The sequence below is a fragment of the Nuphar pumila genome, chromosome 8, assembly GCF_984573655.1.
Source record: "Nuphar pumila chromosome 8, dmNupPumi1.hap1.1, whole genome shotgun sequence".
In the NCBI taxonomy this organism is placed as follows: Eukaryota; Viridiplantae; Streptophyta; class Magnoliopsida; order Nymphaeales; family Nymphaeaceae; genus Nuphar; species Nuphar pumila.
The window spans coordinates 6488718-6560806 of NC_143256.1; the positions used below are offsets into that span (position 1 = coordinate 6488718).

Below are 72089 nucleotides of genomic sequence, written 5' to 3' on the forward strand. Positions count from 1 at the left end.
TATGTTAAAGAAACTGCAGCAGCCGTGTGACAGTCAATAGGGGCTATATTGTGGCTTTCCCCGTGTTCTCATGCTCTCTGCTGTTTGGGAGCTGCAGTGTTCCCAAAACACAAAACACTCCATTGGGAATGGACTTGGAAGCCCCAACATCACATTTCAAGAACATTCATCAAAGGATGCTTTTGGCAACTCCATCCTCAGACACCACATTTTGGCAAGACCATATTTTGGCAGCACATGAACATGGTGTTTCCATCTCAGTGCAAGGCTCTCAAACAGAGCCTAATTAAATCCACAAAAAACACTACAAATTTCGGTCCAGGCCCAGTCTGAGATTAGTGAAATCAACAAACAAAACACTGTCAAACGACAACCAACATCATCAAAATGCTTATTTAAGTTTTATCTCTGCACGAACGACTGTGCCTCCAGCGAAAAAATTCTGGCTCCACCACTGGAAGTCTGCCCACCCAACGAAAAACTTTTGGCTCTGCCACTGGCTTGAGCCCAAACAAGAACATTGGAGACATCTCCAACATATATTGAGATATCTCAAAGGGACTCTTGCTTTTGGTCTACACATTAAGAAATCTGGCAAAGTTTTCTGATGCAGACTAGGTAGGTTGCCCTGATGACCCCAAATGCACCAATAGATATGTCACCTTCCTAGAGTCCAATTTTTTTTCATGGAGTTCTTCTAAGGAGGCAACCTTTGAACTAATGTGGCTTAATCATCATTTGAAGGATTTGAGTTTCAAATCATCCCGTGCTTCAATCTTTTGGTGTGATAATTTGGGAGCTATATATCTAAGGTCAATTGTATGTTGCATGCTAGAACTGTTAGGTGTAAGAAGGAAGGGAGAGAGAATTCAAAGAAGAAACTGGGCTGTTTTGGAAAAGGTAGTTTTGATGACGTGGAATAGTCCCAGATTGATTGTGCTTGAGTTTGTTGTGGGCTTTATAAGCCACATGTAAACTCATACACTTGTTCCTGAGAACAAAAGGGTGGGATGACCACCACACACGCACACGCACGCGCTTGCCATGCCGTGCCGGGCAGGGCTCGGGTTCGGTTCGGTTCGGGTAATTGGCCCTTTCTTTGGATATTTGGATTCTGTAACAGGGCTCTGCGCTTTTCCATTTTTCTGTTGCTCTCTCTCTTTTTCCTGAGTTATCCTGAAAGGGGTTTTCTGCAACTTCGGTTCAAGGAGGTTGTTTTCGAAGGACGATCCGTCGGAGTGCACCGGTCTGATCGTCGTGGCTATTGTATCCTGAGGAAAGGACGTCGGACCCTGTTTTGCACTGTATGTGGGGGCGAATCTTCTCTAAGGGGAGTATTTTCGTACGCCTTAGCCGTTTATTCATTATTAACATGCTTCTGCTGTTTATGTTATGTTTCATGCATATGTTTGTTCATTTGTATGTGTCTGGATTTTGGTATATGGTGGAACCCGACATGCCTGCTCCCTGTTATTGTTTTCATCGTCTGTTGATCATGCTGTCTACACTGTTATATTTCTTGATTTATATCGTGTTTTATATCATGATGACGATTGTGAAACTGTGTGATCCGAAAAATGATTCAACAAGAACAAAACTTATTAAATTTGACTATTACTTTGTAAGAGAAAAGGCTGCTGATGATGACATTGAAGCTCAGTTTATTTGGTCTGATGCACTTGTCCAAATTTTCATTATTTCAAAGATAAACTTAATCTCAGGGAGATTAGCTTGAGAGGATGTATGAAGCAGAACATGTTGTGGACTCTCATCAAGCAAGTCTACACATTAAGGTGGACCCAACATGCTGGATAGGAGAGGCTTAATGCTGGATTGATAAGTTATGTCTTGTACAAAACATTGACTCATTCTCTACAAGGAGACTGAATGTAATGGGAAATCTCCAAAACATGAACCTCTTAAACATCTAAGGAAAGTTGTCCTCTCTCGGTGTAAGCTAAGTGAGGGAGATTTTCTAGAGTTGATGTAGGTCATAATGCCATTGTTTACACAAACGACTATAAAAAATATGTGCTTTTTCCTTATGAGGTGGGAGGTTTTACACATTACATTTCATTCCATTGTATTGGGTTGAGAGAGAGAGAGACCTGGCTATTGATGAATCATTTTTCGAATCACACAGTTTCACAATCGTCATCATGATATATAACACGATATGAATCAGGAAATATAACAGTGTAAATAGCATGATAAACAGACGACAGAAACAATAACAGGGTGCAGGCATGTCGGTTTCCGTAAACAACCAAAATCCAAACGACAGCATAAGAGCAAACAGATGCAAAGAACATAAAGAAAACAACAGGAACATGTTTAGTTTATGTAATAGGCTAAGGCGTACGAAAGTACTCCCCTTAGAGAAGATTTGCCCCCACATACAATGCAAATCAGGGTCCGGCGTCCTTCCCCCAGGATACAATAGCTACGACGAACCGAACGGTGCACTCCGGCGGATCGTCCTTCGAAAACAGCCTCTTCGAACCAAAGTTGCAGAACAACCCCTTTTGGGATAACTCACAAGAAAGAGAAAGAGAGAGTAACAGGGGAGTTCTGCTCCAGAAATTCGTCTGTCTCAGCCTGTGCGTAACCTCAGTCCTCACCACGCTTTTATAACCCACGAACGGTTATGAAACGTGGAAGGACCCGTTACGGATTCTGAGGAGACGTGATTCGTTAACGGTCTTCGAAAGATCGAGACCCGTTACGGAATCCGAAGGGCCATAACGGGCACGGAATACGAGGAATTGTGACCCGTTATCCATTCCCATAACCCGTTACCGAATCCAAATAACCAAAGAAACTTTGGGTAAAAAGATACTTTGTCTTGATTGGATATGGCCCTAAAGGGCCAATTACCCGAACCTGAGCCCGAGCTCGAGCCCGGCTCGGCTCGGCTCGGCTCGGCACGACATGGCACGGCAGGCGGGCGCGCGCGCGCGTGTATGGTGGTCATCCCACTCCCTTGTTCTCAGGAACAAGTGTATGAGTTCACTAGTTGCTTATAAAGCCCTCAGAAAACTCAAGCAAAAGCAATATGGGACTATTCCACCTCATCAAGACCACTTTCTCTAAATAACCCATTTTCTTCTTTGAATTTTCTCTCCCTTCCTTCTTACACCTAACAGCTATCACTTCAGTGACTAGTGGCTGTGCCGCCAGTATCCTGGCTGTCACTCAGGTGACCAGTTGTTGTGGCGGTGCTTGGACGGCCGGTGTGAGAAAAGTTCTGGCCAACAGTCTTCTCTCCCCAAGGAGTTCTGGTCCAAATGCAAATCATAAATGTTAAAAGGTAATTACACAATACCCAACCATGGGTTGACCAGCCCACCTTAACGGATGCGGGTGTTTGAGAAATATTTTAATAACCCATATGGGTATTTGTAAATTCTCAAATGTTAATGTTTTCTCATAATTATGTCAATTGTTAGGTGTATTTTTGTAAATTTTTCTTTTCTTTTTTATGAGAATGAATAGTATTTTCTATTTTCAAAGGACATTATAGAAAAACCCAAAAAATCAAGTTTTACAAGATGGTAAACGTTGACATGAGGTCCCTATTTTACTGTTTTCAGGAAAAGTGTAGTTTATATTTGGAATTTGATAAAAGTAAGGCCTATTTTTGAAATTAAGGGCAAAAAGATTGGCCCTTAAATGAAATTCTTTCTTTGGCAAATTATACCAACATCTCAATTACTAAATTCCTGGGTTAATACCTTTAATTTATATATCATAAACAGGTAGCAGACGCAGGTGGTCCACGCGTATTCTCCCTTCTAGGAAAGTTGGAATGACGATGAATACGACAGTTTTGAAAAAACCTGTACTTCTTACCCTCTACACATTACTACAACCAACGATTTGTGTCTTGATAACCAGTGAATTTATGTGGACTGAGGCAAATGCTTGACTTTATAGAGCCGTAGCAGAGGAGGGAAGCTTTTTTCTCCGGGTAAAACCGGGTCGGGTCTTATCAGATCAGATTCTGAATCGGGTGTAAAAGTAAGATCCAAACCCAATCCATTCTAATTCGGGTTGGGGTATGGCTAAAAACTCTGGACCCATATGGGTAAACGGGTTTGGGTATAACCAGGTCGGGTCTTTTGTATACCCATTTTGATTTGGATCGGGTTCGGATCTGGGCATGACTGAAAAAGTAAACCCATGTAGGTTAACGGCTCGGATCTTAACGGGTTCGGATTTCAGCTTGGGTCATGATATGATTGGTGTTGTAGACCTAATTATCCATCAATAAAAAATATGTAAATTAATGGAATCAACTGTTTATGAAGAAGATAATATGGTAACAAAATAGAAGCTTAATAACTAGTCTAAATAATGTCAAAATCTGAACATAAAAATAATATATACTCACCAACCAAACATTTTAAGTTGAAACAAAAAAAAAACAATGATCTATCGTATTCAAAATGTATCAAATTCAATCAATTCTCTAGTATTATTCTAGGATTTACTTCTATCTCACCATTTCCACAACAAAAGGGCAACAGGAAGTATATGAAAAAATGAATTTAAAGTTTGGATTACTGAAATGCAATGCATATTGATTCTAAGTTTATCGACATCTTTAAATGTTTAATTGAATATATAATATTTATATATTCAATTAAACATTTAAAGATGTACAGTCAGGGTCTTGTAGGTGAGCAGTTCCAGTCGGGCGTTGCATTGATGTGTGAAGCTGCCTATTTTGACAATTTGGTTGTCGGTACTCTTTGTTGGAGCCCACTACGCCTCCCTAACTCTTCTGGGTATCAAAATATATATAAAAAAAACCTCTCTTTCAATCTAGTCTAACAAATTCTAATCCGTAACCCAAAAATTAATTATATTTTAGTAGGATTTTCATGCGAACCTTTATTTTATGTGACAAATTACAATAGATCTATCATCTATATGTTGGAAAATATATCAAGAAATGATCGCAACTGAGTTCAATTTAAACGTTAATCCCTTTCTTGGACGTTCCTTAGGGTGGTGCTTGGTCTTTCGAACTGAACAATCCTCCTCCCTTCTCTGTGTCTAGTTTTCAGTTTGCTTGTTATTGAGAGTTTTGGACCTCTATAAAGTGTTTCTATTTGCTTGTATTCAACAAATTGATCACATTGCACATAATGAAAAAAGAAAGACTTTAATATTTGAAAAATCGAGTCTGTGCCTCACAACATCTCTCGTACGTGGTTGGAAAAGAAGATGGCTGAAATTGAACGACAATTGTATGCAACAGGAAAAAATGATGTCTCCTCTCTCCTAGAAGTCAAAGAGTATCTTGATCAGAGTCCTGATTCACGAATACTTCACTTGTTACTCCAACACTACTTTCAAAAAACAGTATCCAATGAATGAAATGATAAGTGGCACCTGTTCCTTGTGTTGAAGGGTCTGTGATCTTGGGGGGCCTAACTTGGCAACTTCATCAGAGTCCGTGATCTTAGGGACCTACTTGGCAACTTCCATCTGATAAAGGCAGCCCCCTCATGTGAAAAGATTGCTCCCTCAAGCTTGCTAAAATCAAGGCTCTACATTTACGGAAGTCTCCTCTGTCAACTTCCTCATTTAGTGGCACTTCCTTCCTACCTTGGTGCTGAGAATACGGTCAAGGAGATCTTGTTTACTGCACCAAAAAGATGGTTCTGCGAAAAAAATATCAATATAGGAGGACAAGGCTCACTTTTCCTCTGCATCGTCGACCCTAGGCTCATCCCTGAGCTGAACCACGTTAAAAGTGTTGTCCTTGGTCTTTCACTGTGTTCCTTCGCATCCATGCACGTTAAGATATTGGCTATCCGTTGTAAAATTGACTGGTGAGTGATTAATTGGTGCAAAGGGTTCTGTTATAGGGTAATATCTTCATGCCTATAATTTGTTGCACTTCCCAAGTTATAGGCATGAAGTTATAGGGTAATATCATATCCTACTGTCAATGACCTATGGTGGAGCTCAAACAGTTCAGCATGAGGAAGCATATTATGTATCATAGGCTCAAGTAGTTCTTATTTGGTACCCGTCATGTCTCAGTTTTTTGCAGTAAATATGATGCATTAACAGGATACTCTGCAATGAAGTAGCTCTCCCGATATCCCATATGTAGTCCTCTTGAAAACAGTGTGCACCTAAATATGCATACATGTGTATCGATATGTAGTCTTCTTTGTATCTGATGTTGGGCTCGCAAAACTGGTGCACTGACCTCCGCATGCATAGCAGCCACAAGAAAAGCTGCAGGCGCTAAACATCAAGAAATTTAAAGCTTCAGTAACTAGATTACATATTAGTGTTGGATCACATAAGCTCTAATTTCTACAGACATCTCAGAAGCATTCAGAGGTTGCCCCGCACAAGCAGGTTCCAGGAGCAACAGTTGGAGTGGATGAATAAACTGCAAATTACAGTCATCACAAGGAGAAGGAGGAAAGATTAAAACCTAACAACAAATACATTCAGCAGCTAACCGGTGGAGGCACAGGTGGTTGCTGGGCATCCGCATGTGCCAATGAGTTAACTTCCTGAGGCTTACCATCAGCATCTTGACTCTCACGGCTACCATTCTCCACCACTTTGCTTGCATTATCAAAAGGTTCTTCATTCAGGTTTCTATCATTCTCAGGCATCATTTTCTCTTTTGGCACGGTCTTCATAGTTGGTGCTTCGGGTCCGCGCTGCACAATCCCATTCCCCTCTCCCTTTGCACAATCTTTTTCAGCTGCAGGGTTTTGCTTTTGTAGATCCCCATTGTCACTTACCTGCCCCTCTTCTGGAATCTTTTCACCAGGTGCAATTTCTTCAGTCTTCCCCCCTTCTTCCTGCTCAACTGATGGTTTTTCCTCTTCTTTGGGTTCCTCAAGTGCTGGATTTCGCTTTTCTTCCTGCTTCATGCTGCACTCTTTCTCAGATTCCTCAGTGACAACCACATGTCCAACCTTGCCTTCTTCCACCGCAACATGCATTTCCTGATCCTTACCACTTTCACTTTCTACAGGAGCAGATTCCGGTTCTGTATCAGCTCTTGAACCTGTTGATTTCCTGCTTCGCTTCTTCTTGGGTTCCTCTTCTGATGGCACAGCTGCCTTTGCTTTCTCACTTATCCTTGCAGATCTGCGAGGGGTTTCACCTGTACTCCAGTCGAATTCAGAAGCAGCAGGACCTCCAGGATGGGATTTAAGGTACTGGTCCAACTGCTTCTTATTCCCGACCTCCTCCCCAGTTGGTGAGATGAAGACAATCTCGTTCTTCTTTGGTGTTCCACCCTTTTTCGGAGTAAACTGGAAAGGGTAAAAAGGACAAGCATTATAGTTTATGATGGCCAAAATCATTCAAGTGCAATAAAACTACCTCCCAAATGGGCACAATCACAAGAGCCACTAAAAGGGCCAACAAAAGAACACACAATAACATAAATATTTTTAATAATCTTAAAAAAAACACTTAAAAAAGCATTCATAAACTTCATAGAGGAGTTCAACATAAAAGAACAAGTTTCTGTATGAAGAAATCATGCTCAGTTCCTTATACACAAATAGACAAACCCATTTATCAATGTGTATGTAAGACAATCACAAGTGCACAAGGATCATATATCAATATGAAAAATCATTTATTCAAATTTTAAAATAACAAGATATTCATGTTTACTAAGACCTTAACCACATAAAATCTTTAACAACAACAAACAACAACAACAACAACAACTACGCCTTCATCCCAAAACAATTGGGGTCAGCGATATGAACCAAAAAAGAAATTCATTTTGGGTCTTCCACATGAATCCTTTTCCTCCAATCATTTCTATCCAATGCCATGTCCTCGGTGAGGTTCAAAGCATTCATATCCTTTCCTATCATCTCCATCCAAGTCTTCCTAGGCCTACCCCGACCTCTTTTACCTAATGTATTTTCCCATTTCTCCAACCTTCTAACTGGAGCATCATTAGGCCTACGCCGAATATGTCCAAATCACCGTAAACGATTCTCTCGCATCTTATTTTCAATGGGTGCAACACCTACCTTCTTACGTATCTCCTCGTTCTGAATCTTATCTTTTATTGTATTTCCACACATCCATCTAAGCATCCGCATCTCAGCTACACTCATTTTTTGAATATGATGTCTCTTGGCAGCCCAACATTCCGTACCATATAGTAAAGCGGGTCTAATAGTCGTCCTATAAAACTTTCCCTTCAACCGCAATGGCATTCTACGATCGCACAGCACTCCAGTTGCACTTTTCCATTTCATCCACCCAACCTTTATCTTATGATTTACATCTCCATCAATTTCTCCATACCTTTGAATGATGGATCCCAAATATTTGAAATAATCATTCACCGGTATTTCTTGCTCACCAAGCTTCACTACACTCCCATCACTACTTCGTTGCTTACTAAACCGACATTCCATATATTCAGTCTTACTCTTACTCAATTTAAAACCTCTAGCTTCCAATGTCTGTCTCCATAATTCTAACTTAGCATTAACCCCAACTCTAGACTCATCAATCAAAACAATATCATCAGCAAACAACATGCACCACGGTACATTTTCTTGAATTGATCTCGTAAGCTCATCCATCACTATCGCAAATAGGAAAGGGCTTAAAGCAGATCCTTGATGTAACCCAACCGTTATCGGAAAATTGGTTGTCACCCCTCCACAAGTGCGGACATTGGTTACTACTCCTTCATACATATCTTTAATTATACTAATGTACTTGAGAGAAACACCTTTCTTCATCATTGTCCACCAGAGAACGTCCCTAGGTACTCTATCGTATGCCTTCTCTAAATCAATAAAAACCATATGCAAATCTTTGTTCCTCTCTCTATATCTTTCAATAAGTTGTCTAAGATGTATAGCTTCCATAGTTGATCTTCCAGGCATAAAACCAAATTGATTCTCCGATATCATGACAACCTTCCTCAACCTAGACTCAATCACCCTCTCCCAAAGTTTCATAGTATGACTCATGAGTTTTATACCACGATAGTTTGTGCAATCTTGTATATCACCCTTATTCTTATATAAAGGCACCAAAGTACTCTTCCTCCACTCATTAGGCATCTTGTTTGTTCGCCAAATCAAGTTAAAAAGATTTGTCAACCATTCTAAACCTTTCTCTCCCAAGCATTTCCAAGCCTCGATAGGTAAACCATCCGGGCCAACTGCCCTTCTTGATTTCATTTTCTTCAAAGCCTCTGCAATTTCTTTCTTTTGAATCTTGCGCATAAAGTCACGATTTATCTCATGAAAAGGAATTGAGAAGTCTCCAAAATCTTGGGCATGACTATCATTAAATAGCTTATCAAAATAATCTTTTCATCTCTCTTTAATCTCCTCATCTTTGACATAAAATCTTTAACACTGCATAAAATATTTTATGTTTCATATAAGAATACATCAAAGAGAAAAGAAAGAAATTCAAACACAAGTCAAGCAAAATCTCATAAAATCATACTTGTAAACGACACATAAAGCCATTTTAAAATAAATATTTAAAATCATTTTAAAATATCTAACACTATTAGAATATAACAAAAAAACACACAACAAATTTGAAGTCATACATAAGAACATGTTTTAACATTTATAACCATGAAGTGCTCAAATAAAGCATCTAAGTGTCAAAAAACACATGTTCAAGAATACTAGATCATATACCTACATATTAAATAAAGAGAGTTCAAAAACCTAAGATTCAAACTAGACCTCATAAAAGCATACACATATATAAATATCATTTCACAAGACCAAATAAATATTATAAACCTTATAAAACATTTAAAAATAAATAAATCTAAAAATAAATTTGAAAAGCATTTAAAGATTTTATTTTTAACAAAAAATAACAAATAATTTTTTAAAGATAAGAAAAATGAGTGTTTTCTCATGCATAATGCATGAGATAGACAACTGAAGATTCAAGATACATACCAAGTCAAGATCTCCCTTGAATCCAAGCCATACATCGATCATGATTCGTTCACGAAGCACAAACTCGAGCCATAGAATCCCAAGACCCAAAAAGGCAAAAACTACCAAGAAAAATTTCTTTGCTCTGATACCATGTAATGAAATATGCGGAAAAGCAAATATGAAGTGCACATGCACTATTACAAGCCCAATAAAGAACAAAACAAAAGGACTACAAAAGCACAAAGTGCATATACAAGAGTTCAAAGAGTCAAAACAACAGCACAAGAACATAAAAATATCATCTTTATTGCGTAGAATGCTTAGGAAAATCATTAGAAACAAATGACATTTTTACCCCTATTTATACACAAGAGGTAGTCTCAATAGAGGTGTTGGAACAGTCCAACAGCTAGAAATAAAGTTGTTGGACTGTTCCAACAGCTCTATTGACTAGTCAACTCTAATGTTGACTAGTCCAAAAAAAAACCACATACTCATGTATCTATATCTATATATATACACACATTTTTTACAATTATATGTGTAAAATGACCAAAATGCTCCTACATGGGCAAAACCTTTTACAATAATAAAACAGTTAAAAAATATATATAATATATATATATATATGAATCAATACATTTTAACAAAGGGTACACTAAAATACATCCATTTTGTTATTGCTTTAGGGCCTTAAATGCATGCACTTCAAAGTAGCAGCAACTAATATAACTGCTCTACAATGAAATATGGTTGTATTGCATACAGAACGGTTGGACTTGTAAAATGCAAATATATACATACGTTACAAACACAAGTATACACATAACTACATCCAAAAGACATAGTGTAAGTAGAAAGAAATATTCCTAAGGCGAGGAGAATTTTTTACAGTGTACCACTTATCTGAGATGTAGGCACTTGCATCACATGTCAACAGATTTACGCAGAATGCCTATTTTTTTTCCCTCCCAAACTCTTGAACATTGCATAGACAGTTTTGAAAGGGAACCAAATGAATGCTTCCACACGCACACACAAACACACAAGCATGAGAATCACAATTAATTAGGCAATGTTACCAGCTAAACGCATGTGCACAGTTTAGTTCTTGACAAACAAACACTACATTATTTCAACCCTGAAAAGATGTAGTGCATTGAAATTCCATATCCCTAAAGAATGTATTTAAGGTTAGTTTTTTCTTTAGAAATAAAAGAAGGTATTGTTACACATTCTAGGTTGTGGATCTCATTACCACACCGTCTTCTTTCACCCTTCTTTATCATTAGTAAACCTTGCTTCTGTTGGACTCAAAAACCATTGATGGGCTCTTTATCATGATTAAAAATTTTAATCTATTCTACATTTAAAATGTTTACAACCATATGTTTCAGCCTAATTTTCAGAGGCCATAACTTTGATGAATTGACTAATAAAAAAAAATATTGAAAGTAAATTTTATATAAAGATGCTTATCAGAACATGTCTGCACTCAAGCACACACACACACGAAAAGGAAAAGGAAATCTACATGATGCAATCATCATGGTCCATTTAGTATCCTTCATGCTTTGGACAGTAGAAGCATAGTTTGAAAGCACAACTCATGACTCAACTTGTTCAGTTTTAACTCAAGGCCTAGCCAAGTAAATTGAGTGACCCCTACGGGTTTTGTTAACTTCTACTTTGTATATAAAAATAGTAGAAACGTACTATAGAAATAGAAAAAAATTACATATAATAGCAGAAATGTCTCCTATATCAAAAAATTAACACACAAGTAACAGACAGGTAACAGGTCACTAAACTGGTACATCAAGCATCAATCAACCCATGAACACTATGCATAAACCACCATCCCTACATATAGTAACTATAATAGAATATTGCATTTTAATGGAAGTTAACATAGGAAAAGGTTCATATTACAAATAACACAACACAACACCTCTATCATCATAATTCTAATACAAGATGTTGATTACGTGCAATTAAAACCTCAAAAAAATTGAAAATGCAAAGGTAGATGCATGCGAACCACGTCAACCAACTGAGTTGACCCAATAAGGGTGGCAAGTGGCAACTCAGTTGACTCGAAGGAATCATTGGTTCAATTAGTCAGATTTGCAAACTGAATTTGATGCTAAAGTGGGATTGGATATGAAGGCATGGATATCGCAGAGAATATGGGTATCCAACTATGTCACATGGGTGCGGGTGCGGGTGCGGGTGCGACACGGGTGCGGCACAATTTTAAAATTTTTGGACACGGGGACTCGGCAAAAAAAATATATATATATATATATATAAAAATTTATTTTATTTTTAAAATGCCACAGCACAGTCTGTGTGACTGTGCACAGGCACAGTCCACAGCACTGTGACTGTGCACAGTCACAGTCACAGACTGTGCAGTCAAAGACTGTGCACAGTCTGTGCACTGTGCACAGTCTGTGACTGCACTGTGCACAGTCACACAGTCACAGACTGTGCACAATTTATATATATATTTTTAAATAAAAAATATAAAAATTGATTTTTTAGGGACATTTTTGGACTCGGTCAAAGTTGACCGAGTCCAAAATGTGGACGGACTCGGCCTGGACTCGTTGACCGAGTCCGGGCCGAGTCCGAAGCCGCACCCGAGTCCGCACCCGTGTCAGGGCGTGTCGACTCGGGTGCAGCACCTCCTTAGCCGAGTCCGTGTGACATAGGTATCCAATATATGTTCAATTTGGATAGCCACATTTGAATTCAATACCATTGCACAGGGATATACCACAACTAACTTAGGATTCACTCAAATTAACAAACATAAAAAGGCCGACTTTAAAAGATTCAAGAGCCAAAGAAGATACTTTTTATTTGAGGTTTTGGATATCCTCAACAATGGCATTAAAATTAACCTTCATGGACGTGTCCTTGATATCACTAAATACTAACCATCCTAGAAAGCCTAGGCATTCATGTCCTTGGACATGAATGTGTGGTCATTCATACATAACCCATGTTTTTCCCCTTTATTTCCCTTTCTTCACAAGCCTGTGCCAACACAATTAAAACCATCATTTTGTATCACTTTAAAACACTAGTGTTGCATCTAAATTGATTTATCTAGGAAATGTAAAATATAAATATTCAATGACAATAACATCCTATGAATACACTCTACTTCTAAACAACTCAATTGTTTACGTCCTAACCAAACATTTTGCCACCTACAGCATGTGAACACACACACACACACACACATCAAACTTTGTACCACCTACTCATATTTTCAAACCATGGAAAACTCAACCATAGAGTCTGATCTACTTGAAAACACATGAGTAGGTGAATTTCTACTCACTAATACCAAATTTATGGCATGCATATCTGCGTCACACACACACACACACATATGGGGAAGGGGGACCGTCCAACCAAAGGAAGGTCCAAAATCTACAATCGATAATGATTGGATGGCTTCCCCTTCTCCAATGTTTGAGTGTTTCATCAATCAGACCTTATATATTTGTTCTTTATAATTTATTTGGAAAAATATGCTTTACACAAAGACTTTATGACATCTAGGCATGTTTTTCAAAACATGAAAAATCGATGGCTCACAATGCGTTTTAAACTTTATAATATAAAGTATGTGGACCATTGATTTTTAGTGCTTTCAAAAATGCATTTGAATATCGAAAATTCATAATCTGAAACATGTTGATTACTAAATAAATGATAAAAGTCCAATATGTAAAGTCTGATTGATGAAAAACTCGATCGATAGAGAAGGAACGTCAGTTATAAATTTTGGACCTTTCTTTGGTTGGATGGTCTATCTATATAGATATATATATATAGTATGTATGTCTATGTCACAGGGATTCGGCTAGCAGGGTGCCGCACCCACGTCGACGCGACTCGACGCGGATGTGGGTGCGGCACCGGGTGCGGTCAACCCGATCCTGGGTGCGTTGACCGCACCCAGGATCATTTCGGTCCATTTTTTTTGAATTTTTTTTTAAAAATTTGCCATGTGAAATGCACTGCGGAATTTTAAAAAAAAAATTCTGCTGACAGCCGCTTGTTGCTGTTGCTCTTGTTTTATAAAGGGACACTTTTAAAACCATCCAGATCCTTCTTTTTCGTAAAGAATTTTCTCTCTCCATAATAAATGATAATGATGGTGGTAGCCTTGCTGGCTATTAGTATTCACTGTTCTCTTGACGAGATGTAGCCTTGTGTAGAATAAAAACTATTAGTATCTCGGTGCTCCAACTGTAGCCTTGTGTAGACCTCTCTTTTTCACATGTCAAATCCAATAAATTTCTTTTAGCTGTCATCTCTGTGCAGCTGTATATAAAATGAAATTTGAAAAATCCTATGGCGTTGCAGTGGAGTCGTAGGCCTCATGAAGACTCTCTCTCCAACAAACCACATCAAACCTTGCGCTTATATTTTTTTTCGTAAAGACCAGGGAGTTTCATACATGATTGAATCATAACAATCAGCAGAACGCAGTAGGCTGGGATTGCCAATCCTTTCGTTTCATCAATTTTGTCCCGTTGCCTCAAAGTACACAACAAGCAGAATGTGGGTAACGAGTCTTCAAACAAACTCCCGACCCGCGTCGGGGGAACCCCCGGATCCCCTTTTATATATATATATATATATATATATATATATATATATATATATATATATATATATATATATATATATTTACATTTTTGCCCCTGCCGCACCCTGGTTTTTTGGAAGTGCCGAATCCCCCCGCACCCATGTGACATAGATGTGTGTATGTGTGTTTATATGTAGGGGGAGAGAATTGGAAAACCACATGATTACTTGAATAAACTTGGATTGGATGTGAAATGGATCAACATCTTCATGTACATTGTTTTATGGTCCACTTTGTAATGATAGAGCCTCTCCAAGAGATGAAATTCCAATGCCACCAAGAGCAAGAACACAATAGCCACTAAGGGCAAGAGCATACACCACTAAAGGCACTCACAAATGCACTAAGGCACACACTCACAATGTAGAAAATATTAATTTTATTAAGAATAAGAATGCACAAATAATGCATGCATACAAGTGGGTATATATATATATAGCCACTTGTCTAGCTGTTAGACTAGTCCTAACGGCTAGTCAACACCTAGTCAAACTAAAAAATAAACATGAAAAAATTTTATTTTACAATATTACACAAAAAAAAGATATATATATATATATATATATATATATATATATATATGTGTGTGTGTGTGTGTGTGTGTGTGTGCAATGTTGTCAGTATCAGTATCAGTATCGGCCATGAATCGTTTGGCCACTGATTCAGCTGTATTGGCTGATACCAATAAGTGAACCGTATCGCTGATATAAGTGACGGACTATATATATATATATATATATATATATATATATATATATATATATATATATATATATAGAGAGAGAGAGAGAGAGAGAGAGAGGTAGCTACGCAACCCTTAGGTGTGCAGCTACCTGTGTAATTGCGCTGGCCGTCCATTGCAGAGCTTGATGGACGGCCAGAGCAAAAAAATGCTAAGAAAAATGCTAAAATGCGCAAAGCACGCTATTTGTGTGTTTTTAGCAGTGGTCAAAAACTGCCGCTAAAGGGGAAAACACACACACACAAATAGAGCATTTTGCCCCTTTTTCGCTTTTTTTTTGTGGCCTTCCATCACGCCCTGTGAAGGACGGCCACAGGCATTCCGTCAGTAGCTGCGCACCTAAGGGTTGCGCAGCTACCACTCACTATATGTATATGGAGTAATGTTTACTACCCTCATGGGTAAGGAACCTCCTAGTGAAATCATGTAATTTTTTAAATGTTTTTTGCGCATTTGACCCTTCACATGTGATCTATATGTTTGGTTTAGTAGCAAACAACCTTTGGATCATGTATTTGCAACGTGTCTGGGATTTTCCAGGAGATGAAAAATCAATGGCCTATAATGTACCAGAATTTCAGCCCTCAAAAAATTGTAATTTTACGTCAAAAAAATATGATCAAAGAGTCCATTCCTGCTATTTTGACAATGCTGAACAATCCTGGGGTTAGATTTGCTCAAAATAACCTTTCCCTATGAGTTCCAGCTAGGGGGTTCCTTACTCCGAGGGTACCAAATGCTCTCTCTCTCTCTCTCTCTCTCTCTCTCTCTCTCTCTCTCTATATATATATATATATATATATATATATATATATTATCTAACATTAACCTAGTTGGGTTTAACATTAGCTACATTCAACCATATTAAAATGACAAAAATACCTTTAAAAGAATGACATTTTGTAAAATGCATTGTTACTTTTTTGGGCATTATAGGTCTTTTGAACTTGGAGGGAACTGAAAACTTGAAAAGTCAAGCATCTTTTCCAAAAAAAAGTAACTTTGTGAATGTATCAAAGTTACCTTTTTGACCTCAAAAAGTATCCATGCATTTTCAAAATGTCATTCTTTTAATAAGGTCTAATTCATCTAATGTTAAATACAACTAGTTTAGTACTAGATAAACCCATTATACATATATATATGGTGGTGGTGGTGGTGGTGTGTGTGTGTGTGGGGGGGGGGCGTTAATGTTTACCCTTGTGGGTACAAAAGCTGTAATATTTTTAGTTTTTAATGGTTTTGTGCATTTTCCCCTTCAGATACAATCTACAAGTTTGGGTTAGTAGAAATTGATGCTTGATCATGTTATTCCAACATGTATACAAGATTTTGCAGGGGTTGAAAAATCAACAGCCTACAAATGTACCAAATTTTCAACCGTCATAAAATCATATTTTTTTACATCAAAAAAATATGATCTAAGAGTCGATTCCTACTATTTTGATCATGCTAATGCTAAACACATTCATGGTATTGGATTTGACTAAAACAACCACCCATTTTGAGTTCCAACTAGGAGATTCCTTACCCATGAGGGTACCAAATACTTGCCCACACACACACAAATAAACAGCCCACAATGTGCCAAAATTTTATAACTCGAAAAATCACATTTTTACATCAAAAAAGCATGATCCAAAGCTTGATCCTTAGCAAACAAACCATGTTGAACACATATGTGGTTAGATTGAGTCAATACAACTTGCACCTATGATTTCTAGCTCATTAGTTCATTACCTTCATTAGTAGCAAATATTTTCCAACATATATATATGTAGAGAGAGACAGAGAGGCTGCTTTGGATCTAATTGATTTGATACCAAACTTGATTTCTTTTATTATGAAATTTTAGTGCACTATAGGCCATTGACTTTTAGATCCTTTAAAACCAGCACAAGCATCAAAATCCCTTGTGCGTATGGTGCTATTGGCAATAGTAAAGATAAACCATACATATAAATAAATATATACATATGCCGATTAATATTTGCTACTACTGATAGTAAGTACCATTGAGTAGAAACCACCATCTTTTTTGTATTTTTTTTTCTAAGGATAAGACTCAAAGCAATCTACATGGTTTGTTTAGTAGAAAACAGGATTTTGATAGTTTTTTTGCGACGTGTAAGCAGGTTTTTCAAGGGCTTCAAAAATCAATGGCCCACAATGTACAAAAATTTAACAACACAAACAATATGTTTTTACATCGTAAAAACACAATCCAAGGTGTCATTCCTAGCAAATAGGCCATTAAACACATCTATGGGGAGTATGATTTTCAGCTAGACAATATTGTACCATCAATAGTAGGCAAATATAAACACTATGTAACATGCACACACTCAGATATATATATATATATATATATATATATATATATATATATATATATATATATATATTTGATACTATCATTGAGGAAGGTTGTCATGATATATAATATATACTTTGGGAGAGGGTGATTGAGTCTAGGTTGAGGAAGGTTGTCATGATATCGGATAATCAATTTGGTTTTATGCCTCGAAGATCAACTATGGAAGCTATACATCTTCTTAGACAACTTATTGAAAGATATAGAGAGAGGAACAAAGATTTGCATATGGTTTTTATTGATTTAGAGAAGGCATACGATAGAGTACCTAGGGACGTTCTCTGGTGGACAATGATGAAGAAAGGTGTTTCTCTCAAGTACATTAGTATAATTAAAGATATGTATGAAGGAGTAGTAACCAATGTCCGCACTTGTGGAGGGGTGACAACCAATTTTCCGATAACGGTTGGGTTACATCAAGGATCTGCTTTAAGCCCTTTCCTATTTGCGATAGTGATGGATGAGCTTACGAGATCAATTCAAGAAAATGTACCGTGCTGCATGTTGTTTGCCGATGATATTGTTTTGATTGATGAGTCTAGAGCTGGGGTTAATGCTAAGTTAGAATTATGGAGACAGACATTGGAAGCTAGAGGTTTTAAGTTGAGTAAGAGTAAGACTGAATATATGGAATGTCGGCTTAGTAAGCAACGAAGTAGTGATGGGAGTGTAGTGAAGCTTGGTGAGCAAGAAATACAGGTGAATGATTATTTCAAATATTTGGGATCCATCATTCAAAAGTATGGAGAAATTGATAGAGATGTAAATCATAGGATAAAGGTTGGGTGGATGAAATGGAAAAGTGCAACTGGAGTGCTGTGCGATCGTAGAATGCCATTGCGGTTGAAGGGAAAGTTTTTGTAATGAAATGGTGGTCTTCAACAAATGCACAAATAACTCACAAACAAGTGTCTATTGGAGACACTACAAGCATGACCCTTGAAAGGGTATAAAGGGAAGAACACTTGAAAAATAAATAATACTTTATTCATGAACAAAATGCTTAAGAAGCATGGTTGTATACATTGAAAGGGTTCACCCCTATATATACAAAACAATGGGAGAGAAAGGAGAGCTCATTTTGAGCTCTCCAAAAAGAGACGTTGGATTCCAACGTCTCTTAATATAGCTGTTGGACTACAGTCCAACAACATTTATTATTATAGCTGTTGGACTATAGTCCAACAGCATTTATTATAGCTGTTGGACTACAGTCCAACAGCTACTTGCACAGTCAAGTTCCAACAGGAACTTGACTGGATCAAAATATCTAGTTTCTATTGAACTAGATGCTAAAAAAGAAAATAAAAAATAGAAAAAGAAAATAATAAAAGAAAATATAATAATATTAAATAATATATATATATATATATTGCAGTTTACATTTTAACACTCCCCTTCAAACTTACGGTACAATGAGCGAAAGTTTATCTAAGAGGAAGTGAAATCTGGGAGCAGCGAGAGGCTTGGTGAAGAAGTCTGCTAATTGATATTCTGATATAACATATGGCAGATCAATGGTTCCATGTAAGTATTCCTCTCTGACATAGTGACAGTCCATCTCAATGTGTTTAGTGCGCTCATGGAATGTCCGGTTGCTTGCAATGTAGATCGCACTTTTGTTGTCACAGCACATCTTTGAAGCTTGCGTTGCTTTAGCTCCCATATCTGCTAGCAATCGTCTGAGCCAAACAACCTTCATAGTGGTGGTTGCCATGGCTCTGTATTCAGCTTCGGTGGAGGAAAGAGAGACTTTCTGCTGCTTCTTGCACCTCCACGAAATTAAGGTTTCACCTAGGAACACACAAAAACCAGTAGTTGAGTGTCTATTATTGGGATCACCTCCCCAGTCAGCATCAGTATATGCAATTAAATTTAATGAAGATGAAGCAGACAAGAAGAGTCCTCGTGAAAGAGAGGATTTTAAGTATCTAATAATACGCAAAATCGCTCCCATGTGCACGGAGGTGGGAGCATGCTGAAACTGACTAACTGTATGAACCGCATGAGTTATATCTGGCCTAGTAATGGAAAGATAAGAAAGAGCTCCAACAAGTTGTCTATAAGGAGTAGGATCATCAAGAAGTTCTCCATCATCAATTTTCATTTTAACATTGACAACTTCTGGAGTGTCTACTTTCTTATCATCTGTAATTCCAGACCTGGAAACGATATCAAGAGCAAATTTAGATTGAGATATCAAATACCCCCGAGGGGAATAAGCAACTTCAATGCCTAAAAAATATCTTAATAAACCTAAGTCATTCATTTCAAAGTGAGTTTTAAGAAGAGATTTGATATTTGCAACTCCCTGTTTGTCGCCTCCGGTGATGATCATATCGTCCACATAGAGAAGAAGAATAATGATGCCTGCATCAGATTTCTTAACAAACAAAGCAGTGTCAGTTAAACAAGGTTGAAAACCAATATCAAGCATAACATGACTAAATCGGTCATACCAGGCTTTTGGAGCCTGTTTAAGACCATAAAGAGCTTTTTCTAGACGAAGAGCTTTACCCTTAGGGATATTAATACCAGGTGGGGCTTCCATGTATACTTCTTCAACGAGATTCCCATTCAGGAAAGCATTTTTGACATCTAATTGAAAGATAGGTCATGTTCTAATGGAGGCCAAGGCTATTAAAGTTCTAACAGTGGTCATATGGGCCACAGGAGCAAACGTTTCTTCATAATCGATGTCATACTCTTGGGCATATCCTTTTGCTACTAAACGGGCCTTATATCTTTCCAGGGTCCCATCACTTTTGGTTTTGACTTTGTATACCCACCTACAACCTATAGGTTTCTTACCCGGAGGAATATCTTGTATCGTCCAAGTATTGGCCTTGTCTAGTGCATCCAATTCTATTTTCATGGCTTCTATCCATTCTATATGATTTTTTGCTTGAGAATAGGATGATGGTTCAACATATGATTGTATTAATGTAATGGCAGCCCTATACGTGGGTGAAAAAGATTCATAAGACACAAATTTTTCTGGAGGTTTAGAGATTCTAGACGTTCTTCTAGGTGGGACTTCAGAGTATTTTTGTAATGCACATGGAAGATTTTGCTCTCTACGTCTTGAATATTGTAGACTAACATCCCTATGGATTTGCTCTTCATTATCATCATTTTCAACAACAATAGGACTTTGATCATTGTCAAGGTCATATCCAACATCACATTCATTGGATTTTGAAGTTAGATCAATTAAAAACGAGTATTCAGTGACATCCTTGGATTTTTCAAATTCAAAGAAGCTTTCTTTTTCCAAAAAAGATACATTTCTTGACACATATAATTTGTCATTTTGAAAATCGAAACACCTGTAGCCTTTTTTATTATCAGCATATCCTAAAAAGGCACATGGGATTGCACGAGGAGAGAGTTTATCATTTCTGTTGGTGAAAACAAAACATTTGCATCCAAAGACTCTTAATCTAGAATAATCTGGAGTTAAATTAACAAGCTTTTCTATTGGAGTTGTATTCTTTAATGAGGAAGATGGCATCCTATTAATGAGGTAGGTGGCAGTTAGGACCGCTTCAGCCCAAAAACTTTTTGGAACTTGATTTGCAATTAGCAATGTCCTAGTAGTTTCCATAATGTGCCGATGTTTGCGTTCGGCTAGGCCATTCTGTTGTGGAGTGTGTGGACATGATCTTTGATGTGTAATACCATGTAAATTGAGATAGTCTTTGAATTCGTTGGACATAAATTCTCCCCCTGAATCAGTGCGAAAAACAGAAATATCATTTTGAAACTTATTTTTAACCATTTTATGAAATATTTGAAAGTTAGCAAAGACATCAGATTTATGTTTAAGAAAATAAATCCAAGTATGTCTAGAAAAGTCATCAACAAAAATGACATAATATGTATAACCACCTTTGGAAATAACTGGTGCGGGGCCCCAAACATCCGAATGTATTAACTCAAGTGGTCGTGAGGAAACAAAAGTTCTACTAAGAAATGATAACCTTTTCATTTTGCCAAGAATGCAGTCTTTACAAGAAAAATTTTCAGAATTACAAAATTTTTCCAAACTTGGAAAATATTGAATTTTAGACATATGAGGATGGCCAAGTCTTTTGTGCCATAAATCCAATTCTAATTTCTGAATATTATAACAAAATGCATTCTTGGGTAATTCCAAAAAGTCCATGTAATAAAGTCCTCCTTCTCTATGGCCTTCCCCAATCAGCTTCCCTGACTGGCGATCCTGTACCCAACAACCATGAGAAGAGAAGGAGATATTACATCCATAATCAGATATTTGCGAGACAGATAAGAGATTCAAATTAAGTTTAGGGATATATCTAACTTCTGGGATAAAAAATCTTTTGGATTTTTGAAGATTTTCAAAACATCCTATTCCTTTTACTTCGAGAGATGTGCCATCGGCTGTAAAAACCTTTGACACACTTGAGTCATTTTTAACACATTCGGATAGACTATTAACATTTGGGGTCATATGAAAAGAAGCACCAGAATCTAAAAGCCAAGGAAAGTTACCTGGACCGGAGAAAGATGCAACTGCCGCTCCAGTTGAGGCTTCGGTTGAGGAGGATACCCCTTTGAGAAGAGGTTGAAGGATTTCCATCAGTTGAGCCATAGACACAGGTGCATCTTGATCTTTTGACTCAGATTCAACAGATGCAACTCTTTTTTCTTTTCTTCTTTTTAACTTTGGACATTGAGGCCTATAGTGCCCCGGTTCATGACAATGATGACAAATAACTTTTCTTTTATCAAAGTCGCCGTTTTGCCTTCCAAAATGAGGCGGCTTGTAAGTACGAGTATGATTCCCCGGTCTAGATACAACTAAAACGAAGTCATCATCAACTTTTGGAGTACTTTTTCTAAGTCTATTTTCTTCCATAGTGAGTTCTTCTATAGTATCAACAATAGAAGGAATTTTTCCACGATGTAAAAGGGCCGATTTGGTGGATTCAAACTCCGGCCTTAGACCATTCACAAATTGATAGAAATGTTCCATATCGAGTTGCTTTTGGCGAAGCTCGATGTCTTCGGCACAATGCCATTTGGGCTCAAGAAGAGCCAACTCTTCCCAAAGTTCGGACAACTCATTATAATATTCTCGAATAGTTTTATCTTTTTGAGTCATTGTCTGAACTTTATCTTGTAAATTGCATACATGTGCAATATCTTTAAGGGAATACATGTTTTTGAGGTATTCTCAAGCCTTATCGGCATGCTCAAACTTAGCTAGACTAGAGCATTTTTTAATGTCTATGCTATTGATGAGCCATGACATAATTTTTGCATGCCCTATCCTCCATTCTTTCCATTTCTTTTCATAAGTGGCTAACGCCTTACTCTTCTCTTCTTCCGTTAGAGGAACCTCTTTATCACCCTCTTTCTTGGTAAGAGATAGTTTAGGTTCCAAATCGGAACCACCCACTATACCCCATAAACCTTTTCCCCAAATGTGGTGCTTCATAATCGAAGCCCACATTACATAGTTAGTATCATTTAGCTTCATAGGAATGATGGTGATCTTATCATTGTCATCCATCTTTTACAAGGGTAAGAGAGGAATAAATAGGAGGAGAGAGAGCGAAAAATAAAAAGAAAAGAAAAAGAGTAGACAAAGGAATAAGAGAGGATACAAAACCAATTTTTTTTGTAGCACAAGTTCGCCTTTCTTCAAACAAATCTTCTTGAGCCAAGAACAAGGTGATGAAACACCTTTTGTAAATGTGGTACAGAAATCGAGGCAGAAGCACTTCAAGATCTAAGGATTTCGTAGCTTTGATACCATGTAATGAAATGGTGGTCTTCAACAAATGCACAAATAACTCACAAACAAGTGTCTATTGGAGACACTACAAGCATGACCCTTGAAAGGGTATAAAGGGAAGAACACTTGAAAAATAAATAATACTTTATTCATGAACAAAATGCTTAAGAAGCATGGTTGTATACATTGAAGGGGTTCACCCCTATATATACAAAACAATGGGAGAGAGAGAAGAGCTCATTTTGAGCTCTCCAAAAAGAGACGTTGGATTCCAACGTCTCTTAATATAGCTGTTGGACTACAGTCCAACAACATTTATTATTATAGCTGTTGGACTATAGTCCAACAGCATTTATTATAGCTGTTGGACTACAGTCCAACAGCTACTTGTGTTGGAACTTGACTGGATCAAAATATCTAGTTTCTATTGAACTAGATGCTAAAAAAAGAAAATAAAAAAATAGAAAAAGAAAATAATAAAAGAAAATATAATAATATTAAATAATATATATATATATATATATTGCAGTTTACATTTTAACAGTTTTATAGGACGACTATTAGACCCGCTTTACTATATGATACGGAATGTTGGGCTGCCAAGAGACATCATATTCAAAAAATGAGTGTAGCTGAGATGCGGATGCTTAGATGGATGTGTGGAAATACAATAAAAGATAAGATTCGGAACGAGGAGATACGTAAGAAGGTAGGTGTTGCACCCATTGAAAATAAGATGCGAGAGAATCGTTTACGGTGGTTTGGACATATTCGGCGAAGGCCTAATGATGCTCCGTTAGAAGGTTGGAGAAATGGGAAAATATATTAGTTAAAAGAGGTCGGGGTAGGCCTAGGAAGACTTGGATGGAGATGATAGGAAAGGATATGAATGCTTTGAACCTCACCGAGGACATGGCATTGGATAGAAATGATTGGAGGAAAAGGATTCATGTGGAAGACCCAAAATGAATTTCTTTTTTGGTTCATATCGCTGACCCCAATTGTTTTGGGATGAAGGCGTAGTTGTTGTTGTTGTTGTATTTGATACTATCGTTAGTACTTAGTACCATATAATGCAGCAAAAAATCATACATGTGAGCTTTATCAATATAATCTGACCCAATAGAAGTGTTTAGTGTGGTTGTTAGGAAGCACACTTTGGATCGACTTGTTTCAATGCAAAAACTTGATATTTTTTGTACAATTTTAGTGCATTCTGGGCCATTAATTTTTGAATCTCTAAAAAGATCCAATTACACATCAAAATCACACAATCTAAAAATATGTTTTTTACTAAATAAACTACATAGATCATATATGTAGGGCTTGCAACAGAACATTTAGAAAAATGTAAAACAACCCAACACCCACCCACACACACGACACATAAAAGTTTGACATTAGCAATATTAAACTGGCTAATTTAATAGTTTCTCAACACTATTAATCCTTGCTGAGAGACTCCAACACAACACCCGAATGGGTCGGTTGGCTTGGCTCACTGTGCTCCCAAATCCATTGTCCCCGCAGCACACACAGACACTACAAAGTTTCAGAAGGGGTGCAGTTGTTTTTTAAGATGATTGTACCACTTGTGAAAGTGTTAAGGAAAGGGGTCAGTGATGAGCTATGTAGTCAAAAGTGGTAGTTGATCCCCAGTTGGTGGACCCCTAAAAAGACTAGGCTGGACTAGTCGGATTAGTCGGTACTCCAATTACAAAATTTATAATGGAAGTGATAAAATTAATAGCAAGCATGCATACATAAAATTAATCAATAAGTATAACATATCGTTACTAGTCAAGCACAGTAAAAAGTGTTATATTACATAACCTATTCAAAAATCAAGAACAATTGAACAAACAAAGTGCACAACTGCCAATATGGACAAAAACTAAATAATTTGCATAACTTAAAGTCACAACAATATTAAAATAGCATCCAAGTACATGATTAGTTGATTACACAAAACAATAAAAGAATCAAACAAGCTTTCACAATCACACAAGTACACAAAACATTTGTTTAATTCTTTTAGTGATAAAATGTTTTCATCACACAAGTACACAATTACACATGCTTTCACAAAAATACATAACCAGAACATACATATATATCATAGCCACCTATATCGTTCAAGCCTTCAAGGTAGTTTCTCGGTGAGGTTTTTTCTTGAATATATTTTCAAAAGGGAGAAAATCTCGGAAGCTTAAAATTTGAAAAAATATAAATAATAGTAAGAAAGAATAGGTTTTCTATTATTTTTCTTACAAAAATATAAAGATACAAGTTTTAAAAGTATTTAAAATACAAAAGAAACAAAAAAATAGAAAAACTATACTTAAAATATATATATAAAAAAAGGATTTTTTAAATTTGCAAAAATGTAGTGATAATATCGAGATATTTTCATTTTAGCGATATTTTGAAAATATTGCAATATTTTCCCAATATTATCGACTACATCAATACCTCCGAATTTCTTGTGATATTTTCAAAATATCGCCGATATAGTTGACTATGATATATATTGAATTATTCATAACATATTTAGTATAAATAACAAAGAAAATATGCTTTCAGCCCTACACAGAAAATTGATTTTAAGACACACAGTCACACACATATATTATATCCATAGCATAATCAGAATATATATCGTTAATTACACCAAAAAAATACTTTCCGACTTTTACAGAAAAAATCACAAAAGCAGAACATATTTATGTAATCAGTAATAAAAATCACACACACACATATACATAACATGGTCAATATATATAATTAACTAAGCATATTTTCAGCATTGACAAAACAAAACACAAAAACATGCACACAGATAATTATATATACATAAAATATCACAATATATATGGGTTTATATTTAATACAGTCGATTGCAGGTATAATGTAGTTGGAATCTTAGGATGCAAGTTCTTTTGACTCAAGCTAACCTCGTAGATGTGTTCAGCATGCCTGATTTAGTGGGAAACGACCCTTAGATGATGTTTTTCAATGAAAAAATATGATTTTTAGTCAAAAAATCGGTGCACTTACAACCATTGATTTTTTCATCACCGGAAAATCTATACGCAGGTCAGATTCCGATAGTTCAAAAGCCAGTTCCCACTAAAAACATGTAGATCACATCCATGGGGTCGCCTGGACCAAAAAGCAATTAAAAAAAAGAGGAAGTTGCTAATTTATTTGTACATGCAAACAATTGTAGCAACTTTTAATCATATATATATATCAGAGTTACCGAAAGCGCCTAGGTAAGTGGGGAAGCGCATTTCGAAAGCGCGAAACGTCGCGCTTCCAAAACGCGCGGGGAAGCACCACTTTTAAATGGGAAGCGCGCTTCCCTTTAATGGGAAGCACACTTCCCATCACGCTTCCCCCTCGCTTCCCCCATTTTTTCAATTTTTGTATTTTTTATTTTTATTTTTTCACTTCCCCCTCGCTTCCTAGGTCTCTTCCGGTTCGCTTCCAAGACGATTCCCGATTCGCTCCTAAGTGGTCCCATGCTTCCTGTATCGCTTCCCGCTCCCGCTTCCTCAACTGGCAACCATGATATATATATATATATATATATCACTTGGCCTAGGAAAAAGAAGAAGAAGACAACATGAAGAAAAAGAGAGGAGGAAGAAGAAGAGGTAGAGAGAGAAGGAGAAAAGAAGAAGAGGTGGAGAAAGAAAATTGAGAAGAGAATAAGAGGGGGGAGGAAGAAGAAGGAGAAGAGAAGAAGAGTGGGGGGAAGAAGAAGAAAGGGTGAGGAGAAGATGGAGGAGGAAGAAACAGGAGAGAAGAAGGAGAAGAAGAGGCAGAGGAAGATGAAAGGAGAGGAAGAAGAAGGGGCGAGAAGGGGGAGGAGGGGAGGAAAAACAGGGGAGAAGAAGAAGAAGAAAAGAGAGAGAGAGAGGCCTTGGTTTGTTCCTTCTTCTTCTTCTTTTGCTGGTGAGAGAGAGAGAAGGCGAAAAAGAACCAGGGGGAGGGTTAGGATTTTTAACCCCCCACCCCCTTTCGTAACTAACATTAAAGAAAAAGAAAAGAAAAAGGCTAAACTGCCTTGCAGCTAGGCAAGGGCAGATTAGTCACTAACTAGGCGCCTACTCGGCAAAATTGGTACCCCAAAAGGGGATTACCTAGGAATTACGCCAACTAGGTGCCTAGACGATGCGCTTGTCTACATAGGTTTAATGAAAAGCCAACTATGCCCTACTTGTATGATGACATGGACAAGGCAAAAGAATAGATCACAGAGAGCATCAAAGGCAAGAAACAATATTATATGCCAGTTTGGAAGATACTTGATCTGGCCAGCTCCATCAAAACATTCATGCATCTGCCTATTCCTTAAAACCTACCATTAGATTCTCCTCCGAACATGTAGAAGATAAGCAAGTGAGGAAGAACATCATGACTAGTATTGAAAATTTAAATAAAGATGATACACAATGAGCCATTTATAAGGAGTTAAATAAGTATACCCAATTCGAGGGGACTTTGGAAGGAGGAATGTGTTGTGTAACTCACTACAACCAAGTATGCATTTGAAATTCATTGTTGTTATATTTAATTACGTTTTTGTGTTGTAAGGCTCACTCTTATGATATTCTTTTTCTGGTCCAGATCAATGTGTAGTAGTTTTGGTGAAGATGCTCTGACATTGTCTATAATGTTTGCTCAATGTAAATTGAGCCAGAAATGCTGCACGAATGGATGCAAGAGAAATTAGAGTTTTTCCTAGCACATCCACACAAAAAGAACATGTTGGAGCACTTAAGATTGAATGATCTTGTATTTGTCTCTTACAACATGAGATTAAGGCAAAGCTAACATTAAAATATATGATATTGGATTTAATTTATAAAACCTTTATTTTTTTATATTGATATATAATTAATACTTTAATGTTGCAACCAAATACATCAAACTTGAGATGACATCAAAGGAGTGGCTATAACCCCATCAACATTGACATATTGAATGAGTGGGTGGAAGAAGAGTCAGGCATCCTCAATGATGATGAAGACTGGTGGCAGAAATGAAGGCTGAGGTAGAAAATGAAAAGAAATGATTATGCTGGTCCAAAGGTAAATAAGGAGGAAGGAGAGGGAGGAGGAGATGACTTAGAAGAAGATGATCCATCATTTCACTATCGTTTTCGTCATGATTGACAAACATATACAAATTAGGATGTTTTCTCTGTTGTTTTGCAACTTTTGTTATGTAATGTGTGACTTCAATAGTAAACCTTTTGTTTTGTGAGTTATTAATTTGTTACAATATTGTTTCACATGTTTTAGTAGTGAATGTGTATGTTTAATTGTTGATAATGCCCAAATTTGGTTGCATTTTTTCTATTGCATTCTATGATTTTTTGTTAATTTATTATGATTTTGTGGAATTTTTTATTTTGCATATTTTCAGTTTTTTGTGACTTTTAAAATAAGTTTTTATTTTCATATCTTACAATATGATACGATACAGTATGGTACATCTGTATCACTGGCCCTTCCAATAAGGGTTTGGATACGCCAACACACACACATGGATGAATAAATGAATGAGAGAGAGAGAGAATGTTGTTGTTGTTGTTATCCTATTCTGGTTTCTTATGCATATTTACCTAAAGGAAAAATGATATCTTTACCTAGTTTGTGTTTGAAGTCTCATAGTACCTAGAAAACTGTCAATGTTTTCCTCTAATTTCCTTTCCCTTTTCTATAACTTCAAATGTAGCCTTGTTTTCGTTCGACTGGCAAATGACATGATGCAAAACTTATGGTTCGATAAACCATGCACATTAAGCAATGCCCATCATCGCGTGCATATTGACAAACTCACAGACACCACGTCAAAATCAGACTCATATCAATTTTGTCTCCATACTTTTATGTGGCATCTGGTAGAACTGCACATCTAGAATTCCCAAATTTCCACTAATCTATCCATATTCAAAAGTAGGCTCAAAAACGCTATTATGCATGGAATGAATAGCGTTTAGACTTACCAAAAGAACCCACTCAACAGCCACTATCTCGTAGTATTAACATTTCAGTTGCTGAACATATACGAAGCACAAAGAGAAGAACGGAGTTACATAAAAAAGGTAACTGCAACAGGACTTCAAAGGTCCAATCGTTGAGCAAATTAAGCTTTGGAAAAGCATTCAGGAATCGCCTTCCTAACTCATTCATTAGCAAGCGCTCAAGCAAAGCAGGTCCACTCATCCCAGGTTGACACAAGTAACATAGACAGTTTCACCGGGGGGGAGGTATCACTCTTTTTGAAGAAGCTCCGCAGCCTAAAAGAAATCCGGTAGCAGAAAACCAAATCTCCCAGGCATAGGAAGATGCTAGGAACTACTGATTTCTCTCCCACAACAACTCATCCCCAAAAAATTATGCATCCTACTCACACAAATAAGTATGCAATAGCATCACCGCTTCAACTGAAATCCCATTCCCACCGAATTCGAAACGGGAAAAGGAAAATCAGTTCCCATAGAGGAAGAAGAAAGACAAACCAGCTGGAGGCAAAAATGTACCATCAAAAAAACGGGGCAAAGGAGATGCCAGAGCCTAACCTAAGCAAAGCACAATCTAGAGCAGTTCACAGGCCACAATTAATGATTTGTAGGCAGGGAACCATAAAGGACAAGAACAACTGCCTACAAACCCTAATTGGAAGCGGAAAAGAGCACGGCACAAAAGAATTCGACGAATTAAGCAAGGAAGAAGCAGAGCGTCCGACCAAGCGTGCCGACAATTAGCAAGCAAGCGATTTTCCAATCAAGATTCTCAACAGTGAATGGAAGGATTTTTTTTTTTTTAATTATGGGTGAAGAGAGGGGGAGAGGTTGGAAACCTTCTTCTTCCAGCCAGAAGGGGCGGGGAGGTCCACCGAGACGACTTCCTCCTGCTCGTGCTTCCCGCCTGCGTCCCCTTCGTTTTTCACCACCACCTCATCCACCTGATTCTCAGCCATTTTTCACGATTCGCCGCAGCGACCACGATACGCGCACACACGAGAGATATTTGGAAGACAAGAGGAGTACGAAAATGCTTCTTCCCGCTTCCCCCTCCCACGAATTTATTTTGGGATTTTGAAAAAAAAATATATATATATATATTTTGGGTTTATCACGATAATGTAAAATATAATTGCATGAAGATGATGCAGTTAATAAGAAATAGGGAAATTTAAGTAAAAATAGTGAGGTCACAGAGGTGGGATCGGGGGACACCTGTCCATGCCATGCCATGGTGAGAGAGGAAGCGGGGATCGGATTCGCTGTCCTGCTATTAACTGAAATGGAGCGTGGGTTTGGTGTCCGTGATGGTGATGTAAGCACGCACTCACCCAACTCACGCACGTTGGCCTCCCATTTAATGACACTTGTTCAACCGATCGCTTGGGTGGCAAGAGATGGTAAAGCCTTGGACAGGTTGAGGCTGAGGCTGTACATGTACCTGCTACTCACCAAGTCAAACACACCGATTCGAGTTGAGATCGGGTGCAACGTGATCGCACACTGCTGCTTGGTCTTGATCTTTGTTCTTTCCTAAGCAAACACTGGAGTCCGATCTTTACAAAATGTCATGTTTGTCCTTTGCTGTTAGAGCATCTCACCGACTCATCCAGACCGAGTAGTAGCGAAGAGCGTGCTTTTCTCTCGTGAGATGGTGACGTGAAAGTCAAGCTCTTGCTCCTTCGTGGGTATTTTCGGAAGAAAGAAAAAGGAAGAGCTTTGCTCCCAATTGGGAATATTCCTTAAACGAGAGCGCTGCAATGACCTACTTTACGGTGTTTAATATGGCATTATCGCCATCCTTTTGGCTTACGGTCTCTCTGTCTCGGTCGTTCTAGATTTATTTTGTCAAACTTGGGGTGCGGCATCTGTTAAAACTCGATCGAGTTTCGTTATTTGGGACCTCTTGCTTGGTCCTATGATTTTATGGAACAAAAAAATATATAAATTATTGTGGCAGGTATGATTGTTTTCAGCATGGTGGGTGATTTGGACCGAAAGAAACCCCATCCTCTTCAAGAGAATTAAATTTTATTTCAAAAGGCTTCGCCAACGGGTCATGTATGATGTGTATCTGACTCTTAAATTACATAGTAGAGAAAGGGGGTCTGATTTGCTTGTACTCTGAATTGTGCACAGCTACCATCTAAACTGTGGCTGTCTTACTCTTATGTTTCTCTTATCCAATATTGTGTTGGATGTATTTTGGTAACGTTGAATGGTGAATGTTCTTTCTGTCTAATGTTCTTTTCTCTTATGCTTTCTTTATTTGTTTTGGCTTTTGTTCTTGTTCAGTTCATGGGTTCAACATTTTGTTGATCTTCATGAGTGGTAATGTTGAATTGCTTTTGGCTCTCTTTCTCTCCCCGATATTATTATTGGCATGAGTTTACTGTGGATTGTGAATCTTTTGTTTTTTCTCACTAATAGTTTTATCAGAAAAATTAAAAATATAAGACTAGAAAATAGAAACTGAGATACACAAAAAGGTCAATTTTTATGCAGCGGCGCTGCATCTCCGCTGCTGATGACCAATCCATTTTTTAACATTTTTTTTGAGATGAACATCACAAGCATCTCAATAAATGTCAAGATGGGTGGTTGTCAAGCAGGTCGCGCTGCACATAATGTGGTTAGAACAAATTTTTGAACATGTAAATATCGTGATAAATCGCAACATCTTCATTTTAAGATATAATTAAAATGCCAAACGTCATCAGTACTTGTCACTGCTGCTCACACCACACACCACCAACTTGCCTTGAACCAGGTCAAGGATATCACCATCAGAAGTCCCTGTAACCATTGCTTAAAATTTTAGGTGAGTTCCTTCGAAGAAAAAAAAAAAAACGTTAGGTGAGCTCTACAAATTTTTTTTTCTGGAGATATGCATCCCGTAAGCTCTAGATGAATGGCAACGAATTTAAATGATATAAAGAACTTTATAGGGATCTAGGTCACTTAATGGACCGCCCATGCAAAGTAAAGCCCCTACTAGTAAGTGCATTAAATGGACGGTAGGGAACACAAAAAACCGTGGGGTTTGATGCCATTCAACGGTGCCTTTACCTAATCCTCAATCAACCTGCCATACCTACCAAGGAGTAGGTCCGGTAAACGAGCCAAGCTAACCCAACGGAATAACCTCAGCTAAGCCTTAACATTTATTTGGCACATACTTGTGTTTAGGCAAGTATGTGCCAAATAAATAACCTCAGCAAGGCCTTATTCGGTTTAAAATTTGTAGAGTTGACTTAGAAGGGGCTTTTCATTGAACTTTGAACTTGACTTTGGCTTTGGCTTTGAATTTTGACTTGGACTTTATGTAAAACCTAAAAATTTGTAAAAATTTTAGAAATAAATAAACAAAAAAAATTCTTTAAAATGGATAAAATAATATAATATTATATTGAATATCTTGGATTCAAATAGATCTTGGATTCAAATAGATCTTGGATTCAAACGAGGATATATCAAATTTAATATGTGGATCTGAATATAGCAAGTGGATTTAGATCTCAAGTAGATCCGAAACCTGATTGAAGTTTGACTGAATTTTTAATAGATCCAAAATAATGTGTGACCCAATCAAGATCTGAAATTCAGTTGAGAAATTTTAGAAGATCCAAAGTATTTTAAGATCCAACCCGAATATGAGATCTGTTAGAAAACCCGTATGTATATAAATAAATTAATGTAGATAAAATTTACAACGAAATGTGAAGTGGTGTTGTAGTGAGGTTCATTATCTCTTTAAGAATTGACGCGAGTTCAAATCCCACCACACATGCATTTTGATAAGAAGGCATTACATTCCTTTTTGACAAACTTAATTTAAAATGCATATATGTATATAAATAAATTAATGAAAACTTAATTTGTAATGAAAAAAACAATAGTGTTGTGAAGAGGTTCATTGATTTTTTAAGGAGTGACCAAAGTTCAAATCCCCCACACACGGATTTTTATTTTGGTATACTATGATTCTTTTTTGACAAAAAAATCTAGAATTTAATGATAAGTTTACACATTTTATTTATGCAAGATATAGACTAGTCAAAATTTTCAAATTATGAAACATAATTAGGGTTTTGACATTCAAAACCTTGGTTTTAGAAAAATGAAAAAAAAATCTCCATTTAGCACACGATTTTCCCTATGAACTTTAAAATAAAATCAAGAAGAATGGGAAGGTTGAAAGTCTAAATTAGAAAGTCATTTATCCCTTCTTTCACATGTACGGTTTGCTTGATTTTCTTGTGTGTATAAAAAAGAAGAAGTAAGAATAAAAAAGAAATAAATAGAAGGTAAGTGTAGACATGAAAATAAAATTATTCAAGGGATGTTGACTCAAGAATAGGCAAGTCCCCAACGCAATGAAGGTGATATCTCTATGACAAGATCTCACCAAAATATAAAATAAAAAAAATCAAACTTAAGACAAGAATGACCTTACCATTAAGAACCATCAAAGATTAGAAGAATCCTATTTCTCTCCCACACGTTTTGAAGAAAGAGAAATTACAAGGAAAGTAAAAAAAAAAATCTCTTTCTCATTGTTGATTTTTCTTAACATAGTAGTTAGAATAAAATTTTTTATACTTATTTTGTTCCCCTAAAGAGACTTCCCTAAGATACACGTGAAACCATCTCTATCTCCCTCTCTTTCTTCCTACCTTCATCTCCTCCATCTCCTGCATCTTTTTTCCCACACCTTAGAAAGGCTCCATTGATAGCCGTGCAGAGGAAAGGGAAGGATTTGACAATACCAAAAACCACCAGTCGAAGTCAAAGGAAACACCGGGAAGAACGATATCTCAGAACCAGCTTTATCGGTCTCACTCGAAGTTTCGGTTTGTCAATGGAAGTAAGGAGTCTTATATCTATATGCATGTGTCTGGTGCCCTGTAGCATAAGTATGTTGCATATCGTTTGAAAATATATATTTACTTAGCTATGGTATTTAACCATGACGAATCGAATGTCAAATTGATCCCTGTTATTCAAAAAAAAATGTGCAGCATATGGGATTATGTTAGAACACGACTTGGTATGTGTATCGATCCACCCTAAATGGTGGGGTCGATAGCATAATTCTGATAGCCAATTCACTCACATATGTGTGTACTACAAGATGAAAGAAAAAAAAATTATTGGGTGTTTATAGATCTTAGCCTGACATACTCCCGTTGATGCATATGGTCATTTGTATCCTAGAATGATGCTGGAATGGTCTATTAAATTAAGTTCCCCTAAAGAAAATAAAGTATATATATATATATGTATACCAGTTTATCAAACAAGGTGCATACATCAATTTGAGTATATTGATGAATACGGCATGTTGAGACCATACAGTGATTATTGAAATTAAGTTCTAAGAATATATGTTGTAGATACCATGCATTGTTTAGAAAGTCTTTTCCTTATGTAAGTTTTCCAAAAAAATATAGTCATGATTCCTGATTCATGCTGAAATTAGATTTAAATTATTTGTACACATACTGCATGTATGTATAATTTGGTGTCATGACACGTAGAATTGTTTATGTGGTGTGCTTGTGGTTTAATCGCAAAAATCTACACTCATGGCTGGCACTATCGTCTCTCTTGGTGTCTCCCATTTGAGTTTAAAAAAAAAAACACATGACTACAGTAGCATGTATTGGTGATTTAGTGGCTTGCAATAAGTTGTTTGATTTATTCCCTGCACTAACGTGTTTGAGTTCTCCCATTCAAGTTAATATATATATATATATATATGATGTGCAGCTTTGTTTATGTGGTATGTTGGTTGGTTAATCATATCAACATATTTTGACTTGCAATCACGTGTTTTGATTTCTTTTATTTAAGTTCAAAAAAAAGAAAGAAACTTAAGTATCATTAAAATTAAATCTGAATTAAATTCAGTCCCCTACCTTGTTTCTGTATGCATTTACATATTCAAAAAAAAAATGGTTGTGCTTATGCTATTTTTGGGTGAGTATGGAAGTAGGCTGGGGATTGTTTTGTCCCAACCCACTTTTAATAACTGGTTTGCATGGGGTGTCAGGCCAGACCTGTCTGGTCAGCCTGGCCTGACCTAACAAGATTCTATCGACCCTTATGTGGTTTGAGCATTGTCGTTACTCAGGGCAGCAGCCCAACAGTTGTGAGATGCATGGCCTCGGCATGCTCGTCCAACATGCTAGGCTTGTGCCAGGTCTGATTTAAAAATAATAATAATAATACAGACAATTGGATGTAGATTGGCTGGAGTCTATAGGCTACCAGTCGGTTGCCTCTCCCCTGATGCACAGCAGGTGTGACACTGCTGAGCATAACCATTGTGGCCAACTGTGCCGAACAGGGGTGCCTGTAATAGCATTTAGTGCATGTTACCTTGCGTTGGGACGTTGCAAGTTTCAATTACAATGGTGTAAATGTATAACTAGTAGGTGTCTGCCTAAACTCAGCTTGCCTTTCAAAAAAAAGAAATTAATAGTAGGCATGTATGCATACCGAAATGCACACAATAGTATTCATGTAAATTAAATGTTATCGATATGTAGCAAGGGTGTATTTAAACCGGTCGGTGTTTATTGAATAAACATACATGCACATAGTTTTGTAAAACGCAAATTTATTACATTTGTTGTCATGCACTCAAAGGGTAGTTGTCAAATTTGAAAACTCAGTTAAATGGTAAAGTAATGCCTATTTCATAGTTCTTGCCATTATGCTATTGGAACGAGTGTGTCACAAAAATGCAATTTTTATTGCATGCACATGAAAATAATGTTATGTTATTACTCTGTTTTGACAAAGAATGAGATATCCATGTTGTAAATTGTTTCGTATGTAAACTAAATATGTGATTCACATATAATGTTATAAAATGTTGTACTTAAGATATGCCATGTGGTTGCAGGATTAGTATGATACGTACACCCTCACTCAGAAATAAAATTTAAAATAATGCAAGCATAAGTACTTTCCTCGGATTTGAGCCGTAAATTTTGAGAAATATTGTTGGTGCCTATTATGCACTAGGTAGGTAATGTGCATACACTTGATCACCCCGAGTGTGTGTTTGGGGTTTTGAAAATTCTTTGTAGTGCAATGACTCACACGAAGAAATAAACAAAATTTAATCTATGCACATATAACCTGAATTGCGAGATTCTGGGTATACCTGAAAGACTATATATGTTATCGGTTTCCTGGGATTCTGGGTATACCTGAAAGACGGTATATGTTATTGATTTTTCAAGGTTTTGGGTACACCTGAAAGATGGTGTATGTTACCAAACCCATGTTCTACCTTGGAGAGGGTAGATGGTATAAGCTTCGTTGGACAATTATGTTTTTGTGAGAGCGAGGCATCTCACCCCGTTCCCAGTTCTCAGAGTTAATGGGTCGGGGCTACCAATGTGTTCTAGGTAGTAGATTCAAGTCTTCTGCAGAAGTTTTCAGGGTACATCCAATTTCTAGTTCTTGCCATTGGGGAGTATTCTCTCGATTACGAACCATCCCCTTTGGGTATCTGTACGGCTAGTCATATAAGGTATTAATTAAAAAAATATAATAGACCCTTATGTGGTCTTGATCCACTACGATGTCAAATGCTTGTGCATACTGGTGTGAGTTTTATGAAAACGCCTTTTAAAATAATATTTTTAATGAAAACCAAGTGAAAGCCAGACACCAAATAATAAAAACTGGCTCGCATGAGTGGTGGAGTCTGGGTCGATTTCAGGGAACAAGAGATACTTGTATTTAATCACACAATCTACACTACTCTTTATTGCTAAGAATAAAATAATTAATTAAATAACTAAGAGAGTATGGCCCTACACAGAGGACTTTAAACAAAAGAATAAACGGTTTTATTACAGACCCAATAATTGAATTGAATTAAAAATGAAAACCTAATCTGAAAATAAAAGCAAAAGTGTCTTCAGTGCTTGAGTTCTTGTTGAATTGATTTGCTTCCCTTTGTCCTTCCCTCTTTAGGTAATTCTTGTTTTCTTGAAATTTTGATTTTCTGAGAGCTCTCTGAGGGCACTTCTAAGGGCTTGAAGGGACCTCAGAGGGTACTTCGAGGGCACAAAAAGGGCTTCATTGCATGTCCAACGCTCTCTTGCAAAACACAAAAATAAAAAACAAAGCAGTACAAACCGATTTAAATGTGAATTTACTACTAATGACAAAATAGAATTCAGCAAAAACAAAAATTAAACTAACTAAAAACACACTAAAACAAGAACTAACTATGAATCAACTCATGTAACAACTAACACTAAAAGACAGAATAGCAAAACTATCTACCTAACTAAATTCTTGAGTTAGTTAGATCAATAGTTACTATAGTTACTATTGATCTAACTAACTAGAATAGCAAAAATTCTTGAGTTAGTTAGATCAATTGTAACAACTAATTCAATAAAGTAACTATTGATCTAACTAACTCAAGAATTTAAGAATTCAAAAAACAAAAGAGAACTAAAGCAATCAAAAAGAACTCGGCTGAATATGATAAACAAATATTAACAAATAAATCACATGAAAAAGAGCTTAAATTTGGCTAAAGGTAAAATGCTCTAATCGGCTAACCCGAATGAATTAACTAGTTCTTAAACACATGCAAGATAAATAACAATTAACAATGCTAAAACTACTAATGTGTACACAATATAATCTAGACTACTAAATAACAACTATTCTAAGCTACAACCACATGCAATATGTAACAATAAAGTGGACTTCTAACAAACCAACAATTAGGAAAAGATGGAAATCAGCTAATGTTTAACACAATATGAAAATAAACAACCAAGCAATTGAATTCAATTAAACTAATCTAATTAATCTTAACTACTGAATTAACCCTTTTCTAATTGCTGGAAAAACAACTTTTGATATAATCTAAAACAAAAAAATGCCCTATTCAAAATCAACTACACTAATAAAACGATAATCCAAAAAATAATAAAAAAATGATAATAACAAAACCTGACTATTTTTAATGTAATCTCATGAAACTCCTACTGCCCTAATCTAACTGATAAAGAAAGACATGGCGTAACTGAAAGCTGTAAAAAAAAAAAACATCCACTACCTAAAAAGAAAAAAACGTCATTGATGAACCAAGCCAAAATCGGCTATTCTAATAAAATGATTATGCCCTCAAAAGTGTTGTGTGTGTGATAGCGGTTGTCCGTGTGATAGGCCCTCAAAAGTATCCCTGAAGAGCCCTTTGAGGTTCCCTCAAAAGACCCTTCGAGCCATCAGAGAGTCCTCAGAAGAGCCAAGGTATTTAAATATAAATAAAATATTAGTGGCTCTTGAATTTAAAGGAAAACAGTGAAGATCAAAGAGACTAAAGCTCAAGCAATCGAAGACCGCTTTTTCTTTTTTTTAAATTAGGTATATATATTTCATTAATTTGGGTTTGTAATAAAGTCATTTATTATTTTTGAGCCCTATGCAAGAAGGTAATTCATTGTAATAGATAGTTACTTTTACTTATTTATTTTTAAAGGCAATAAAGTTTTTCATTATATGGAATACAAAGTTTCTTTTCTCGTTCCATGAGTTTGACCTGGATCTCATCCTAGTGTGAGCTGGTTTTATTATTTTGTGTCTGTTCACAAAACATTTTTATCAAAAATATATCTTTAAAAATCTATTTCATAAAACTTACACCAATGGGGTTTAGATGTGAAAATAGTTAAACACTTGATATATAAATATGTATTGGTTCGGTTATTCCTAAAGTATGCTCGGAAAGAACGCAAACCCAAAGGGCAATTAATTCAGCTATGGTTCAGACGTTAACAATAATTTTGAAACAGTGCTCATAACAGATCATGTGTCAACATCAGATTCAAACCACGAATTTAAATCGACTTAATAACAAAACCTAAGATGAGATTACACAAGATTTTAGGACTCTAACAAAACAAGCTTTCATTCCAAGACTAAACCATAAATGATGATAGTTCAGAAAAATACAGGAAGCAACCAGATTATTTGAGATTTAATCCTAATCAATCCAGGTCTGTTTTCAATCTTGAATGGATTTAGTGTTGTCACTAACAGGGTGAACATAAAACCAAGAAAAACATGTTTAAGCATAGAACATGAAACCAAGAATAAGGTTGTCTTAACAACGGAAACTAAATGACATTCACATCAAGATCCATCTCAGATTAATTTCACAAACAGTTAAGCTTAAACAAAATACAAAATAATATCATACCACCCACCCACACCTTTAGTCATTCAACTGCATATACCATCTGATATATAGAACTTAAACTACTCGATAAATCAGCCCAATGTCAATCACGAAATATCAATAAACAGGAAAAATAAACAAGATGTTGTTGAAGGTAAACACTAATGAGCTCCAGAAAAATACTAAACAACGCAAATCAAAACAACCCACTTGATTCAATTCATGATATATGCATTTCAATATCAACGGAGATTCTAAAAAAAATTGATTAGGAAACTCTTTGATTTCGCACAATTACTCTAAGAAAAACTAACATGTGACGATTGCTTCACTGATTAATTCATCGCAAGAGAGCTATATGTTGGATTAACCACCACGTAAAACGTGGTGGTTATCCATGATGTGGAAACACCCCACATCAAGGGATGATCCATTCCGATAAAATGGCATAGATAAAAGGGGAACGATTATGCAAACCGTTCCCATCCTATGCCTGTATATACAGGGTTTCATAAGCAACCCATGACAGTGTAAGACAGTGCAAAACTGTGAGAAAAACAGTAAGGGAGGGAAGAAGGTCGACTCACTGTCTGCATTCGGAAGCCTGCACGTGTGGTGGCTGCAGACCGGCTGAGTTGAAGATCGCCCTTCTCCGGCGAACGTCCTCCGCCCTTCGGCAATGGCCACCTCAAGTATGTTGCTGCGTTTTATATTTTCTACTTTGCAGGGTTTCGACGGATCTGGTGGTTGCTGAGACGCCGACGACTCCGGACCGACGGTGAAAACCCCGACGGACCCAGCAATGGGTTATGGGCCCACACCTCGCTTCCGCTGCAGGGTGTGCCTTTTGGTTGTCCAGCAAAGCAGGTCACCGTGGGGTGATGCTGCTGCTGGTCGCCGGAAGCCGGCGACTGTCGCCATTGGGCGACAGACAGGCTTCTGCAGTTTTCCCATTTTCGCCGGCGGATGGTTGCTTTTGCCGGAGAAGAAACGTCATCAGAGCTTCTGTGTGGGTCGCCGGCAGGCGACGTTGGTCGCCGGTGGGTCGCCGATGGGCGACATCGGTCGCTGGCTGTAAGAGGGGAAAAATCCCTCTTTTCAGAAAATCGGGGTTTTCTACCCCTTTTCAGTTTTTTAACGGGTGGAACCGGATCAGGTCTGATATTCGGTTCAGACCGGATGCGGTTAATATCGGATCCATTATACCTGGGTCAAACCCGAATACAGTTATTACCGGGTCTGGCCCGGATCCAGTAAACCCCGGGTAGACCCGGATCTGGTTATAACTGGTCTAACCCGGATCCAGTAATTACCGGGTTTGACCCAGATCTAGATAATATCGGGTCCGACTCAGATCCGATTACAAACAGGGTCTGACCCAGATCCAGATATTACCGGGTTTGACCCGGATTCGGTTCTTACCGGGTCCGACCCGGGTCCAGATATTACCGGGTCTGACCCGAATTTGGTTCCAACCGAGTCCGGCCCGGATCCGGTTACAGTCGGGTCTGACCCGGATCCAGGAGGGTCCAGACACTATTTGGCCTGAACTGGATCAGAGACTGATTCGGCCCCCTTTCAGGACCGGTTCAGAGCCGTTTTTGATCGGTTCCTTCCAGTTTCTCACCGGTTCTGAGATGCTAAGACCCTGTTTTCTTAAATATAGGAAAATACAAGGATTTTGGCATGTGGTTATAGGGTTTTTATGAACTTTTGTTCATACTTGACCCAATTCATAAGGTTCAAAACCAGTTTGGACCCTTGGATGACCGGTTTGGGGCTGTTTCAGACCGGTTCAGAGTGCTTTTAAACCGGTTTCTACTTGAGGACCCAAGGTTTTACCCATTTAAGTTTGGCTTGGGTTATTGCTCATGCATTTATTTGTAATTATGCATGTATAAATGTGTATATAATATTGGCATCAAGGATAGTTTGATAACTTAGTGTATCCATGTCACCAAAGTGACTTAATACACGTATGTTGTCAAAATGTTATACTATCATATAGTTTTAACCAATATTACTGTTGTACTTATATTCATGAAACAATAAATGACCCAAAGGTAGTTTTATCGTGTTTGGAATTTAAGTAGGGTAAAATAAGGTAAATGTGTTGAGATACATCACACATGTGTATCCAAAGGTATCTTGTGTTGATGGTTTACTTCATAAGAACCTTAGTTTTACCGAATATGGTTGGTAGGCGAAGTGGTTTCGCATGTCAGAGCTCTTACCAAAGTTGGACTCCGATGACCCCCTTCACTCGCCTGAAAATAAGCATATCAAGGGCCTTTATTCTTTTGTTTTTTCCATTAAAGTTTTAGTCTCGTACGAATGCTTCTTGATACGTGTCTTTTGTCATGCAGTTTCTAGTTCTGTAATTTTAGATGGCTATAGCTCTATACCGTTTCTTGATGGATCTAATTTTAGTGATTGAAAAGAAACTGTTCTTTTTATATTAGGGTATATGTATCTAGATTTGGCCCTAAGGATAGATGAACCCGCTGTCCTCACTAATTAGAGCACTGTTGATCAAAAGATTGCTTTTGAGAAGTGGGAGCGCTCGAATAGGCTTAGCTTGTTGCTTCTGCAATCTAAAGTAGCTAAGAATATTCGCAGTGCTATCCCACAATGCAGAATAGTGAGGGAGTTCATGAATGTCATTAAGGCATAATTTGTGAGTTCAAACAAGGTCAGAGCCAATACCCTGATGTCTAAACTCATATCTATAAAATATACTAGAGGGAGAAACATTCGTCAGCACATTTTGGAGATGAGAAACATAGCGTCTCAGCTAAATGACATGAAGCTTGCCATCTCTGATTCTTTCCTAGTACATTTAGTTCTAACGTCCTTACCTTTGGAATACGAACCTTTCAAAATCTCTTACAACACACATAATGATGAATGGACGTTCAATAAACTTATGTCCAAGTGTGTTGAAGAAGAAAAGATGTTGAAAAGGGAGAAGGTGCAAAGTGCACATATGGCTTCTCATACATCCAAGGTAGGACCAAGGAAGAATGCATTTAAGAGAAATGCTGAGAAGAAGCCAACTGAGGATAAGTCATCCCAAGACAAGCAATCCAACTCTGCTCCCATAAAGTGCTTCTTTTGCAAGAAGAAGGGACACATAAAGATAGATTGCATAAAGTACAAGAAGTGGTTGGAAAAGAAAGGTAATTTGTCATTTGTTTCTCATGAATGTAATTTATTATAAATTTCTGAAAATAGCTGGTGGATTGATTCTGGTGCTACTGTTCATATTTCCAACTGTCTACAGCTGTTCCTGAGAAGAAGGAAACCAACAATGCATGAGAAAAGCATCTATTCGGGAAACAAGATGCATTCACATGTGAAGGGTGTTGGAACCTGCAAGATTACTCTGGATATAGGCATAGTTTTAGATCTTCATGATGTCTTTTATATTCCATCATATAGTAGAAACTTAATTTCAATTTCAAAGTTGGATAAATTTGGATATTGTTTTAAGTTTGAAAATTCCAAATTATTCATATTCAGAAATTCAATTGAAATTGGTTCTGCATCAGTTTATGATGGTTTATATAGATTGAATGTGAAGATCCAAACTCTGGAGTCTCTGATTTCTGAATACGCATTGGTTGGAAATAAACGTAGCTTGATAAATGATAAATCTTACATGCTTTGGCATCGAAGGTTGAGTCATATCTCTAAAAAGAAAATAAAGAGACTCGTAAATGAAGAGATCTTGAAATCTTTAGATTTTACCGACAATGACCCATGTGTTGATTGCATAAAGGCTAAGCATACAGACACATATAAAGAGGGTGCCAAACGCAGAAGTGAGATATTGAAGATAGTTCATACGGATGTATATGGACCGTTTTCCCCTTGTTACACAGGCGAAAAATATTTTGTCACCTTTATTGATGACTATTCTCGGTATATGTATCTCTATTTGATCTTTGAAAAATCTGATGTTTTTCAGATGTTTAAGGAATTTAAGAAAGAAGTAGAGAAACAAACCGATAAGGTTATTAAGATAGTCAGCTCTGATAGATGTGACAAATATTATGGTAAATTTACTAAGATGGGGCAAAGGGAAGGACCATTAGCGCGATTTCTAAAAGCGGAAGGCATTGTGCCTCAATATACCATGCCTGGTAGTGCCTATCAGAATGGTGTAGCTGAAAGGAGAAATCGTACGCTTAAAGAAACAGTCAGAGCTATGTTGAATTATTCAACACTTCTCATAAAGTTGTGGGGTAAAGCCTTAAGGACTGTTGTGCATATTTTGAATAAGGTTCCTATGAAATCTGTGCCTAAAACTCCTTACGAGCTGTGAACAGGTAGAAAACCATCACTGCCTTATATGCACATATAGGGATGCCCTGCAGAGGCTAAATTGTATAACCCCCACATTAAAGCCTTTGATCAAAGAACAACCAGTGGATATTTCATTGGTTATCCAGAAAGATCAAAAGGGTACAGGTTTTATTGCCCATCTCACTCACTACAGATTGTTGAAACGGATAAGGCAAGATTCCTAAAAGATGGTTCAGTATGATTAAGTGCACTTCAAAGCCTTGGTTTTGAGGAAGTACATGATTTAGTTTCATCACCTGTTAAAGAAAACATCGAAAGATACCACATTGTTATTCCTAATGATGGTGTGGTTGATCATTCGATTGTTAATGCACAAATCCAAAGTGAACCTATTGTGCACAATGCGGGAGAGCATGAACATGATGATCAGGTTCAATCTGAGCCTGAGAAACGACCTGTTTGGAGATCCACAAGGATTAGGAGATCTGCCATACATCCTGATTATGTGGTGTACCTTCAGGAGCCTAGTGATTTCATAGATATGGATGATGACCCGTTGACTTTTATGGAAGTTGTTGAAAGCAAACAATCTTCGCACTGGATAGAAGCCATGAAAGAAGAGTTAGACTCTATGGCTAAAAATCAAGTGTGGGATCTTGTCACGTTACCTAAAGGAGTAAAGCTCGTAGGGTGTAAATGGGTCTTTAAGACCAAGAAGGACTCCAAAGGTAACATAGAGAGACATAAAGCAAGATTGGTTGCTAAAGGATTTACCCAGATGGAGGGCATTGACTATAATGAGACATTTTCTCCTGTCTCAACTAAAGAGTCAATGAAAATAAATTTGACCCTCGTAGCTCATTATGACTTAGAGCTACATCAGATGGATGTGAAAACAACGTTCCTCAACAGAGATCTGAATGAAAAGGTATACATGGAACAACCTCTTGGTTTCTCTGAAAATGATCGTTTGGTTTGCAAGCTTAACAAATCAATATATGGACTTAAACAGGCCTCCCGACAGTGGTATATTAAAATTTCTCAAGTCATCGTGACATTCGGGTTTACAAAAAACATTATTAATCAATGTATATACCTTAAGAAAAGTGAGAGTAAGTTCATTATATTGATGTTGTATGTGGATGACATTTTACTTGCAACCAACGATATAAAGTTGCTTTCAGAGACAAAACAGTTTCTTGCATCACATTTTGATATGAAAGATATGGGTGAGGCTGCTTACGTTCTTGGCATTGAGATTCGTCGAGATCGAGCAAACAGTTTTCTAGGCCTCTCCCAAAGATCCTATATAGAAAAGGCGTTAAAGCGATATGGGATGAAGAATTGTTCTCCTAGTTTTACACTCATATCAAAGGGTGACAAGCTAAGCCTAAAGGATTGTCCACAGAACGATATTGACAAAGCACAGATAAATGCTTATCCATATGCATCAGTTGTTGGCAGCTTGCAGTACGCGCATACATGTTCTCAACCAGATATTTCTTTTGCAGTAGGGGTACTTGGCATATTTCAGTCTAACCCAGGTTTACCTCATTGGAAGGCTGCCAAGAAAGTCTTGCGGTACTTGCAAGGGACAAAAGACTATATGTTAACGTATCATAAAGTTGATCACCTTGAGGTCATTGGCTACTTAGATGCGGATTTAGGAGGATGCCTTAATAGTAGAAAGTCTACTACTGGGTACGTCTTCTTACTTGCTGGGGGCGCGATCTCTTGGAGGAGTGAAAAGCAGTCGACCACTGCTGCCCACACCATGGAGGCATAATTCATACCATTGTATGAGACTACTTCGCAGGCTATATGGTTAAAAAACTTCATATCACAGTTAAAGGTGGTCGATTCCATTGGGAAGTCACTGAAGGTCTACTGTGATAATGAAGCTGCGGTGTCCTTTTCGAACAACAACAAAAGTACTACGTCATGTAAGCATATGGAATTGAAGTATTTTGTTGTTAAAGAAAGGACGGAGAATCATTTAGTGCATATTGTCAATATTGGTACCAAAGATATGATCACTGATCCTCTTACTAAAGAGCTAGCACCGAGATTATATTCCGAACATGTAATGAGGATGAGATTGTTAAACTCTTTTTGACATATGCATATAAATAAAGTGATCACTTTCAGTACTTGATTCTCATTATGGTTGTTATTAATCTCATAAGGATTAGAGATTCAACTAAGGACCTATAGAATAAAATAAAAAAAGTCATTCTATTCATCAAGTTATTCCCATAAGGTTTTCTGGTTAAAGAGTTTATCGTCGGATCAAGTGGGAGAATGTTGGATTAACCACCATGTAAAACGTGGTGGTTATCCACGATGTGGAAACACCCCACATTAAGGGATGATCCATTCCGATAAACTGACATAGATAAAGGGTGAACGGTTATGCAAACTGTTCCCATCCTATGCCTATATATAAAGGGTTTCATAAGCAACCCATGACAATGTAAGACAGTGCAAAACTGTGAGAAAAACAGTAAGGGAGGGAAGAAGGTCGACTCACCATCTGCATTCGGAAGCCTGCGCTTGTGGTGGCTGCAGACCGGCTGAGTTGAAGATCGCCCTTCTCCGGCAAACGTCCTCCGCCCTCCGGCAATGGTCGCCTCAGGTATGCTGCTGCGTTTTATATTTTCTACTTTGCAGGGTTTCGATGAATCTAGTGGTTGTTGAGACACCGGCGATGCCGGCGACTCCAGACCGACGATGGAAACCCCGACCGACCCGACACTATACGAATCTAAATTTTGTCACACATTAAACACTCAATCTCAGATTTATAACATTAAACTAACTTAGCCAAATACATTCGTAAATCAGAAAAACAAACAAACACATAAATTCAAAACTTTAAAATATGAATCGATTAAGCCCAAATACGTCTCATGTAACTGAAAATAAAACTAAAAATATCAGAAAATGAGCTAGGGACAAGTTTCTTAGCTCCGACGTGTCCAACACTGGCCAAACATGTTATGATGCTACAACACTCGGGAATGACCTCGAAGAGGTCGACTTGCTGGTTATCATCTCGTGCAGCAACGCCAACATGTTAGAAACTCATGAGAGAGCAAGGAAAACATTGAAAGAAAGGGTTGACCTTCCTTCTCACGGATTTCTCAAACTTAATAAAATCTCTTCAAAATGCTAAATCTCGTTTTGGGCTGCTAGGGTTTTATAAGAAGGGGGAAGGACGACCATTGGAGGGTGTGGTAGGTGGAGGGACGTTGGAGAGGATGAGGGTTGATTGGGAGCATACGCGGTGGCCTAATGGTGGCTGAATATGAAATGGGAAGAAGGGGAATGGAAGAAGAGGAAGGTAGCAGGGAAGGAAAAACAGGGATAAAAGAGAAGGGGAGAGGAGGGGTCGAACCTCTCTCTCTTTCTTCTTTAACCCTAGGTGCAGGGGCGTAGCTAGGATTCATGTGATGGGGGGGGGGGCAAACAGGGGTGTAGAAAAAAAAATTATTTATGTGATAGTCGGGGGTTCGGGGGCAACGCCCCCAAAAAAAAATTATTTGAGATAAAATAAAAAATGGCGACAATTATTAATAAAAATCTATTTCATATGGACAAATCAAACTATTTGCTGCAGTAAGGGCTGGGCTAGGACTGGGCTTTTAAATTCTTCTTTTTTTTTAACTGTTTGGGGAGGCAGGACTGGGCTACAGCCCAGTCCTGCCCCCCCTAGCTACGCCCCTGCCTAGGTGGGTTCAGATCTGGAATCTGACCCGTTTGGGTTGAATGAGACCCAAAAAAACCTGTTCCAACTAGTTTTAGGTGTATCTTGGATCCAACTTCACAAAAATAGATCTGAAAATCAATAAAATAAAAAAATAACCCTGAACCCACATACATCCTCTAGTACCCTAAATGAATCTTAACAGGTACTATAACTAATTCTAAATAAAATTATATTGATTGAAAAATTAAAAATCTAATCTACTTCCGGACAAGACGTGATCTTGCGTGCTCAAAATTGAAGCCCGGACTCCTCAATCTTGTCTTGAGATTGGTCTTTGCGTTTATTCTTTATCTCACCCGTGTGCGTTGCATCAATGGCGTGTCATTGTGACAGCTGTATGGGTAGTATAGGCATAAAAAAAAAAGTTACTGCAGGCTGCAAGTTAAAAATGCACACAATAAGTCAAGTAGGCGGGCAGGTTATATATTCCTCCCCGGAACACGCACTGTAGTTCCTGTGTGTCACTGAGCGCCGCGTGGCGCTGAGTGGAGTGTACGGGAGAGCCGTACACCGCCATACATCCTGCAGGCTGATGTAAGGCGGTGTACGGCTCTCCCATACACCCCACTAAACGCCACGCGGTGCTCAGTGAGAACCCCAGAACATGCACTGTAGCTACAGTGCGTGTTCGGGGGTGCACAGGCAACACCCTCTCGTCAAGTAAGAGTACATGTGCCAAGTGTGGAGTCATTGCAATAGTTGAGAGTATATCTTGAGTAATTTGTGACTTTGGTTTTCATATTTTTACCTTTTTTTTTTACAACAGTGCTTGGCTCTCTTCCTAAATACTCGACTTGCGCAGCCAAGAACAGGTTAAACCTTTCGGAAAAAGCAAAGGAACTTAAAACACAAAGATATCGAGAAGAGAAAAAGAGAAAACACCAATTTTATGTAGTTCGGCCTTTTGCCACACACTGGTAAAGGAAGAGCAAGAACTCACTGTCATAACCATGGAGAGCAAACTCTCAAGAAAGCTCTAAAACCCTAATAAAACACACCTTAATCTCCCAAAAGAAAGTGGCTCTCTTAAAGGAAAAGAAAACCCTAATCGGGAATGTGAAAAAGTTACAAAATAGGAAAGTCCATACTGCATGGGCTCCATTCCCACCCTCGAGAGAGGTTTGTGGTGGGCTCCAACTCCGAGCATGGGACTATCAGCCCAAAGCCTACATTACCACCACAAAACTCAATGAGAATGCCTCTTCAAAGTTTTTTCTAAATTTGTCAGATCATGTGATGAAGCGGAGCTGGCCAAGGATTCAAGACACGACATTAGAGCAGTTTAATTTTTTGCAAGAATTCATCAAAATTATTTTATTGCTCAGCAAAAGAGCAGAACAGAAAATAATAACCAAGGTGACAAGGCATTGCCTGAGATTACATGAATAAAATCTAAGCCAGACGACCAGAACCTCCGGTCCCAATCCCTCCCTACCTGGCTGTTACAAATAGACAGAGCAATTGGAAACGCCCATTAAGCTTGTGTAGGGATGTGAACGGTCACATTCCGTTTGGATGTAGGCAATACTGAATCCGACGTGAGATCATATGTGGCTTAATGAGGATGGGGATTGGAAAACCTATTACAGAATGCCGATATCTGATTAGCTATTTAAGCTTAATTGGATCTACGTTACATGCATTCAGTATCACAAGAGCATTAATGGGATTCAGATTCTGATGTAAAACTCAAAAACTGAGTTTGACCCGTTAGGTTAATTGAAGTTTTTCCACCGCCAGCACGATGACCGTAGGTATGGCAGGCTGAGCCAGCCGCAACCTGCAGGTCTTGGTGTTGGGTGCATGCAGTTTCTCCGGGTTATAAATCGAGAAAAGATCTAAACCAAAACCCAGCCAATTGGCACCACTATTCAAATTTTCGTTTCTGGGCGAGTCTTCTACAGTTTCTCTTGAAGCATTTCTGGATCCAAAGCCAGCCCCTCCCACCCATTTTTTTGGTCTTTTTCTTCATATATACACTAAGGGCTCCCTTGTGGAGTCTCTTAATTTGGTAAACAGGTTGTGCAGCAGCTGGGGCATCCCTGGATGCATCAGTTGCTGCGCCAGCTCTTCAAAAATCAGAAGAGTCAGTAGTGTTGGTCAGTTAGTTTAGGAATGCTCAAAGTGTGGTACGTACTTCCTCTCCAAATCAGCTTGGCAGGCTTATGAGTTCTTTGTTCAGATAGGCAGAAAAGAATGTGGTCGGTCGCCAGGATGAGCCAGACATTTTAGCACCGGCAGGATCTGCGCTTTAACACCTGATAATTTAGATCCTGAAAGATGGGCCACCTTCTTAACCGGTTTTGGACAGTGAGAGGGTGGGACCGACGATACAATGGAATGCTAGCTTTTATTTTTGCTTTGTCTTGGTGGAGAGGGGTTAGCTCCTGGGCCGATGAAGTCAAAATCTTCTCTGTGTACCCCAAGATGCTCGCTGGCTTGTCAGGTCTATCTCAGCTCCCTTAGTCTTGGTTTTCTACTTTATTGGTAGTAACAAGATTATGTCTGCACCACCACGAGGTATCCCATGTGGTAAGCCGGGTGCTGTTCCAAGGGAACAAGCTGAAGTCTCAGGTTCAAATCCCTTTGACACATGGGCTTAAGAGATATCTGCCACTACAAGAAAACCGTGGATTTGTGATGGACGATAATCATCGTTAAACTGTTTAGCAACGGATTGACGACGGATTAGCGATGAATAACACCCATCACAAATTTTTGGTCGCTAATTAGTGACAAAACTTATCTACCGTTACTTTCGTCGCTAATTTGCGACAGATTAGCGACGGACATGATCCGTCGCTAGTTCATCGCTAAATAAGCAGCACAGATTCTGTTTTGGGACAGACATTATCCATAGCTAAATTTAAAAAAAAGATAAAAAAAAAATTGCTCCCTGTTGGGCGGTATTCCGGTAGCAATAAGCCGAACTTGTACCACACCCGACAGGCGTTGCTCAGGGTCTTAGACCCGAGCGGACCGGCCCGCCACTGCGGGGTCTTTTGCATAGAACCGATGTACTCTCCGACGTCGCCGTCCTCCGATATCAGCCCTGTCGTCCTCCGTGAAACTTTTGTTCAGCGGCCACTCTGCCTCGTTGCCGTTCTTCGATATCAGCCCTTCCGCTTTTCTGCTTCCCTTTTCCCTGCCACTTGTCCAGGAATGCCTTGATATACTTCACCGACGACGGTCAAAAAAATGGCCACCGGAAGAACCTCTGCAGTGTCAATGACCTCGTCGGCGATGGCGTCAACTCGACCGCAACGAACTGCTTTGCGCTCTCCATGAAGAAGTAGTCCGAACTTCGTCGCCCTCCACGAAGAATTCAGTTTAAATTGAGCGATGGAGAGGTTGGTTTAAATTTCGAAAGGGGAAAGCAAAAAAATTTTGTGCTCTAGATGGGTCTGTTTAAATTGAAAATTAGCGACGAATTTAGCGAGAAAATTTTTCCGTCCCTAATCCATCACTAATTAGCGACGGATTAGCGAAGGAAAAATTCCCTTGCTAAATCCGTCGCTAAAATATTTTTCCTGTATTGAGAATTAGCGACAAAAAACTGTCGTCGTTACCATGATTTTTTTTTTCGTCGCTAATTTCACAAATCATACGAATGTTAGCGACATATAGTTTTCTCTAACTAATCTATCGCAAATTTGCGACAGAAAAAATCCGTCGCAAATCTCCGTCGCTAATTAACATTTTTATTGTAGTGTGGTAGGAGTCTGCCTAACTCCAGCTTGCCATTAAAAAAAATTCATGTCAACACCATATTAATTAGGGCTGGACAACAGGCCAGACGGCCGTGGCTTGGCTCAAATGGGGTGTGGTTGGGATTAGTTTTTGATAGAAGACCTGACCAAAACCAGGCTTAAACCCGACCTGAAAAATCTCGGGTTGAGTTGGGTCAGCTCGTGGGCTTTATATATATATAGATAATGAGTGATAGGTGCTCGATCCATACTTGATAACAAACTCAATCTTGTTGAGCGGTCATAGCATGTGTGATGGGCACTCGACATTTTTTTTGCTCAAAAACACACAAAATGCACAAAACTGATATTTAGCGGTGCTCAAATCCGTTGCTAAAAACAAGAAGAAAAATACCAAGTGCATCCTCGGATGACCTTTACTAGTGGTTTTGAGCTAAAAGTTCAAGTGGAAATGGGATCTTCAGCGGTACTTCAAAACCGTCTCTAGAGGTCTTTTCTGGGGCATTTTGCATCTTTTTTACTGTTTTTTGCATGCTGACCATCCATCACGCACACAATGGATGGTCAGTGCGATCAAGTTTAATCAAGGACTTAATAGATCAAGCACCTCTCTCTCTCTCTCTCTCTCTCTCTCTATATATATATATATATATATATATATATATATATATATATATATATATATATATATATATATATATATCGGGTCAAGTATGTGATTCAAAAAATGGTTCCATTGATATCATGATCTGCTCTTTTACACTTTTTAGATTTTTGTTAAAAGAACCTATGAATTCAAAGAAATGAATGACAAATGTGGTGAATATATAACCGATGACTTACAAACCGGCCTAACCTGATTGGTCGGGTTTGACCAGGCCTGCCCCGGGGCAACCGCCTGGACAAGCCTATTCACTAAACTGGCCCAGCAAGACCAACCCATTGTCGAGCCTAATATTAATTATAGAAGAGAAATGTTTATAAGGACATAAATGTGATACATGAAGTAGTTTGAAAGAACTTGAGGGATTTTAGTTTGATTTGGTTTAATTGGTTGGCAAAGCGATTGTCCTTTGAACAACCCAGAATTAGCAGCAGAACATTATGAAAGATAACCCCCCATGATTTGAATACAGCCTCATTTAATTGCTAGCGTACATGTTTAATTAATGAAATGGTAGGGAGTACTCTTCCAGATCCCAGCTTTCACAGGAACCGAAAAACAAAACAAAACAAAAAAAGAAAATACAATTTTTTTCTAGAGAGGCAGTTTGTTCAATGGACCCAGATTGGGTCAGCCAGGAAATTGCAGTTGCGAACACAGTGAGGGAGGCATGATTCATGTTAGAGAATAGAATAGTCATGACCTTGATGACGATGGTCATGATGATTGCAATAGTAGGTCTGATACATGATAATGATGACATAAATGATTTTGGGATGATGATGATGGTATAACACTAACAATGATGATGGTAACATATTGCCATAATTTTTTATACAAAATCTTTGGAGGTGGGATATGATGATGGCGGTGGAGGTGGCGGGACATGATAATCAATGATGATGGCAGTGATTCGTTCGTGAATTGATGACGTTCCCATGGAGAAGAAGATGATGGCATGATGATATACCTGTGATCATAAGAGAGAGATGCCATGATGATGTGTACCAATGATCATATAAGAGAGAGGTGATAATTTGTAATTAGACGATAAAAGCAGCGGCTAGTATATTACTTCAGCAGGTTATATGTTCCCCCCCAAACACGCAGGTGCGTGTTCTCGGGTCTGAATGAGCGCCACGTATATAAGCACGTGGAGCTCGTTTCTTCGTGTGTGTCTGCATCACTTAGCATCGAAGTCCGGTGCATTTGCAAAGACTAAAGTATCTTTTCCGCCATTAGCACCATGAAACGATGTTTCGAGTAATGTACCAAAATCTCCTCCAGTCAGAAAATGGAGGATAACATTTTGTTTTCGCCCTAAGCAACACCTCTGCTTGAAGAGTTTCAACCTCGAAATATGTCGCCCTCTCTGTTCTGGATCACCCTTACACCTCCAGAAGAGCACCATTTGCCATCGTCTGCTGTCGTAGGAGCACCTTTTACTGTCGTCTGTTGTCGGACCACCTTTTACTATCGTCTGTTGTTGGACCACCCTTTGTCGTGCAGTTGAGGATCTATCAGATATTAAATCAACAAGAGCATATTCAAAAGTATACTCTGCAACTGGTAGCTTCATGTTCTTCTGCAGAAGTTCTGACAACAACTCTGTATCAGGGGCCAGATCTCACATATCCTTTGCAAGCAAACGAGCTCATTCGTAATGGCAGCCCACTACACCATTCAAATCAATACAGTTTCTCAGATGTTTGTTATGTTCAATATTATTTCAATTGGTTGTTGTACATACTCATCGAAGAGAAATAATTGAAGATCTTTATAAAAAATGAGTTGACCCTACCAAAGGAAAGGTGATTCAGTTATTTGTAATGATCTTCGAGTTATTATATACCATGCTAATAAAAGTAACGATTTATTATATTAGCATGTTTTGACGTGATTCATACGACAAATATCATAATAATTGATACTAGAAAATACATAATATCTATTTACAATGATTCATACTTCAAATAATGTGCAACGAGTTTAATAGAAATCGCTAACTGAGCAACGATTTGAACGCACACATCAATGTACATATCGCATAATATACTATAAATCAATACGACAATTCAGCATAATCGTTTATTCATATTACAAATCGATACGTTAAACGTAAGTACTGTTATGCCTCACAAACCATGGACAACAACAATCGTGGTAACTTCATAAATCATAAATACGAATCATGAAGCCTGATCCATCAGATATTCAATGACACATATTTTGGTAACAAAGCTAAATCGACACGATTTATGATTTATGAGTTATGATTTATATGTTTAAAGCAACAACAATTTATATATTTAACGCAGTAGCGATTTATGATATATTAAGTTACCAAGATTTGTACTCAAGTTTGCTAAATCGTACAATTCGGTTTACTGTTGAAGCCCAAACGTTACAACGATATGTACTTATGAAGGGTGCGATTTATGCATCGATTTTAAGTTTGAAGCAGCGATTTGTATGTTTAAATTAGAAATGATTTATACGTTTGATGCAATAGAGATTTATAATTGTTGATGATAGCGATTCATGTGACAACTATTTAATTACAGGTACGATGCTTTAAAGCAATTTCCATAGAAATCTCTAAAGAAGCAATGATTTGAACATGCAAATGACCACCTTATGTCCCTACAATTGTTATTCCTCACACACAAGTTTCAATTACATACTACAAATATCTAACCCTAAACCCTAAACCCTAAACCATAAACCATAAACCATAAACCTAAACCCTAAACCCTAAAACTTAAACCCTAACCCTAAACCCTAAACACTAACCCTAAACCATAACCCCTAAACCTGAAACCCTAAACCCTAAACCCTTTTCCTAAAACCCAAACCCTTTACCCTAAACCCTAAACCCTAAATCATAAACCCTAAAACCTAAACCTTAAATCATAAACCCTAAACCATAACCCCTAAACCCTAAACCATAACCCCTAAACCCTAAACCTAAGCCCTAAATATCTTACTAAACCCTTAATATATTACTAAACCCTTAATATATTACTAAACCCTAAACTCTAAACCCTAAACCCTAACCCTAAACCCTAAATACTAACCTTAAACCATAACCCCTAAACCTGAAACCCTGAACCCTAAACCCTAAACCCTAAACCTTAACTCATAAACCCTAATCCTAAACCATAACCCCTAAACCCTGACCCTAAACCATAACCCCTAAACCCTAAATATCTTACTAAACCCTAACGACAAACACTAAACCCTTAATATATTACTAAACCCTAACCCTTAAACCCTAAACCCTAACCTTAAACCCTAAACCCTAAACCCTAACCCTAAACCCTAAACACTAACCCTAAACCATAACACCTAAACCATAAACCCTAAACCCTAAACCCTTTTCCCGAAACCCTAAACCTTTTACCCTTTACCCTAAACCCTAAATGATAAACCCTAAACCTTAAATCATAAACCCTAAACCCTAAACCATAACCCTTAAACCCTATACCCTAAACCTAAACCCTAAACCCTTAATATCTTACTAAACCCTAACGCTAAACTCTAAACCCTTAATAAATTACTAAACCCTTAACCTTAAACCCCAAAACCTAGACCATAACTCCGAACCCCGAAACCCTAAACCCTAAACTCTAAACCCTAAACCCTAAACCCTAAATCCTAAACCCTAAACATCGTGTCGATTTGTTCTTTAGTAAGTCTAAACATTGTGTCAATTTGTTTAAAGCTATTTTCTTTCCGCCTTTTATGAATCAGTCATTAGGTAAATCGTGATACAACATATCGTTCACGTAGAAAACGCTCGTAAAAGCAAATCGCGATAGGATATCATTCACATAGACAAAGCTGGTAAACAAAAATTGCTATAGGACAAATCGTTAACGATTTAGGTCTGTTGCTGTACAGATCTTGATAGAACACTTTTTCTATAAAACGGTAATAACAATTTGCAACTTTAACTTAATGTCTGTTGCTATACAGATCGTGATAGAACACTTCTTCTATATAACAGTGATAGCGATTTACAACTTTTTAATAGTTATCAAGTTGTAAATCGATTTGTACTTTACTAAGTCTAAACATCGTATTGATTTATGTATACGTGCGTAAAACCCTATTCTATGTAAAACCTTAATATAGATCTGTGTAAAACCATATTCTATGTAAAACCCTACCCAACCCATTTGTCTATGTCTAAAACCCTAATCTATTTAACCTCTCTTCCTCTTTTCTGCGGCAGCGCAACTTCTTCTTCTTCTCCCTTGTATTTTTTTTCTTCTTTGTTCTTTTGTGTTCCTTCTACCTGTGCTTTATAGATGAGTTTTGATGCTAATAACATAGTTGTTTCACGCCGTGAGGAAAGATTTGTATAATCTTCGATGATGATTATGGTTGTTATCTTCTATGTATACATCGATATATTCATGACACATACGACTATGGCGTATTTATCGTGAAGTATATCGAAGCTTACGCAGAATATAACGACCATAATCATTTTCAATCGTTGCCGCCATACCGGAGCAAGCACAAATATTCTACATGATAGACAGGGGGTGATGTTGATGTTTATCTATTTGATCTATTCCTACTGTCGGACCCTCCATTGTTCGCAAACCATAATTCGTAGTTGAAAAAATATCTGCCTACCTTCGATATACTTCATGACAAATATGCACATAGTATCGGTTCCTTCTAGCGGTGAGTGCCTGAGCATTGATTTGTGAAGCATATTCTCAAAAGTGCGCTCATTTTCTGTTGTAAAGTGATTTTATGTGTCGATCACATATATCTCTCTCTAGAGCTCTTGCTAGCTGAAATATGAACACTGTGTCAGGAGTGATAACATTGGAGGATCTCTAAAAACAAAGAATATGCAACACTCTGAAAGCAAAGAATGTTCACCTGAGAATATTTGCATGAGAAACAAAGAATGTGCATCACTCATATATTTTGTAAATGAATATGGTTGTAATGTATCGTTGAAGTTAACTCAATTTATAGTTTACTATGCCAAAACATGGTGTCAATTTGTTTATTGTATTTTTCTTTCTGCCTTTTATGAATCAGTCATTGTATAAATCGCAGTAGGACATGTTCACTTATACAAAGCTCATAAAATTAATTCACGAAAGGACAATCGGTATCAAGCAAATTGCTTAGACAAAGCTCGTAAAGGCAAATCACAATAGGATATTCAATATATAAATCGTAATAGACAAAGCATAATATATTAATCATCGATATGGCAATTCAACATAATATCGATTTCTATTATGATTCTGTATATCGATTTAAAATATTGTTTTGATTATTAATATCAATTTAAGATATTGTTTTGATTCTAAATATCGATTTTTAAGATATCAATGAAAATTTTCATATCGATTTAAGATATTGTTTTGATTCTTAATATCAATTTAAGATATTGACTTGATTCTAAATATCGATTTCTATCCTGATTCTGTATATTGATTTATAAGCTATCAAGAGTAATTTCCATATCGATTTGTATGATATTTGATCATCCGATTGTGTTATATTATGACAATATTTTTGCAACAAAGGCAGATCTTGTGAATGACAACAATGTCATTTTAAAATCTTTTATTATAAGACGTGAACCGCCAAAAACGTCAACTGACAAAAAATCTTTGGCGGGTCCCATAAGCATTAAACTCCTCAGCTATAAAAGGAGTTCTTTGTAATATTTCTTCCTAAACGTTCTACAAAAATTCTAACGCTTCATCTTCTTTCGCCGGAGCACCCTTTGTCATCTTGGTAAGTTTTTGTGTTGTGCAGGTTTTCAATGGCTTACATTCCTAAGAGAAGAAACACTTCGTCGTCAGCGGGGAAAAATCTTGACGTAATCGTCCAAGAGTATGCTTTGTATGAGCAAGTAGAAGCGTACTACAAAATAATGAAGATTGAGAATGATAAAGAAAGAGAGCAATTGCTGGTAAAGTATAGACCAGAGCCTAATCTATCATATATTGAAGATGATAATCCAAAGATGAAAAAGAAGAAGAAGGATGATGAAGGCAGGCAAAATAAAAGGAAGGAGGAGGATAATGAAAAAAAGCAAAGGAAACCAAGGCAAGGGAAGGAGGAGGTGGAGGATAGAAGAAAGCAAATGAATAATAAGGAGAAGGAGAAAGAGAAGCAAAGGCAAAAGGAGGAGGAGGAGGAGAGAAGAAAGCAAAGGAAGAATAAGGAGGAGGAGGAGAAGCGAAGGCAAAAGAAGGAGGAGGAGGAGGAGAGGGAAAAGCAAAGGAAGGAGAAGGAGGACGAGGATGAGAGAGAAAAACAAAGGAATAATAAGGAAAAAGAGGAAGAGAAGCAAAGATAATTGAAGAAGAAAAAGGAAGACGAAGAGAAGCAAAGACAATTGAAAAAGAAGGAAGAGAAAAGGCGAAAGAAGCATATTCAGGATGAGGAAGAGAAGGAAAGGCAAATGAAGGAGAAGAAGGATGAGGAAGAGAAGGAAAGACAAAGAAATGAGACGGTTGATGAGGAAGAGAAGGAAAGGCAAAGGAAGGACAAGGAGGACGAGGAAGAGAAGGAAAGATAAAAGAAAAAGAATGAGGATGAGGAAGAGAAGAAAAGAGAAAAGAAGAAGTAGGATGAGGAAGTGAAGGAAAAAGAAAGGAATAAGCATGCAGAAGAGAAGGAAAGAGAAAGAAAAAAGCAAACGATGGACGAACGGAAGAAGTACAAAAGCAGAGGAAGGGAGGGGATGAAGAGGAGAAAAGTTGACCAAGGTACGTTAATCGCTATTGTATGTCGTGATGCACTGTTGTAGGTATTATTATGTATAGTGATTACTATGAATAGTGATTATTATCTATAGTGATTACTATGTACAACGATTATTATGTATAGCGATTACTCTTTAAAGCGACTACTGCGATAGCGATTACTCTATATAGCAATTACTGCGATAGCGATTACTATGTATAGCGATTACTGCAATAGAGATTACTATGTATAACGATTACTGCAATAACGATTACTATGTATAGCGATTAACTGTGATTTGATATTTTGTGTTACAGGTAGGTCAGAAGAGAAGCAAAGCAACAGGTGAAAATTTGAAAGGGCGATGTCAGTGGCATGTAGTTCTGTCGTGGTTCAGAAAGCTGAGTGAATATCAGAATGACGGATTACGAAAGATGCACTTCGGCGGCCTTCAGAACCAACATTATTTTGAAAATTACTGGAACACCATGACCCACCTGGTCAATAAGTGGAACCATAAGACGAGCACGTTCCAGTTTGGGGGTTTTGAGATCACTATGACCCTAGAAGATGTGGCACGAATTACGGGTCTTAAGTGCCATGAGAGTGTTGTCCTAACACAAGATTCAAACTATAACCTAAAGGATAATTGCACGACCCTTCTAGGAATGTCGATGGAGGAATGACGTGAGTGTATTTTTGGTGGAGGCAATTCCTCATCGATGAAAGTTTATTTTTTCTATAATAAATGGGAAGGCCGATCCGCTGCATATGCATCTGAAGCAGCTGACCAAGAGTTGCACGACTTCCTTCTTTATTTGTTTGGACTTACTTTATTTTCTGATTGTTCTAGATCGAGAATAAGTTACTTATGATTGCAGTTCCTGAAAGACTTAGATATTGGGTTCCTAACTTCAATTCAACAATTTCAATAAAGGGTTTATTATGATATGTATTTTATTAACCTCATTGAATTGGAGAATGTACAACCTCAAACCGAGGTTCTATTTGAGTGGTTCATGATTGGGAGAAACTCCCAATGGTTCAACATAAAATTGATTCCTACTCTGTAGAGATTTTAAAAATACCACCTAGGACACCTGGTAATCTGGGTCCCCTACGATCAGAGATTGAGGACCAGGAAAATGCCATTGCCCTCAAAAAATCAAACAATGGCCAACTGATCGTGTATAGCCTCACTTTCTTTAAAGTGGTCCATAATCTAATGAACCTGGTCTGAATGGGTCATGAGTGTTATTTAATTATTAGGCTTATCAATTAAATTACATGTGCTTATAACACATGCAGCCAAACTTATAAGTCCAATCTCTCCACTGGAGATTCCATAAGCAAGTCTGTTTTGACCCATTCAAACACTCACAATTCACATCATGAGCCCGGCCTGCATGAGGCAATTATAAACCCAGACGCATACTCAATCCACACACATACTCATATCACACAACATTATCATCATGTCATATACCCACATGCATACATAAAGGCTGCACACACACATGTAATCATAATCATGCTTAAACAAACAAACAATATGTGTAACAATTTACTTTACACTGATCATGTCATATGATATACAATGTTCATTAGCATGCATGTCACATGAATGATTATAAATCAATAACAATATGAAATAAATTCAGTTTGTATGCATAGCAAATTATATTTTAATGTAAACAACCATAACCATGCTGCATAATGTAAAATACAATTAGGCATCTATGCATGTTATACTGTGCAATTTGGATCCCTGTTAACCCAATTTTGGAAAACCTACAAAAAATCACACATACCAAATTACACTCTCCCAATTTTAATAGGATTGCCCCTATATCTCAGAAACACAGTCCAAAACCAGAACTATAAAATTCATTGTAATAAAATCAAGAAAATTCTGAGACTAAACCCTGTCCAAGAAAAATATAAGATAGATCCTGTCAACTAAAGAAATTTATCCAGGTTTAAGGAATTTCTCTAGACTTACAGAGACATATTTTAAGAAAACCATTTTTACAGAATCTTCTTGTATATGTTAGCATTCACCGAGTTTTTTTTTAAATTTATTTTGATTAGTTTTGATTGAGTTTATAGAACTATCAAAATTATTGGTTAGAACAGTCCTACAGATAGGGTAGAAAACCTATGCGCTTTTGCAACGGATGTTTTAACCTCGAAACTGATTTAAAAAGAATAAAACAATATTCTAAATTCAAGGTCAGGATGTGTAGAACACTTCAATATTTTTATTTTTATTTATTGGCTTCATTTTTATAGAGATATTAATTTGTTTTTAAAATAATTCAGGATAAAAAATGAGAGAATAACCAAGATTCAAACTCCTGCAAGATCCATCAATCTAGAACAAGATTCAAGGTAAAAATTCATACAATTATGATTTTTTATGGTCTAATCATATTTACATCATCATATAACACATATTTGATCAGATTCATGCTAATCTTGCTAAAACAATAACATACATCATTCAAGAATAAAAAACCTTCATAGAATATCTCAAATATGATTTCATCTATACAAGAATCATAAGAAACCCTAAACAATGATAAAATCATGGTTTATTTATGCAATAACATGTTGTTTAATCATGCTAAGCATGAAATAATCCACCATATCTGCTCAGATCAACTTTCTTTTTCAAAAGCAGTAAAACCCTAGAAATATTTTTGCCAACACCATCTTCAAAAAGTTTTTCCCATACAAAAATATGGATTCAAGCATATATCAAATTTCAGAACATATAGACCTTATATTTCATCAATATAACCTAATATTAACATCTTAAACATGCTGTAATAATTAAGATCTAGCAAATAACAAGAAATAAGCTTTTCCCAAATTGTTTTTCATATTACAAGCCCGAAAATCATCCTGATTTGAAAATTATTTTTTCTTTTTTATTCTATGGTGACATGGATCCATACAAACATGTTCTCTAAATTGAAAATCAATCTTAAAGAGGTGTTTCAAGGTTTGATCCTCATTTGTTTAGATCTAAAAATTGTTCCACGCATATTTCACGCGTTTGAAAAAATCTATGCCTACGCAATTGATATACCTACCTTAATCGGGTTTTCAAACGTAGAACGACCTTCGTTTCCCGTCTTTAAACCTTGGAAGATCTTCAATGACTGCTGAAAAAGCTCGAAGAAGAAGGAAGAAGAATATGAATAGGAAAGAAAAAGATAAGAGAGATTTCTCTTTTTTTTTTATAATAGAAAATCCACTAGGGGGGGGGGGCTCCTTAGAGTCCAATCCACCTAAAACTCTAACCTAAGTTGATCCATAAGAGTCTTATTAAAAAATATTTCTAAGTAACTACTTAATTAAATAAGTAATTAATTTAATTAACTAATATTTTACTTTAATTAACTAATTAGCTATGGGGTCTACTAGGGGGGGCATCCCACCCTCTCTAGAGTCCTCTAGGGTTTTAAATACCCTCCTAATAAGGTCTCTAGAACCTAGAGTGGATCCCACTTGATCTAGATCCCAAATGATTGAGATCCAAAAACTTGATCCAAATCCAAAATTTGATCTAGCTCCAAATAACCCTGAGTCACCCCTTAACCCCTGTGGGCCACCCTAACCGCACATGGCACCCCACTGGACTGGGCGTGACCTTTCTGAGCTTCTTTTGAACCCTGGTTTGAGTCCAAAACACATTCTGATTAACTTAGACACAAATTTTGCCTAAATTTAAAATTGATTTTAACCTAAATTTAAAAGTTAAACTAAAGCAAGATCACAAGTGTTACATCTATAAGGGTGATCTTCATATTAAAGTTGAATTAGACGCACATATTTGCGAAGTGTGCAAAACAAGATCACATGTCACTGCGGTTTTTAGCAAAATGTGGTAGCAGCATAAGCGCAAAGCAAAAAATATATGGGTTCTAAAAGTCTCATCTAAAAATCATAATTCTTTTAATACTCTTGAGGAGAATCAAGAAGAGAAAGAGGTTACTGCTCCTGCACAATAGCCAATTGAGGATGTTGGTTTTCTTGATGACGCTTTTCATCTTAAGAAACAACATGTTCCTTTTGTTGTTCAGATTGATGGTTGTCTTATTTCGAAGAAAGAAGTTGATGTTTGCCTCTCTACCAAAGACATTGATAGCCCAACTTCTCTTCCCTTTGTGCTTGTGCATCACACCATAAAAATACCATTGAAGAGACCTTTTTTGACAATCTTTTTATTTTGACCTTGCTTCTCCTCCCGGCTTTCTTAAGAAGCAAGATATTCAGATAGTGGCCAAGGTTTGTAGTAGGGATCCTTTGCGTGATATTCCTCTATTACCTTCAACCATGATCTTCAGATCATTGATTAAGGGAACTCACTATACCTTTTCACAAACACTTTGTGATGCCCAAATTATTTGCATAAGCATTTCTTCCTTGCCCATATCAAGCTATGCTCGAAAATGCTAAAAAGGTGTGTTGGCCAAAAAAGATTGAAATTGGGATGCTAAATATGAACTCCAAGTAATATGCCTGAGGTGTTCAAGGAGAAGGACCTCAAGATGTGCTTAGTCTACAATTGTAATCTCCATCTTGTTGGCTCTTTACCAATGGGATGAGTGAGCATCATCTAATGCAGTCATCATCCCATCCCGAGTGATATCTCATCACTTAGAATCTTCGATGTAATTCTTTTCATATTGAGAGTTAATTCATAATTTTATTTTTTTTATAAAAAACCCCACGTAACGCATGAAAATGGCAGCAAATGCCAACCATAAAAAAAAAGAATAGAATGATGATAAAAAATAATAACAGAAATAAAATAATTATAGTTGGCAACCTGGAGGAGAAGAACTTTAAAACTAAGCATCATCTTTGTCAAATTTGGCATTGAAAGGGCTTCTCGTGATATGCTTGAGTAGGGCTGATAAATGAGCGGCATGAACCTAATATAGGGTGTTCAAGTTTGGCTCTTTTTTTTTACGAGTTGATTCGAGCTCAAGCCCATGTCCAGCCCGAGTTAAACAAGCCAAGCTTGAATGGGATCATTTATAAATTAAATATATTTTTAAAATAAAAATAATAGAATTTAAACTCTAAATCTATTGATCGAAACTCAAACTGACTTATTTAAAAATTAATTACATTGTTTAAAGTTGTAGGCAACAAGATTTGAACTCTAAGCTTAGAGCTTCCAAGCAAAACACTTCAACCATCTACACTATATGGTATAAAATATATATAAAATATATTTACTATTACTTAACGAGACTATATGAGCCAAACCAAGCTGAACACCCATTGTTTATGTTCAGCTTAGCACGACTATTTTACGAGTTCAAACATTTACTTTATTAGTCAAATACAAGCCGGTTCACAAGCTGCTCACTCATTTCTCAACCCTTTTGGCTGATCCCTAAATTATTTAGGATAAGGGCCCGACTTCCATTTTTTTTAATAAAAAAAAGTGAAAGCAACCTCAACCATAAAGCTTTTCCTCTTGTAGAAATTCATTTGGCCCTCAACAATTTTCCAAATTTTAATATTTAAGAAAATGTTTTAACATTTTTAAAATGTTTTAATATTCAAATAATATGTTTTTAAATTTTAATATCTTTTACATAAAAAAGTAAGAATAGTTGATTTAGCTTGATTTAGAGTCAAACTAAATCAGAGGATTCTCTTATCGATTAAGTTTTTAAACCAATACTGACAACATTGCTCTAGACCAAGGTTATTGAAAACTTTACTTACATGTGGGAAACCCGTTTCTAAAACTGGAAACCCCGTGTTTCCATGACTTTTGGGAATCTTCTAAAATTGCATGGAAAACCTATTTTCCATTGAGTGAGAAACTTGTTTCACATCACATGAAAAACCTACTTACTTTATTTGAAAAAACTCTCTCTTATTTAGGAAACATGTGCTTTGCATGTTTCTCTTAAATTGTTTTTTTTTTCAATAAAAAGTTTATACATGAACTATTCAAAATTTTAATGATTTAAAAACTAAATTTCATGTATATTTTTAATGTTGAGAAGAATGTAATGTATAATATGAAACTGATTTTTTTTTAAATTTAATTAACCACATTATTTTTTCCTATTTCTTGATTCTATCTAAACATACATTGCATTTAAATACTTTATCTATCATATTTATTATTTTATTAAAAGTAAGCGGACTATGCACTTATTTATATAAAATATGACTGACTTTATGGTAGTTTTATACTTGTAGTTAATGTAATCCTATATTTTGCAATAAATTAAGCTTATTAATTCTTATTAGTTATCACAATGCTAGTAATGAAATAAAGTTTGTGCATACTTAGAATATTCTTTATGCATATTGTCAATATTTGCATGTTTGATCCATAAACTATATATGAGTCACTAGAATATGACAACTAAAATATGAAAACTAGAAATATGAGCATTTTCAGCACTTTTTTTTGCAAATCCAACCATGTAGATGTGTTTGACATGGTGAATTTTCAAGAAATCAATCATTGCATCGTGTATTCTTTATGAAAAAATGTGATTTTTGAATGCTTCACTACAAGAAAATTATGTATTAGCAACAGACGCTATACGTCGATAATCCATCGCAAAATCCGTTGCTAACGTATTTAGCGACGGATTAGCAATGAAAAGTGTCTATCACAGAATTTTGGTCACTAAAATGTGACAGAATTTATCTATCGTCAATCCGTCGCTAAATAACGACTGGTTTGGTTTTGCGGTGGATTATATTCTGTCGCTAATCCGTCGCTACAATAGCGACGACATTAATGATGGAATATAATCCGTCGCAAAACATCGAAAATTCATTGCTGAATATTAGCGACAGATATTATCCGTTGCTAATTCGTCACCAAATTTAAAGAAAAAATTAAAAAAAGAGCCTCAAGGCATGCGCCTCATAGCCTTGAGGCGCACGCTTCAAGGCGAGGCGCACCTCAAGCCGAGGCGTAGACGCCTTGAATTTTTTAGTCAAATGAGGGTCAAAGTCCTCATTTAACAAAAAATTAAGGTTTTTTTTACGCAATTTTAACTAAGTTGCTAGTAAAAATCTGGGTTAGGACCCCGCCCACTGAATGCGCAGCGGGACCCGCGCCGGGGGAGAGCCCCCGAACCCCCCTTACTGCAAGGGCAAAAACTCTGAATCAGGCTCCACAACTCATCAGTTGAACCTATGTTAAAATGAGTGGGTCCTCATGAGGGATTCTAGCTCGACTCAGATCCTAAGTTGCAACAAGTACGAGACCTCTATTTGTCTCAAATCTGAGAAGAGATCCAAGCTACATCATTAAAAGAGAAAATGCATACTAAAATGCAATAAAATGGGTAATCAAATGTAGACAAGGTTCATAGATATCAAAATCAATAAACATGGTTCGTCATTGTATACAATATATTTGTTAAGAGCCTGGCAAATGAGATCTTTCATAACACTTGAAAAATCAACAATGAAAGAAGAGAGAGGGAGAGAGAAACAAAACCTCTCTACAAGACCAGTACCATTTGTGAGACACATCTGATTATCAATTCTCTAATCTCAACTGCATTGCTTTTTCACATAACAATGACAAAAGGTTTCATGAACTCATTCTGAAAATTGTAATTTGCCAGTTCTTCCCTCTCCAGAAACTTCATTGCCAGGTGCCGCAAGAAATCCATAGCTAAAATTGCTAATACGATTCATATTGTAATGCCTGGGCAATAGAAAACAATATTGAAATTAAAGGGAGAAAAAAAGAGAAAAAGAATTAGCTAATAGCCTAATACAGTAAGCAAGTCATGGGGAAGAAATTGAGAGAAAACCAGAGGATTACTATTCTTCATTGTGCTTGCTTGCTTCTTTGATCTCATCGATGCCATCATCCTGACGAGATAATATAAAATGTTGATGCTCTTGAGGCAATAATTTTTCCTGTAGCATTGAGTTCTTAGCATTTTCTGGGTTTATCACATCATGAATAGCTGCTCTGGTATTATACGATTGATTGTTTGCTGAAGGCTTTTCACTGGGAAGAATTGTACTCAAGCTACTTTTTGCAAAAATCATCTTCAATTGTAGAGCATGCAACTCTCAGCCTTGTTGGTACCCTTTGGCCATTGTCTATCCAATTCGGGTTCAAATTTCGGGGCTTTAGTTGTATTAGTATTAAGGGTGGCTTTTGAACTGACTGATATTGAGCAGAGATTTTTGCCTGTTACATGGCTGGCTGCTCTCTTGAATTATTGGATTGTTGATGAAAATCACACACAAGACTAACCATCTTTAGTCCCACTAGCAATAATAGCATTTTAGAAATATTCATTGCAAATGCATATACTGAGTCTTGATAGCCTTCATTGGAAGCATCATCCTTCATTGAAATTGCAATACAGTATGCCATGTACCCCTGTTTCATTCCTGCTACTGGGCAGCACACTAGTCTTTGCAAACTCATTTCATTCTAGAACTGCTTTTCTATACATAGGATCAGCTAGTAACCTTGAGGTTGGGTTTGAGCAATCAAGTTCACGATTCATTAGACACTCAACACTCAACATTTAATGTATAAACACTCAACACTCAGCAATCAAGTTCAATCATGAGATTCTTCTTGCTGTATAAAATATAAACATAGGAGCCAACATTTAGATTGAATGTGAGTTACCGGATCCCTCAACACCAACTTTAATATTGAATGAAGATTTCAAATTTATAATAAAACAAGTAACCTAAAAATAGTCTGATTCAACAAGCAGCACAAAGTTTTTGGGCACTCAGTAGCAGCCAAACTTCGATAAAGCCCGTTTAATTCTATATCAAAGTCAAAATAGGTATACTAGAGACTTAAGCTGAAGTCAGTGGACACTCAAAGTACATTTTAACATGATCTTTCTTTAGTTTTCCATGAAATATGCAACAAATGCTCAACTTGATCAGATGCAGCAAAGTATCTACTAATGTGTGCATAAATATGTGTATTACATCATCAATAAGCCAAGATAAAGGAATGTTAAGATGAAGCCTACCACGGATAGCCTGAAATGACATAATTTAGGCTTCCCTCTTCTTCCATACTTCAGAATATGTGCACCTTTCTTCAAGGCAATGATGGCCTGCACCACACAGAACTCTTTATTAGTTCAGGTCTCAAATCAATACATTTAAATTCAGAAACAGGAAAGATAAACGGCAACAGAAAGAATGATCTTCCTGTAGCTTGCATCAATTGCACTTACAACTATAACATATGCAGAATGAAACCATTAAAACTAACAACCTTGATTACCATGGTTTAGATGCAAACCAAATATGCACTAGGCTGAGGCAACTAACACTGTGCATGAATATATGTATATATTTTTGTAATGGACTACTAGTCATATAGTTTTGTTTGTTTTTTGCTATACTAATTTATTATCAGTGAAGTATTATTGAGAATCAAACTTCTTTCTCTGATCATACACCAGGTGCAAGTTCTTACTCTTATTGGCAACCATAAAAAATCTAACTCAAATTTGAACAAAATGGGAACCATGGATTTTTTCATTTGAAGCAAAATTCACTTTCAGTAACATCTCTTGAAGGTGCTTCCACCCATTTCATAACATCAGTTGAGCAGAAAATCTTTCCACGTTTTATACAGAATAAAGTAAAAGGTATTACAGCAAAACTTAATAAGTGGTGATTGAAAACCATCAGATAAGGCCCATGCCCTCAAGAGATGCACTTCTGACAAATAGTAGTGGAAGGTCTCCTGTAGAAACTCCAACAGCCTAACTACCACCAGTTTCTTAACTAATGATCATGCTTTGTCTCCAGGTCATAGGCAAAACTGAAGCATCTTCTTTCACGTCCATACCAATAAGAAAAAAAAAATTGATCAAAAAGCTTATCTAAACTTGAAAACATCTCCTTTTTAAAGCCTGAATCTCTCAGTCTTCTGCTTCAGTTTGCCCGGACTCCAGAGTCCAGACATGTGACATTCACCCTGCTTTATACTCAAAAGCCTAACTTGCCCACTTGGATATTTTCATCCCAAAATCTCAAAAATTGATGCAAAATATCCATTTTCTCAAGTACCAATGAACAGAAAAAAAAAACAAGCCCATCAATCGAGCAATGAAGTATCTCATTCCATCCAAGTCTCTCACTTGCAACACAGAAAAAGTAAGAAGTACAAAGAACAAGAAGAGTGGAGTATTTAACGTACAGGGACCTGCTCGATGTCTCTGTTCAGAGGGGTCGTCCTTCCCAATTCACCTCTACCCATCTGCTTTCCTCATTCTACTGCCCCTTCCTCCCTATATTTTATTCCTTCTCCTCATCTCTCAGACCGACATATAGCAGAATGAATGGCGATTGTTTCCCAACATGGAAACTCTGTCGTGCACAGATGTAAATTTCCAATCTGAGAGAGAGAAAGAGATTTGCACAATGTGGTTTGCACCTGGTGAAGCAGTCTACATTAATCCATGCGTACGCCTTAGAAGTGAAGCGCAGAATGGCAGTGGAGGGTTTCAAAAAGAGAGGGGGTCACCATAATGGCGTGGCGACTATGCACCCGTTGGTGCTCAGACAAAAGGGGAAACACAAGAGAAAGAAAGGAAGAGGGGAAAAGAAGAAGGGAAGGGAAAGGAGGGGAAGACAAGAGACGGCCGACGGGGGTCGGCCATGACGTGGCTCCGACCGGTCCGCGGACGAGGAAAAGAAAGGAGAAGAGAGAAGGTTCGGGGGGTGACTGCCAACTGAAAGGGGGAAAAGTACGAAGTAGGTAGCAATAAATCGAAAATTAGTGACGGAAAAATTTTGTATAGCGACAGATTCGCGACGACAAAATTTTATTGCTCATTCATCGTAAATTTGTGACGGATTAGCGATATATTTTTTTTATCGTTAATTTCACAAATATTTTAAATGTTAGCGATGGATAGTTTTCTCTCGCTAATCCGTCAAAAATTAGCATTTTTCTTGTAGTGCTTGAATATTTACGAAGAATATGAGCCATTGATTTTAAAGCCTTAAAAAATCTAGTTTATTCATCAAAATCAGATGATTCAAGAGCAGATTTTTATAAAACCAAGCATGTAGATCCCATCAGTATGGTTATTTAAGAAAAAAAACAAAAAATTCATGAAAATTGTGGCTCACACATTAGTTCTCATATTTTCCATTCTTATATTCCAGTGACTATATATATATGCCATGATACCATACCGTGGTGCACACACTTATTTGTGTGGATCTAGCCACCAAATGGTAGATGTTTAGCATAGTTTATTTATTATGTTTGAAGGTTTTATCATGTCTAATATATCATAAGATCCTATTTATAAGTCAATGAAAATCAATGAGTCCCAATTCATGAAAATAAAAATAATTTAAAAATAATATAAAACACCGTATTTCAATCAACTTTAACACATTGAAAGAGCAAATGAAACATGTTATTCAAAGGTTAGATTTTTCATTTGGAGCTTAAATATATGCAAATCAAGTATTACCACCGTATGGTACCAAAAGAAACTATATATTATATATATACGATTGGGTGTAATAATGAATACCCAATCGTTGGAAACCCACAGAGCGCCCAATTTCACACAAAATCATGAAAAACGGTGATTTAGCAGTGGTCTTGACTCGCTAAAGCGCTGGGCAAAATTTTTGGTAGTTGAGAAATGCCGCTAAAATTGTTTTTTTATGTTATATATATATATATATATCATATTTTTTTTAAAGGCAAGCTCAGAGCCCCAGTTATTATTCAAGCTACCACTGGGGTTTAAACCAAGGTTTTAAAACTCGTGACTCAGGACTCTACTCGTTCTTTATTGACTCGTGACTCGACGGGTCAACTCGATGACTCAGACTGGGTTTTGTTAACTTTTGATTTTAAAAGAAAAATAATATATAAATTGTCATTTAAACATATAAAGGTTTGCAGAATGGCTTAATATGGCATGCAGAAAGGAGATATGGATAAATATGTGCGCTGATATAATGATATTCATTTTATAACCTCTACTTAAGGCACATCATGAAATATCAATGGAGTGGATAATCATTAAGTCCTTTTCTTAGCCACATTTTGAAAATGTACTTTGAATAGCAAAAGAATTGGCAAGGAGGAAATTCTAGTTTTCTATTTCTTTGCCATAACTGCAATCAACACGACACTACATTTTTCCCACTTGCTAATGAAGAGACAATATTACTACTGTCCAAATGTCTATAAGAGTATAAAAACAACTGCAAAGAGCTATAGAGGTTTGCTTGAATTTGATATCTATACAAGCACTTTGACTAATTCATGACTTGAATTAGAGGATGCGGTCACCATGAGTTCAGTCTGCTATTACCTACGGTTCCTAAAATGGCCAATCATATATGCTAGCTTGTTTTAAAAGTTTCAATTCCCTCTCTAACAAATCCATAAATGTAAAGTAGGGGTATATGCGCATATTGAAAGTTTACGGAATGCCCAATATCAACATAAATAAGCAATTTTCTCATGTATGAAAACTATGTAGGAAATATATCAATGGCACAACTATAAAAAGACTACTAATATTTGAATATGTTTACATAACAAATGGATGATGAAACCTAAATGTGACTTTCCTATAGGCACATTTGACCCTCCATATATAGTGAGAATCATTTTTTTAAAATATTTTGCTAGAATGATAGCACTGGGTGAACAGTAGTTCCAACTTCCAACAGCATGGCAATTTTATTTTATGGATTTAAATGATTTTTATTTTATTTTTATACAAAATCTGGGGGTAACCCTTGTTAATATATATATATGTACTTATATATTTCGAAACTGTAATTTGAAACTCAAAATTCAAATTTCAAACATCCCAAAACTCGCCTGAGTCATGCCGAGTCGAGTCTTGGCAAACCGAGTTTGCCTTACCAGGTTGACTCCCTAGAGGGCCGAGCCGAGTCAGCCGAGTCAACGAGTTGACCGGGCGAGTTTTAAAACCTTGGTTTAAACCTGCAACTTCCCAACCACAAGGAGACCTTCACTGACAGCTCTTGTCAACCAGGCGGAGCCCCTGTTGGTATATATATCACATTTTTCGTTTTACAGACTTTAGAAAGACACGTTTCCCAACACGTTT

The 72089-nt window shown here is 37.1% G+C and overlaps 1 protein-coding gene across 2 annotated transcripts; it reads right to left on the bottom strand.

Moving 5' to 3' along the window:
- Positions 1-5921: 5921 nt before the first annotated feature.
- Positions 5922-30582, bottom strand: LOC149829519 (uncharacterized). 2 transcript variants are annotated; one of them, XM_090016005.1, is made up of 3 exons: positions 30382-30582; positions 6557-7301; positions 5922-6258 (listed from the first exon to the last, which is right to left on the bottom strand). In XM_090016005.1, the coding sequence occupies exons 1-3, from the start codon at positions 30499-30501 to the stop codon at positions 6047-6049; spliced, it is 1077 nt and encodes a 358-aa protein (XP_089872131.1). In that variant the 5' UTR covers positions 30502-30582; the 3' UTR covers positions 5922-6046. The 2 variants fall into 2 exon arrangements, with proteins under 2 accessions (XP_089872131.1, XP_089872130.1); XM_090016004.1 differs by having other exon boundaries at positions 5923-6267.
- Positions 30583-72089: the final 41507 nt, after the last annotated feature.

Excerpts from the sequence above, each read along its gene's own strand:
- LOC149829519 (XM_090016004.1), bottom strand. The coding sequence starts at position 30,501 with ATGGCTGAGAATCAGGTGGATGAGGTGGTGGTGAAAAACGAAGGGGAC. Across the intron at positions 7,302-30,381 it reads CTTCTGGCTGGAAGAAGAAG|TTTACTCCGAAAAAGGGTGG; the intron begins GTTTCCAACCTC and ends TACCCTTTCCAG. Across the intron at positions 6,268-6,556 it reads TGAGAGTCAAGATGCTGATG|CGCCTGCAGCTTTTCTTGTG; the intron begins GTAAGCCTCAGG and ends CTTGATGTTTAG.